Source organism: Scomber scombrus, chromosome 20 (assembly GCF_963691925.1).
Source record: "Scomber scombrus chromosome 20, fScoSco1.1, whole genome shotgun sequence".
NCBI classification, from domain to species: Eukaryota; Metazoa; Chordata; class Actinopteri; order Scombriformes; family Scombridae; genus Scomber; species Scomber scombrus.
The window spans coordinates 6986456-7058544 of NC_084989.1; the positions used below are offsets into that span (position 1 = coordinate 6986456).

A 72089-nucleotide genomic window follows, 5' to 3' on the forward strand; every position below is an offset into this window, starting at 1 on the left:
CAAGATCAATACTAACTATTATACAGCAAATAAAACAACCCAACAGTGGGTCAAATTAGCTTTACAGCAGCCAGCAACGACATTAACATGCTGCTCACAGTCCATGTTAATGCATCAGTAATAGTACAATATAATAATATCACAGAGCCCATTTGGTCTGCCTAGTAAGTACTTTTTAATTATATGCTTTTCAGCTAATAATAACAGAGTATTTTTAAATTGAAGAATTGCTGCTTTTACTTTAAGAGGCAGTCTGACATTTACTCTTTTACTGACAATTAGATCAATACCACATGAGAGTGGTATCAATTTTCTTATCTAACAGTCAGGAAAGAAAGCAAATATGCACATTTCCAAAAATGTATGAAGAATCTTTATTGTCCTCGCTGGTGGACAAAAAAAAGTATCCTATTCTATTCCAGATCTCTATCTTGAGCATTAGGAGTTATAGTGTTAGTAATAGTAACAGTATTAGAACCAACTCATTATCTGCATGCCGGTTTAGCGAGAAACAAGTCAGCCATAACGCTGCATCAGAGTCTCTGTGGCAAATTGTTGAGGCCATTAGTTTGTCCAGTTTGTGCTTAGTATATTTGTTTATGTCAGCCCTACTCCCTGAAGCCTGTGGTGGTGTGATGGTATAATTCACCACTCAGCCCTGTTTCCGGGAAACTGCTGCTTGGAACAACAAGTTTCATTGGAGAGCAGTCATGAGATATGAATGAGTCACTCTCAGCTGGGCAAAGGTATTTGCTGAAGAGAGGGAGGGAGAGAGGGAAGGGATGGAAGAGAGAGCGAGAGAGAGAGAGAAAGAGAGAGAATCTCTAACAGTGATGATTATCATCTGATTGCTCCAGCAACCAGATGATGATGTACAAACAGGAACACATGTTGTTTTATTGGGAACTTAATGAATATTAATTTCATTTGCCATAGATCCACCAAGCCTGGTACATAGAGAGAATACTGCATCCTTGCTTTTGTTTGCATTCAGATCAATTAGCTCCGATATTGTTAGTTTAAATTGGAGGTGAAACCGACGCTGTATTGGTCACCATAGATCAAAGTGTTCACTCAAGTGTTAAGGGAATATCCATTATGTAAGCATGGGAAAATGGACTCAAAAGCTTTACATGAAAAGGGGCTAACATGGTAACGATTATGCTAAAGAAAAACTCACAATTGGGCATAACAAAGGCCATAGTATAATGGGTTATGAAGGGACACAAGGGGTTTCGGGATAGGATTTCCTTTTGATAGGGAAAGAAAGTTTTGGGACGGAGAGGGAGGGTGACTGAGGGGAGGACCTTGTGAAAGGAAATGCCGATGACACACAGATCAAATAAATGACATAACTGTTCAAAGTTCAACAGCGTTCAGCGGCAAGTGAGGTCATAGTGGGTAGGATTTGCTACTTTGGCAACAGCAAGCTGTTAGCCTGCCCACTATCTGTGTCCTAATGTACAGACAGGCGCTGAGTCAACAAAGCCGGTGTTTGGAGTCAACCTTTAAAAGTCACGACCTTAGCAAAAGGTGCAGTAAAGCTGATGTGTTTCCTATACAGCACAACTACCTAAAGTTCAGACTCTGCATTAGCTGCTGTTGATCAGCATTCCTGACAAATACACAATTATGATAAACTAGCACCTCACAATTAAGATTTTCCAAAGTTCATTCTGTACAGTGCCATAAAATTCTTATCTTGCATGTGGATTCTGACAAGGAAGCGGAAATCTTAATGTGATGACTGAAGACTTACTCATACTGCCGTTGTTCAAAGTATCAGTCTAACTGGCTCTGACAGTCATTCATTACAAACTTCACCATGTGGGAAAAAACCCTACTTTTTGTGCCTGAGTGTGGAACCTATGGAAACAAAAGCTTTTCTCCTTTCTTTCTTTGTATTCCTTTTCAATACTACCATCAGGAAGTTGGAAGAGTCGGATAACTTCATCCGAAACTGATCTGTGACCCAGATCTGTGGCAATAAGCGATAGATCAGTTTGGATAAGCATGATAAGCAAGCAGCAGAGTCACATTGTTCACAGTTGTGTGAGGACAAAGACCCCCTGGGCAGAGGCCTGCCTCCCAGGTCACTGGCTCAGATAGAGACATGAACTCAGATAGCACAGAGAGGGAGGTGACATTATGCTGGAAAACAGAGATTTGGTGTCAGATTGTAACACAAAACAAGCTTTTTGTTCTTTTTAGCCAGTAGATTCTAATCCATCGCATAACCTGAAATAAGTGTTGTTTGTGTTTTACCTGTCTGTGTTAAATGTCCTCACAAACAAGAAAATAAGGGTGTTTCTCTAAAGTGAGAACAAGTATGTGGTTCAGTTTGTGTCAGGATTAAATATACGCATGAGAATCACTTTTAAGATAAGGGTTTCGCAGTATTGGAGTGGTGAGGGTTAATAAATAACTGTATCGGAAGGAAGGACTCCCATTTAAGTACAGTTATAAAACCATGTATCTGTGTGTGTCCTTCAATGTGGAACAAATAACTTTATATCTAAAGCAATGAACAGTGTGAGTACTTTTGAAATCAGCTTTGGAACATTTCTTTTCCAATTTGATAACATTATAAAATATTACAGAACTTGATACAATCAGATACATTCAAGAGTCTATAGCCACAGTATAAGATTTTAACTTGATAATGGTGATAAAGAAAATGACGCACCGAAATTACAGCAGTTCACCCTGAAGGAAATATGTATGTCTACCAAATTTAATAGTAATCCATCTAATGGTTGTTGAGACATTTAATTAGAAACCACCAACTGATGGCGCTAGATTAAAGGTCAATGAATCACCAGTCATTAAGATTCATCATCTGGGAATGATGAATATCTGTATGTACGTCTAGTATTTGTTGAAGATTGGTTGGTACTTGAGTCACCAAAGTCACTAAGAGTCATCCTCTGGGGATCATTGGTAGTGGTACTAAATATGATGGCAGACTATCTAATAGCTGTTAAAACATCTTACTAAAAACCTAAAAAGTCTCCCTAATGGTGGTGCCAGATGAAAAATCAGGGGATCAACAAAGTCAGTAAGCTTAATCATCTGGGGACCCTGAATGATTATATGAAATTTGATGGTAATCCATCTCATAGTAATTCTATGTCTGGACCAACAGACTTACATTGCCATCACTGGAGCCACATTGCTAGCTAAATATAGTAGCTAATAAAAAATAATAGCTAAAAATCAATACACTTAAAACATTAAAGTTGCCCTCCACTCAAACATATATTTTTCTTCAGCTGGATGTTTTTATCCCCACTGTGCAGAATGATGTTTATCCAGATTCTGACACTAGAAGTTCTCAAATAGCAAACTGGCTTCATGCCAGGTGAGACAACATTACCTCCTTGTGACATGAATGACAAACAGATTACAGCTGATATGTTTTCTTGAACGCCGGCTATGAAACTATGAGTCAGTGCGACTCTAATTCATGCTTAAGGAATTTGTCTGTGTGCTCTCATGAAGCGGGTGCTACGTGATCCTGTATCTGTAAGTCTGAGAATACCACCATTCAGTTCAGCGTGTTCATGGTCACGGTAACCTGATCGTAACCCTCCTCCTTCTTTCTCCTCCTCCTCCCTCCTCTTTCTCTCCCACACCCGAAAGTGTACAATGAATACGTCCCAGTTCGCTAATCAGTGGGTTGGGTCTCTGTTTATACCACGGCCTCGATAAATACCACCCCCGAAACAGCCAGAGAGCGCTGGTTCCCACAGAGGTTGGCAGAAAATAATAAAATACTTAACATTCCTCCACCCGGTATAATGGTAGTAGCCTTTAGTGCAGAGCTGGCATCACTGGAGGGAAAAACAACTTTCAGGCCTTGTTTCACACCCTTGTATGAAACAATGACCATTGAACTGTCCTGCAGATTTTCCACTACTTTTAAGATCTACCACTGAAATCTCCCTGCTTGACTGCAATGTTCTAACAAAGCGCTGCTTGAAAATCTTTCGGGTGCACAATGTGTTTCCATTTTTTTCTTTTTTTCCCCCTGAATATGTGGTTGGTAAAAAAATGAATGGAGCTCAGTTTGAAGGGATGTATATGTATTCCCTTCACCCTTTTGTTTTTTTTTTTCTCCAGAAATGTTGTTGTGGACTATTCGTTTCATTTGAACAGAGAAGCTCCCGAAGGCAACGAGAGATAAGAGAGGCTGACTCTGTTGCTATTCACTTGAGTTATAACCTCAAGGCTACATGACACAGCCTGCATGGTTACTGGTAATTTGCTGTTGTCAAAACACCACCACCATACACAAGGTTACATGCTTACGTACACTGACAGTACTTAACAGTGCATTTTGACTGCTGTTGTTATGTTGACAATGCCGCTTTCTACTTCTTGTTTTTTCATGTCAGAACAAAGAGGTTTTCCATACTATGAAATTTAGAGTTGTAAGTATGCTTTATTCGCTATCCCCATCTATTATGATGATTTACTGGATTCCTAGTGGAGGAGCCTATTGGTACTGCTCTACATGCTCTGTGTCTGGGGATGGTGCTTAGGTTGGAGGTAGTCACCTATTGTCAGGACTACTTTAGTTTAGTCTTTTATTGTCATTTTTAACCAGACTAGCAGTGTGGTTCAAAGGATGGCACGCAGAGGCTTTGGGGTCCATTTTTTAAAGCTATTTCAGAGTGACATGAATATAAGATGTGAGACATTACCAAAAGGTTCTGGTCAGGTGCGTAGACTGGCTTTCACTACCTGAAATCCAAATTTTAAGAAATGAGTGCAATCTCAGTTGAGTCAATCAACTTCTTTAATACTTTTATTCTCAGCAGCAGAAGTAAAACCCAGAGCAAAAAAAAAAAAAAAAAAGAGCCCTGACGTTGATGAAGCATGCTAGATTGTATGTTCCCAATTTTTGGTTCAGTTCTGAAAATTGACCCAACCCTGGCCTCATAGCTTCTGCTGCTGTGGTGTGACAGAGGGTTCCTTTTGAACTGTGACAAATTTGATCTCTGACAAACTGTGTTAACTCTATGTCTTATCTGTCTATCTGATCCTCTCCTCTTCTTCACCTCTCCGGCAGCTCTTTTGGTGTCTCGTCTGTCTGTCAGACTCCTCGTCTCCTCTGCTCCTCTCTCCTGTCAGGCTCATTAAAAAGAATATAATCAGTATATATCAACCATAAATCTAACCAAATCTCTCATTTCTTATGTTATAATGTATGTTATAATATGTTATCAATTCATTTTATACACCAATTTAACCAATTATTTGAACACACCAACCAATATTCATATAAAAGCAAACCATTTATACACTATTCCATCCCATAGGGGCGAAATAGTAATCAATGCCCATTATCCAATATGGGCTGACAGTGACACAACACAGCAACCCTATTGGATACCAGCTACAGGCCAATATTCAATACAGCAACAGATGTACATCAACCAGCATTCTTTATTTATTTTATTTACTTACTGCAGTGTAATCAGTGGATTCTGTGCTGTCTCCATCTGATAACATCTATCTTCACGACCTCATTCCCTCCTCTGTTGTTCCTTTCATAAATGGTGTGCTTTGGAATTAGTCTCATGTATAATGATTTACATAGATAAGATCATATGTATATACTTGTTCTCATAAACGGTGTACCTTGTGACATCCTGTCTAGTCTGCTGCTACAGCAACAGGAGAGAACTCTTCCTCCACCTCCTCCAGCTTCACCTGCACCTTGTCGCCTTTATCCTTTTTCTTTTTCTTACATCCACAGCCTTCAACTTTCATCTTAGTTAATTAGCTAGCAAGCTACCACCAGATACCAACAATGGCAAGCACTGTAACCAGTAACTCTCTTTCTAGTATGAAGTAGATCTGCTGCTTGAGTAGTGGCATTTTTGATCATGATATCATATTATTTTTAAGGGCTTTAAAGCATTGTAATGACAGATTAATAAATCTGGTGATCATTTTTTTTTTTTTTTTTTTAATAATGCAGGCATCTGAGGCTATTCATAAAATATTGGCAGCTGTAGCCTTGGATAGCCAGGCTTTACAATGCCACTGATCGCAATGTAGGTAGGTTAAACAGTCCACTGCTGTGGTCCAGATTAAAGACAGTCTTGGTCCCCAGAAGATGAATCACACCTTTTTTTTCTACATTCATGAGACATTCATGGTTGAATATCTACAAAATGATTGATTTTTGTGATTACCTCTCTTTTACTCCACCATCACCATGAGGTTGATATTTTCACATCTGAGTGAAATATCTAATAAATGCATTAAAACTTGTTACAAGCATAACAGCAAGGATAAATTCTAGTAAAATTTTGATCTTAAGACTTTTCATCCATCATTATTTCAAAGGTTTTATGCATGTAATACTTCGGTTATAACCAAATTCCTGTAAAACTATGTTAGCTTGCTAACACACTAAGCTAAGCTAGTGAATATGGTAAACATTACACCTGCTCGACATCACAAGGTTAGCATTGTCACTTTGAGCATGTAGCATGCTGACATTACTGAGCTTCTTTTTTTAAATGCTTGAAAACATACTAAATAAAAAGTCAAAAATATAACTAGAAAATACAAATGAATAAAGAAATACTTTAAGCGATAGTAGTTTGGAGTGACCCAACACCTAAAACAAAGACAAACACATTTTATTGCAGGGTTCGCACTGTGTTTGGGTGCAGCTGCGATCACATAGGACCCTCCATCATATCGTAGGTGGACAATATTGATTTCCACCCCAATATATCAGCAAACTGATATATTGGTCTGTTCTGAATGCGAGCGCACAAACCACAAACCTCCATCAACAAACATCACAAGAGCATCCTGACTGATTGCTGTGTCCGATGCATGTCCACTCGGCCGCGCAGCTAAAAAACACATGCATATACACACACACACACACACACATACACACACATTCAGGGGGCGCACTCTTCATCCCCAAGGTCAAGAGCTGCTGGAAGGCTGAAGCTCCTCATTGACGGCCTGATGGAGCTGACACCGTGCAACCCATTGTACACATATGTTGATCTGTCCCCAGACGTGGCCTGACAGCGGCACATAAGGCCAACGTCGCACTAAACCATCAATGCATTTCAATGAGAGGATCTCACCGTTCATGTTTGTGTGTGTGTGTGTGTGTGTGTGGGGCAAGAAATGTTGCAAGGGGGGGGGGATTGTAACAAAGCTAAACACATTTGCAGGCTGGACAAGCCTCAGCCCTGTGGAGTATGTAATCCGAAACCAGGCCAATGATTATCTCCCCTCCCCGCAAGCGCTGACTCAATTCTGATTTATGATTCGAATGAATATTGATTTTCCAGGAGCTCTTTTTCCCCCTCTCTCTTCCCTTCCATTTCTCCTTTTAACAAAAGAGTGAATGATGTATGTGCATTGATTTCCAATCAATTATTTTTATTCTCATTTTATTTAAGCTTGGACAAATTTTCAGTGGCCCCCGCAGAGAGCAATGCATCTCTATCAATAGCGCTGTACCTCATTACTAACTGGCCTTCTGATAGCAAGCAGGGAAATAATGAGGGAGCATTTATTTCTGAATCCGTCACATCTGCTCAAACATTGTTTGGCCATAAATTTGTCTCGGCATCATTTACATGTCACTGACAAACAAATAAGGCAAATAAATATGTGAACTCATTTTAAACTAAATCTTGCTCTTCATTTGTTTATTTTTTTGTTTATGTGATTTTGCTGACATGTGAATTTATTAGAGTGGATTTAAAAAGTTGTTATTTCACAAATTTGATCATTTTAATGGGCAGTTTCACACTCCAGCTGAACTTTAGTATCTAATTGGCTCTATTCACGATAACATCTGCTAACATCTGTCCGGTCAGCCAGGATTATCTCTCTGTCAGCCAATCACGGTCCTGTGAGGACTTCTGTTCTCAAATGCAGTCAAGAAATTCCCTTTAAACCAAAGCTGAACGGAAACTTAAATTCTCCTCAGTTTGTATATAAGGAAATATAAACTCTAATGATACTGTTACTGTCAATAATGCTGCATATGCAACCTTTTTTTGGACATTGGTGGTTAAGTTTTAAGCCTTGGCTGGCCTTTTGACAGTGGACACACCACTGACTGAAGAACACCATAGTTCTGTTTAATTTAAGAACATTGATGTGAGACCAAGATGTGTTTTTCTCCATTTTCAAGTGATTTAACATGTCTGTCCCTAGCTGGCATCCAGACTATCTAGCTTTCAATTCCTGTCAAGCTATTAACAGTTCCTGCTCACTCTGCTCTAGCTATTGTAGAACTTAAATTACAATTGGAACTATAAATAACAGCTAACAACATCCGCCACCAGCTAACTGTCTGTTTATTGTGATTGAAATTATATTACAAACTATTTTTAGTGCCTAATCACACACATAATGCACCAGTAAAAATACCACTATTAGCGGCAGAAAAAAATAATCTTTTTAGAAATTGCAAATTTGACCCAATATACACAAGTCAAAAGACTAAAGTATATATAGTGACAGGTTTAGTAATTTCTAGTGAGAATTAATATTCAATTTCAGTTTTCAACTTTAACAACACGAAATGAGGAAATGTAGAAGTTGACTGTTCCTGCACAACTTGGATGATGAACATAACGTGATGTATTTGCTTGTGCACATTATGGACAACCACATGAGAGTGGGTCTCCGATGCACCCAGGTCACTCAGGAAAAACCCCTTAAAACAACTCACTGATTGGGTTGACAGTGATGCATTAAAATGGGTCATCCTGTAATTGCTCTTTCCTGTGGCTACTTGCTGGGCTGGAATTACATAACGATGATAAAGCTGCGGACCTGGCCTTCCAAGATAAAAGCTGCCATGCAGGACCCCGTGCATTCTCTAAATGCCTCATCTAAGAGGCCTTCTGAAGGAAGTGATTACTGTAGAGCTGCCCACTAATGCTCCACCGGGACCCGACTGTGCACTCTGTTATTCATCAAACACATACAGTGTAAGCCTTGGCAACTTTGGAAATGCATGAATAATGAGCAGGCATATTATTGTGCAATGATAAGCCGTGCATTCGGTTAAATTTCACGTGGTGACAAAAGAAATTTTAGCAGCTCCTCTAAATGGACATGGACTCAGTGAGTTTTCACTCTTCAAAGCAAACAGAGTCCTAGAGGGACATAATGAATAGCCCCATTAGTAACAGAAAAGAAAAGTGGAATTCCTTTGCAAGGCTACTGAGGCCAGCTCCAGGCACCCCATGCCCATATGACTAAATCAGATGCTATGGGTGACAAATATGGCCTCACAGCTGAGACCAACACAAAGGACACTCAGTTGTCTAGTCGGGGGCCCAGCAGCAGAAAATACTGCCACTCTGAAGACAATATGGCTCCTGTGCAAAAATGTTGTTTATCTCATCAGGCGATGGCGTGCCAGGTTGTGGTCCGACTTAATGCTCTGAACTTATGCAATAGCTGCAGGAAGAGATGCCTCTGTGGCACGCGAGTACTTCTCCAAAGAGGAAATGATAAGAATAAGTAGGGATGACGTAGTGCCACATCCGAATATGTGATGGAATGTAACTGGAATGAGGAGTCATTCATGAGGGAACGCAACTGGGTGTCACCAGACAATAGCTGAATTATGAAACTTATTATTTAGCAACAGTGTGAATGTTTCTGTCAACTTTGATAAATGTGAAGCTGAGAATTTAAAATTTAGTTTTAACCTTCTGGGATTAGGTTCAATTTCAAATTATTAAATGAAAAATGCACAAACTCTATGTTATTTTTTTTGTTTATTTGTTGTTTTACTTTCCTCTATTTGTTTGTCTTTTTCTTGTGAAATATTGCATACTTTCACCCATTCAAATCATTCTAATGGTGCAATCTGATGACGTAAGTGCTAAAAACTCATGTACACACTATACAGTCATAACCTGTGATGTGTCGCAAGTAGATGTTGTGTCATTTTAAGGTGATACAAGCAACAACAAAAAAAAAGAAAAAAAGTCAGGAGCCACTGTGGAGGAGATGCATTAGGAGAACTTCCTTCTGAAGGCACATTTATATTGATTGGTATATACTTACTTCTGCTCTAAAATATTCTTGGAATGGATGAAAAGAGAGGGACAAAAAGTGTTCGTTTAATGTCGAATTTAAACTGTAAAAAGAAATCTTCAACTTTAAGGGGAACCACTTGAGAACATTAATTTCACTATATGGTATTTTTAATGCAGATATGATGGAAAGACATTCATATTTAAAGAAATACAGGCAGCACTTCACAAACTTCAGACCTAGGATGAACTCTCATTTATAGGCTACTTTTCAGAAGTTCAGATAAAGCAGAAGTCCCTATTAATTCACTCAGAGAGCAGAAGTGTTCCCTCTTCACTCATATGTGTGCTGATGAGTTCCTGCGCACCAATTAGTCATTGTGTGTGGCAACCTCAGATTCGGTGGAACCTTTTTTTAGAGGCAGATGTCAACACACCATGCACTCCACCACAGTTACAGCACTGGTGAAGTCACACCATTTAACAGCAGTGGTGTGCACTTGTGACGAAGTTTCACACACACACACACACACACACACACACACACACACAGAGAGAGAGAAAGAGAGAGAGAGAGTGAGCTGTTTTCCACAGAAGAGGAGTAAAACTGTTTCGGCTCACATGCGCTGTCTGTGGTGAAACATGTAGCAGACAGAGAGGACTACACAGAAAGCGAGTACATCACCCGCTTATATACATGCCTATAAATAACCAGCCAATGAGAAGCGAGCAGCTGGGAGGCACTGGGAGTTAAACTCACCAATTAACAAGGAGAAAAAGCTAAATTAAGTCAGAGGGCGGCCGCGATTGGTCGCCTGTGATATCATTTGCAATGCTTGACGCTGCTCGCTGCCGATTGGCTGTCAGCCTGAAGGCGTAATCCTGCCGTGAGGAAGGGGGGGGGGGCGGGCATCGAGGTTTGAATAGGGAAGTTTGCAGAGCGCAGTTGTTCCCCATCCAGTCCGGTGCGGTGTTTGCAAATACCTTCAACACAAGCGGAGAGAAGAGGGGGGGACGGACGGACCGCTGCTGAAAACAAGCGCCGCTTCGTTTTGCATCGCAGGGGATACTCTTCACTCTTGATTCCTATTCCACTGGCTGGTTTTTTTTTTATACCTAAAAGAGAAGAAAAAAAATCATAAGTGCAGCTATATAGTCTTCTCTTTTTTTCTTCAAACTCTGGAAAAAAAATGGATGTTCTACCCATGTGCAGCATCTTTCAAGAACTTCAAATAGTTCACGACACGGGCTATTTCTCAGCCTTACCATCACTGGAGGAGTACTGGCAGCAGGTGAATATATATCATATCAGCTCTTTTTTTTCTTCTTTTTTTTTTTAAAGTCAGAATATGAGCTTGCGTGTGGCAAAGCGGAACTCAGCAGGTTTCACGCTCTTTTTTTCATCCTCCTTTTATTTTTGAAATTTGTGCCTTTTAACAGCTCACACAAGTGAAATGAATCCCTCCGCTTATTAACAGGTTGTAAACACAGGTTGCCACACCGGAGCGCTATTTGGTTATCAGTTTCCTTATGAAGTTTTTGGCAGGCTGAAGTGGATCAGTGTGTCAGTCTGACAGCTGGAGTCGAGGCTCTGCTGCGCCAAGATGAATGGAGAGAGAGTGTGAGAGAGAGGGAGATGGAGTGAGTGAGAGAGTAGCAGAGAGTAACTCAACGCAGCACAGCAGAAAGCAGCGTGCTGGGGCTTTTTTGCTGTTATATTTTGAGCATCTTCTTCTTTTACCGGATGGTTTGAGGGGCATGAGCGCCGGTTTGATTCCCAAACAGGAGTGATGGCAGCCCTGTGAGACATTAGAGGAAGTGGGATTTGAATTGAGGCAGAATCAGATGTAGTGTTTGTTGGCTCAGGGTCAGGAAATGATATGATGTAGTGTTGTTTTTCTTCCTCTACAACTCTGGTTTGGCACAGTTTCAAAATAAATAATCTAAACTATAAATGATATGATATAATGTTCCAGCTTCATTTTTTGTCTTTTAATCTCACCTTCAGCTCTTTTTTTCTGCTTCCCCCCTTCATATTCATGTCCCCAAAACATCCACTTACATCCTGGTTGTATTTGCATGGGCACCACAACATGAGACCATATCAAATGTCAGCCATGGCCAATTCCTCCTTGCATGAGTAGACAGCAGCACAGCTGGAAAATATTGTGTAAGGCTGCAGAAGAAGAGTGTGCCCAGAGGAAATATTTATTCTGTGCGAGCCTTGTCAAAGCTGCTGTCTCTGAGCACCTTCTAATGAAAGGCCCCGCTTTTCAACTTTAATGGCCCTGTTGTAAATTGGGAGCCGGTGTATCTTTCTTTTTTTTCTCTCTCTCTCTTTCTCTCTTTCTCGCACAGCAGGGTTTGAGTGTCTGAAACTGAGGAAGGATGTGATTGCATGTGAGAGGTACGCATGAGGAAAAGCAGCTGAATAGCTCATGCTGGAAGGGGGAAGTTGAATGGCTTCCTTAAAAGGACTCTAATGTGTTCAGTGAGTCATTTGGGCCGTTCGAAATGACAGTGCACGTTTTTTTTGGCTCGTCGGACTCAGGTGCTGGAGAGCGGGTGAATCAGCTGAGGTGATCTGTGTGTTGTGAAATTTGAGCCGAGGCGCCGTTAAGTTGAAGTATTTTCTTCCGGTGCAACTTGGAGGTTGAGTTCCGCCACGTGAAGCCAGTGAATTTAGGGTCATGTTGCATCACACACACAAACACACACACACACACAACACAGCGTTTGTAAATATGTCTACATTTGATCACGTGCTGTGTGCAATAAAGATTACTGCAGGGTTTCAGCAGGAATCGCTGAGGTTTCCTGTTTAATACTTCTGCTGTTGGCATATAACAAATATTACACCACACGAGGCTTTTTGGGGTATGTGCACATGCATGATTTAAAGGGATTTCCCACACAGAAGCATTTAGCTGCTCTGAAGGAGGCTTCCTCTCTCCAGCGCCTCTGTCGTAATGCATTTATCCTCACTCTGTTCTCTCTTCTGTTTGCATCCGTCCAGACATGCTTGGAGTTGGAGCGCTACCTTCAGAGCGAGCCTTACGTCTCCACATCTGACCTCAAGTTTGACAGCCAGGAGGACCTCTGGAGCAAGTTGATCTTGGCCTGCGGGGATAAGGCCAAGGCCGAGTCCGACCCAAAGATGGTCACGGCCCACGAGGAGGACAATCACGATAGCCAAATCTTGGACACCAACAGTGTGAATTCTGACGCCAGCAGCGAAGCTTCAGACAGTTCTGAGGAGCTCTCGCCCACACACAGCTTTACCTCCAACCCTCTGGGCTCTGTCTTGGTTGGCTCTGGACCTTTTAGCCCCTCCGTCATTAGCACTCCACCGTCCTCGCCGGAGGCCAACTCCGAGCCCGGCGGCGTCACGAACGGCTGGGTGGCCACGCACACAGAGTTGCATTTGCCGGTCAAAATCAGGAACGGCGGGATCGCTAAGAGTACGGAAAAGACGGGAATCATCTGCGGGGAAACGTCTCCGGACGGCAGGAGGCGAGTACACAGGTGTCACTTCAACGGGTGTCGCAAGGTTTACACAAAGAGCTCCCACCTAAAAGCACACCAGCGCACTCATACAGGTGAGTTTCTTGCCCAGATGTGGCCACATGTGGTGTGTGTTGACATGAAACTGAAAAGAAGTTCTCTGCTGCTTTTTTTTGTTTAAAAGGCTTAAACCAATTCATGTGTAGAGTTTTCCACACAAAAAAAAATCACTTTATATTGAGTGGAGGACGGAAGTGGAAGTGCTATTAATTCAGTCTTCCACCTTCACGTCATTGTCCATCCATTGTGTAATGTAATTAAAGGGCCTACATTGCATGATGTCCTCAGCTGGGGCGATGTGAGTATTAGCTCTGCATGGCTGGATACCTAAACTGTGACCTAATCTATCTGGAATGTGACTGACTGAGCCAGTGAGTGAGCGAGCGAGAGAGAGAGAGAGGGAGGGAGTGAGGGAGGGAGCAGGGGGAGGGGTTGCCCATGGGAGATAAAAGGACTTCAAAACAGATTGAGTTTCACCATGGGAAAGGGTGAATGGGCGGGGAGCCAGAGGGGAGAAGAGGGGGGGTGGGTGGAGGGATGGGGGGGGGGGGGGGGGGGGGGGGCACAGATTTTGGAAGGCTTTGAATGGTCATTTTGAGCGTTTCTTATTTTTGATTAGCGGCGTGAAATTGCACGTGCAGACTCTCCCTTCATTACGTGCGGCACGCTTTGCAGCTGCATCACCGCATCCGCCCGCAGCATTCCCAGCATGCTTCAGGTTGCGTAAACGTGTGGCCGGTGATCCGACAGGTTCCCTGGAATCTGGGTCTCGAGTGGCTTGTCACCACCTATGTCATCTAGCTCAGCCCCAACCACCCACCCACCCACCCACCCCCACCTGCTCTCCCTCCCCTCGGGGGTGATTGATTTGCGCGTATTTAAATAACAACAGCCCCGAGCAAGAAGAATGACCCGTCAGTCATCGCCTGAGCAGAGAGTTCCTTTCTCTTTTTTTTTTTTTTTTTGTGTGCAAACTCATCTCTCAAACTCAATCAAATGTCAACTCTTTTATTTTGTTTTTTGTTTCGCAGGTGAGAAACCGTACAGGTGTTCATGGGAAGGCTGCGAGTGGCGTTTTGCACGAAGCGATGAGTTGACCAGACACTTCAGGAAGCACACTGGGGCAAAGCCATTTAAATGCACTCACTGTGACAGGTAAGCTTGGTTGTTGTTTGGATTTTTTTAGAGCAAAGAACATCAGCAGTCCTTTGATAAGATGCAGATAGAGAGGGAAGGGTTACAGCACATTCTCATAACTCTGTTGATGCGATCTTGCTTTTCTTGCATCATCCAAATAGAGAGATGCATGCCTTTAAAAGATTGAAAGCGCTGATGCAAATAGTTTAAAACGCTTTAAAGTTGTTATGAAATGAAATTTAAGCTTCCAGAAGATAGAAACTTACTCCTTAAAACACATCCCTGTCAGCAGTTTTGCACTTTTTTTGTTGACTCCCCCTCTCTCTCTCTCTCTCTGTCTCCCCAGATGTTTCTCCAGGTCTGACCATCTGGCTCTTCACATGAAGAGGCACATCTAAAAGCAGGGCGAGAGCAACAACCAAGCAACGCAGCGGAGAGGAAAGTTTTTTTTTTTTTTTAAAGAAGAAGACGAAGAAGAGAAGAAGAAAAAAAAACAAAACAAACAAACGCCGTCTCCCGACCAGTCTCTTGGTTGAACTGTCCCAGAGCAGAGTGGCGGGAGTGTGTTCCAGCCAAAGCATGCCGTTTTGCACCATACTGAAACCCAGTGCCTCCGGAACCTCTCTTTGGAGAAAGGCGCTCTGAAGGTTGTCTGTTGCAACAAGAGGACAAAATCATGGAATGGGGGGGGGGGGGGGGAGGAAAGAGATTTTTTTTCTTTTTTTTCCCTTTTTTTTTTGTTTTGTTTGAGAAGGACTTGACACATGACAAAAAAAAAACAAAAAAAAAGGACCGGAAAAAAAAACGACAAAACAAAACAACAAAAAAAGCATAAACGACACACACACAAGAAAAGAATGAATGATTTCGTATGTATGGTGCATGATGTTTTGGGGACATCTCCCGGACAGCAGATACACTGGTACTTTACAAAAAGAAAAAAAAACTGTCTGAGGTAAGCATGTGTGCACTGTGAATGTCTGAGACTGGCTGCCTGGCTCCCCCCCCACCCCACCCCACCCCACTCACACACACCCCCACCCATCGCCCTATCGAGGAGAAGAGAGGATGGGTGGAATTGATGGATGGTCCGGGGCTGGTACCAGTGTTGCTGTGGACTGAATGGGTTTCTCGGGGGAAACATTCCATTAGTGTTTCCCTGGTGGCAGCGTGAGGATTACCTGCCTGTTTGTCTGGCACCCAGACTCAGGGGAGAGGAGGCGGGGTGGGGGGGTGGGGGGTGGGGGGGGGGGATTCTCTAAAAAGCTGTTGCGGCCTTGGGTTTGACCAGAAAGAGAAAAAGGGGGTCGACGTGTCACCTTCTGATGATGACCCAGAGACCAAAAACCCCTTTGCCCCCCCCTCTCTCCCCGGTCACTGTATGACAGGAGCTTTTTTTTTTGGTGTTTTTGGTGCAGCTACTAAATGTGCAATGTGTTATGTAGCCTGGTTTATTATTTTTTTACAAGCTACAAAGCTCATTTGTAGTCCAATTGTATAAGCTGTGTGCTTAGAGGTATAACACAACTATACTATAACTTCAGTATCATAGACAGGTGTTGCATGGTTCTAGGGTTTGTTCATTTCCTGTTTCCACTGTAATCAGGACTGCAAATAGTTTCAATAAAAGTGCAGCTAAAATGCGAACGGTTAAGTGTTACAATATTGTACATAATGCCTTGATGATTCCCTCTTCATCAATTTCCCTCATTCCTGTTTTTCATCTGGCTGGAGATTTCACCACTGCTTGCAATTTTTTTCCTCTCTCTTTTTCCTCTCTATCTCTCTTTCTCTCTCTCATTCATCCTATGCCTTGAGGACTAATTTTTTGATTTTTTGTACTTTCTTTCTATCTAATAATGCACTGTTGACCTTAATGGTGCCTTATGCAAGTGACTCAGCCCAGTCGGTAGCGGTGGTTTGCACCCTCGGGAAGTCACGTTTGTTGTATGGGTGATTTGACAAGCTCGATCAAGGCTCAATTACAAGATTTGCTCTCGCGCCTATTTGCGTTTTTTTAAAGACAGAAGTGTCTGCATCCCACTCCCAGTAATCACGTTCAAATGTAAATGTTCACAACCTTCTCTCAGATGATTGCCTTTTTTTTTCTTTTTCTTTTTTAAATCTTTGAGCGCCAATTAAGTTAATTTGTCACATTCGATTAAGTCAGATCATGTAAATAAGACGTATGCTGTATGTTTAGAGCACTTAAATTCATTTATTAAAGATGTTAACTACTGTGTAGTATGTACTGAAGTCCATTACACACAGCTCTAAGGTACAAAATGGGTTATTTAGGTGCAGTGCTGCTCCTTTTTTCCCTGTATCCCTCCCCACCACCTCCTCCTCCACCGCCACCACCAACCCAGACACCATCCTCCTTGTCCCCCCCTCCCCTCTGTTGCTTGTCGCTGCATCCCCAGCAAGTGGGACTGAAGAAAAAGCTAAAGATTTATTGTAATTAACAGGCTGCAGTTGGACAGGCCTCGCCTTGTACTGCCTCTCAGTAATGAATTGCTAAAGGCTTTGTTGGCATGGAATCTGTCACAGACTGCTGACTGTGTAGGTTGGTTATTGACCTGTCTGGGGAGCGTTGTTTTAGCCAAGCTGCAACAGTATTATGAAAACCACAGGAGCGAGTGAGGGGGTGGGTGGGGGGGGCTCTCGGGAGGAGATAAAGATCAACCATTGACGGTGCGCTATGGAAATTTTGCAAAAAAAAAAGAAAAAAAATACCTCCACTGAAGTTGAATCTGATCATTTTTGGGTAGGTGGAGGCACAGGAGGGGATGGATGCTCGACAAAAGGTGCCAACTAAAATAATTATAAGGATTTAAGCCTATTACTGCTTCAGGATAAAGCGATGTGTGCCACCCACTCCAGATCAGCGACCTTGCTTGTAGGGAATCCGATGTTGCAGCAGGCACGCTACGACATATGGATTTCAGATCGGCAGGGGTGAAAGTGGCAGGATGAGTACAAACTTGAAACTGCTTGCTGCGATAGATTTGGGGGCGGGGGGGTGGTGGCGGTGGGGGTAGAGGGCAGTGCTGGCCGTGCCTTTTGTGGGCAAAGGCAAGAAACATCCATTCTGTGAAAAGCAGCAGCCGATACTGTTCAAGTGGTAATTGAGCCTTGATTTAGGCCCCGTGTTTGCTCGCATCTTTTACACTCTCCATCATCTCTTTCATCCCACTATCCCAACTATTCTGTCACACACTCACACACTCACACACACACACACACAGACAGACAGACACAGACACTCACACAGCTCTTTGTTCTCAACTGAATCTTTGTATAAAAAGAAAAAAAAACAACTTTTGTAAAATTGTTATGTTAATGCTTTATGAAATTTTTATTTGAAATTGTTTTGCAAAATTGTTATATTTCTGTATGAATGTATTTTTTATTGGAATAATAAGAAATTCTTATCTGACTTTGGCTTGCTTCCTTTGTCTCATTTGTTGATTCTCCTCAGTTATGCTTCATTATTGTGAAAGCTTTTCGCCCGTGGGAGGCTCACAGCTTGTTGAGGATGAATGGCTACATTTCGACTTGCACGCTGCCCCCCCCCCCCCCCCCCCCCCCCCCCCCCCCCCAGTAATATGGACAAAATTAGATTAGGGCCAGGGTGTGAGCACCGAGGGTACGCTTCTGACATTTTGAATTTGTCACTTAAATAATGAATTAGAAACACGGATGTTCAGCAAACACCGAAATTCTTTCAAGTAGGAAATTGTGCAAGTGGGACATGGCATGGTTGTACCTGCTCTAAATGACCTCACCTCTTCCTGACTTGTAAATACCAGCATGAAAATAACTGGTTGCTAAATACAGAAACCTGACGCACCTCTCTCTCTCTGTGGCAAACACTCACATTTAGCTCTTTTTTTCACTCCCTCCTTCCAAACACCCCCTAGAAAAGTTTCTGTAAAATCCTGCTGCAGTGTAGTCTCAATTCCAAGAGCGAGTGACTGCTTGCTCCTTAGAGCTAGCTAGCTCTCATCAAAGCAGTATAAATAATTTATCTCCATCTCTTACAGCCCATGGCATTTAATTAGAGAGCCGCTTTTATACATTTGTTAGATAATTACTCTACTTGACACAGATAATGATACAAAACAGCAGTGGATAAACCAAAATAGCTGAATTTAAGTTACAAACTAACAAGAAAATAAGATGAAGAAGAGGGGGGAAAAAAGATCTCTGCTCCCCTGCTTATGGTGATGACCTAGAATGGGCAGGCAACTTATTAGTTCCTGTGATTTCCAGTAAAAAGCCCCTTTGGTTCATAAATGAAGCTTTGCCTGAAGTTGATAATTAAGCTCGCTTTGGAGAACCTCCCAGCTTTGGAGTGTTGTTTTTGCCCTGAATGCTGCAGCTCCTTGATCTCCCAAAACTGCTGCCCCGCTTGATTCGCCATCTTCGCCTTCTACCTGTGACGCTAAAGAGCAGCGCAAGCATCGAGAGTGTCTAAACTACTCATTGACCCACACTTTAGAGGAAAACCCCCCTTAGGCTCATATTCCTCTTCCAAAAGGTCGTACTCTTGTTTTAACCCTCTACAGTTGGCCACATGTTGCCTCTGATTCCCAGGCAGCTGACTCACATTCTAAAGCAGGAAAAGTGGAACATCCTCTTGTGAAGTGGACCGTCATGGATAATGTTTCTCGTAAATGTGGCATTGAGATGGCGTTATTCCTTTGATGTGTCCACAGCGTACATCCTGCATGCGCTTTCCCACATTGATATTGTAACTTGGTCCGAAGCCCGAAGGATTATTGGAAACAATTAATCACTTGAAGATGTGACAAGTCTTATCTGAATGTCTCTGGGGGAATGCGTAAGATGTGATCTTGTGTCCCGTGACAGTGTTATGCTGTGCAGACATGGTTTTGTCAAGACAGCATGGAATTGCTAAAGTAACTAAGTAGTTTTTAGTCAAAGCTTTGTCAAAGTAGGTTGCTAACCCTAACCCTAATACACCACCTCAGAGCAAACATTGTACTTTTGACTCCACCACATGTTCTTAACAGCTACAGTTAATTATTATTTTACACATAGTTCAAAGTGGCGTAATGTGATTTGCATCAGCTTTAATATACAATTGTACAATTTTGAGAAAAGGCCAAAAATAGTATCCATATTTATCTTGTGACCCTTCAGAAGAGCCAACACATTGGAAACCACTGGATTAAACCAAATTATATATAAAGTACTTAAAACAAGCTTTATTTGATGCATCAGTGTTAATAATTTAGTACAATATAAAATACATGTACTGTATAAAATAACACATTTTCATACCTCAAGGGACTGTATGAAAATAACTAGTGCAGAATTGCTTGAAGATTTCTATTTGATGCTATTTGATACTTTAAGTGAGATACTGAGATTCTTTTTCCTCCACTATATTCACTCAATAGCTATGGCTGCTAGTTATTTTGCTGATCAAGCATTTTCATACAAAAAAATATGAATAAAAACAAATATGATGTTTTGTTATAGATGAAAATACCAATATGTGATATGATATTAAGTGCTATACATCTTATATGTTAATGCAGTAGTAATAATAATCCACTAAATGAAAAGGACCATTCTGCATACTTGTGATAATTTAGGTATACTGCCAATATTTCTGCACTTTACCTCAAGTAAAATGCTGAGTGCAGCACTTTGTCAGGAATATGCACCATTTACTGTCAGCAACATCAACTGAAATGATGTTTATGTGTGGGACGACTAATCTCAGCACCAGCATTACCATTGTTCTTTACATTAGTTGTGAAATAACTCACGTATTTACATTGTATTGTTTGTTTTCATGTGATATACACAGGCATTAACACTGAAGAAGAGTGAGCATGTTACTCACAATCATTTCAAAGCTGCCATGCGTCCATGTCAGTTGTATCAGTGAATCTCAATGAATGTGACTATCTCTCACTACATAATTGCAAAGGGATTACTATTTTATCATTTCCTTTCAAGCGAAAGGCCTTCCAAATGTGGATAGTAAAATAAATCATTATCCAAAATTGCTGTGAAATAACAGAGCAGCAGGAATGAGAGATTGCCTCGCCTGAGTCACACACACACACACACACACACACATATACACACATGCACACGAGAAAATGGACTGTGATGGAGGCACACAGTGAGTTAAATGAGGGGAAATAATAAGGAAAGAGGAGGTTATCAGGCTCTGAGCCTGGTTCATTCAGCCAGCCAGACTGCAAGTCATCACATATGCAGACTTTACTCTGAAAGCACCAGCGTCAGGGCTTTCTCTCCCTCTCTCTCTCCCTCCCCTTCTGTTAATGGAGTCTATTAGGAGTTGGCTCGTAGGGGAAATAGGACTGAAATCAGAGGTCACTGACCCTCCTTTATGTTTCTGGCTTGCAAGCACCACAACCGCAGATGCCACCAATGCCATAATCACCATCATCACCATCCCCATCATCATCATCATCATCATCATCATCGCTATCAGCCTTCCCTACATTGTCATTCCCATTTCAATCCACAATGTCACTTTTATCATCAGAAACTCAAGTGCCATCAGCACTATTGTTATCCTTCTATCCTAATATCACTCCTCCTTGTTGAATCCCTCTTTAAATAATGCATATTTCCTTAAACGAACCCCCATCGTAAATTAGATTCGACACCTAATTACCATGTTGCAATTAGCAGAAGAAATGAGACAGGATCTGAGAACATTGCCCACAACAAAGTGTGCCAGATTAGATGGTTTTTTTCCCCCTTTTTTTGGTCTGTTCTGTTTTGTACTTAATCCCCATAAATACTAGAAGCTGCAGCTCTTTTTTTGCCTTTCAACTCAGATTAATTTCCGTTCTGACTGAAGCTGTACTGTGAGAGCATCGCTTTCTTTTGAAAATTGAGATGCAATCCTCAGAGAGAGTCCAACTCTCCCCAAAATTAAGTTACAGCCCTGCGAGAGATTTGCGGGTGACACATTGTAGCACCCAGCGGGGGTTTACCGAAAAACCTCTGCTAGACGATGTCGCCGACCGAGACCTTGTTACAGAACCCACGTTGAACCAGCGAACATGTCGGAGTCCAACGCAAAGTAGCAAAGGTGCCGTCACAATTTAGTGCGAGGATTACAGTTTGACGAATAAAAAAGCAGCTTCTCTGGACACTCTGACAAAAACCAGCCGTAGTAGCTTGCAGATATCTGTGGAATTACTCAAGTCAGCTCATCACGAATGAGAGAAAATTACTGTTTAATTCTACTCACAATACCAAATATATATTGAGCAGAACTACAAGCTTTGGAAAACTGTGGTTGCATGGCCAGTTTAACCTGCTAGGGGACTTCAAGGTGAAAATGATTACTATTGACCACCAGTTTGAGGTAATTGCATCACTCCCGACAACAAAGCTCAGCTCAGCAGGAGTGGGGAGTGATGATACTAACTTACCCTTTAGAAGAACATAGACTCAAGTGAATGCTGGGGTTGAAGTAGGGCTTTTGAAACAGCAGTTCAGATGACCACAGAACAACCTATGAGCAATGAATGTGGGGCCTCTGGGGGCACTGAGATTGTGGTGCCCACTTTGATCATTTGGTAATTCAGCCTAATGTAGTTGTTTGGGTCCGCCAACTAGTGCGATTTATCTCCACTAATGAGATCTGTCTTACTAAGAAACTAATCTGTGTATACATATTTTCTAAAAGACTATTCATTAATATTTTAGCATGTTACCATATCAGTGTCAGTATGAGAGGAGTAGGGCTGGGTGATATAGTTGAAATCCTCATGTTAAGAAGGGTATTTCCCATATATCTCACAGTATGGCAAATGTGTGCGATGAAAGTGAACAATGAACAAAGACACAGTCACATCATTCTTTTCAATGGGGCCACTGCATCGACACATCGGGAGCGGCGCCTCATAATTAAAGAAACACGTGATTGTCTTGCAAAAAAAAAAAGTTGAACCTTGCTCAGATTTTCCTACAACACAATCTGGCATCAATCCGGCAAGGAGCTGTCCAACCACACATTCACACACTGTTTACCTGGCAATCACTGAAGTGGAGGATACAATAGCAGATGATTGCTGCTAAGATAACTTCCCAGAGTTGTAAAATCCTGTATCATCCTGTATCATATAAACCCCTGTGCAGTTTGAAATAACACACGCCCTTCAATGCAACAGATACTGAAATGACTTTTTCAGTTACAATAAGTAATTTTGTCTGTTCTGGAGATACAACTTACTCTGAATAATTGATGTGAACAACAGAAATGTGTAGAATGTTAACATAATAAGGTCGTATCACCTCGATATGATTCTGCTGACATTCTATAAACTATAACACTGAATTATCACCCATCTGTAATAGAGACCTTCTGGTTAGATTATGTGGATCATTTTAAATCATTTAATGAAAAAACGCAACCATGACGCATTCATCTGACAAATAATCATGTACTTCAGTGATGATAATGTACTGCATGTGTGTGTGTGTGCGTGTGTGTGTGGGTGTACTGTAATAGAGACACAGAGGCAGAGTGACAGAGGAGTCTCTGGGTTCACACTCAGTCCTCAGAAGATGCATCTGCAAAGCTCAAGGTAAATGAGTCCATTTGAATACAAATCCGGGTCGAACTGGGTCACAGTCATAATTGTCTCTGTAATTAGATTCACTCTCCGAGTCTCTGGCTTGTGTCACTCCGGCAGACAGCGGTGGTGTACTCAGGAGGATGGACCAAAATACACTGTTAGCCTCTGGAGCCACAGGTCGAACGGTCAAGAAGAGGTGAGGACAGGCGAGTGTGCACATTCCCATATAATGGTCCCTGGTGTAATGGTGTTTTTGTCCCTGCCCTTTCCCACTCTCATTAAGGCATTCTTGGTGGGTCACATTGCTTTCAGAACTATAGATGCGATGCTTCGGTAGTTTATGTACACTAATGATCCCAGTTGTTATGGTACTGTCATGGCATTGGCGGTCATTCTGAAGCACTTGTTGCTATGTTGCTTTGTATCAGTGTCAGCACGTGGACAGAAATAACTGCATTGTCCCTTCTTCTGTGTGAAAGGCTCTGATTTCAGCTGTAACACCACTTACAGTGTTTCCCACAAATCCATGCAGCCCATCCACAATCTAAAGGGCAGGGATTTCATTTACAACATCTAAGCGAGGTGTCAAGCTTTATAAAAGCTGCTATGATTTTCAATTTCCACTGCCATTATATAGGTAGTGAGCAGAGACAGTTGCTAGTTGAAGTCAAGGTCTGAGATGCTTTAAAGTCCCCTTCTCTCCTCTACAGGTTAACAGTGGTGCATTTGCATTAATCACCATGACAACTGCCTCCTGACTCTGTGTTATGCCTGGCAGAGAGAAGAAGAAAGAAAGAAAGCAGCGGAGAGACGACGATAGCCTCCTGAAAAGATGTATTTTAATTTCACACTATGTGAATATTTTCACTTCAAACTGTTATGCATTCCGCTTTGCTCAAATCACAATTATTGTATGAAAAGATGAGACCATAGCGTACAAGTTGTATTACTTTTTGCTTCTAAGACCAGATCTGTCCACCTAATCTGTGTCTTAGAAATCCAGAAAATCAAATAGTAGCACAGTTTTTCCTTATATCTGTATGTTTATCATGCTTGGGGTTGCAGAAGACTGGAGTCTCATGTTTCAGGTGAAGACTAAGGTTATCCAGGCAAGGCAATTTATTTACAAAGTACACTTCATAGACAGTTGGACAAGATGCTTTACAAATTACATAATAAAATATTTGCAGTTCATTGTCAGTGATTCCATCCCTGACTCCGCTTGTACGCATTTCAAAGTGTTGTTGGGCTAGATACTCACCCCTGAATTGTTCATGATGGGTGCACCAGCATCCTGCATGGTAGCAAGGTCTGGGTACCATTTAAAAAATGACAATACCAGTACCAATCCAAGTACCCTTAAAGTGATACCAATACCAACTGAGTACTTCATTTGATATCCAATACATATTTTGTGCTTATCCGCTGAAACAGGCGTGTAGTGTAGCCACACTTTAGAGCGTTTAGTTGGCATCTTGGCTGCTGAACTGCTGTCGCATTAAATCGAAGAACGCTTGCATTGATTGGCTGTGAGCAAGTCCATACACATATTCTAGCATATATATATTCATACTCATATTTTCTAGCTCTGGGTGCAAAAAGGATCAACTGCAGTTATTGTTTGATGGGAGACGTTTCGATACTACTTGATATAGATTTATTTTGTCGAACTGATACCCAGCCCTAATGGTAGCTAAGATATTGTCACATATTTTGTAATCAGTATGATTTAACTGAAAACACAACAGTGTGGTTTAACAAGCAGCTAACGTTAGCTTAGTAACAGTGAGCGCTTTTTAGAGAAGTCCTCAACTAGCTGACCAACACAACGAAGGCAAGACTACTGGAGTCCAGTTGGCAGCAGAGAAGACAGTATAAGTACATTTAGTAAGTAAAGTAAGTAAAGACAATTTTTAAGTAACCATGGGGTACATTTCTTCACTTTTGGTAGAAGCTAAGCGCTTTCACACACCTCCCACCCCAGCACTAAGCTAACGCGTTTCACAGCCGTCTAAATACACAACCCTTCATCAAGCTACCAGTAAGAGTAAATTTCCAGTAATCATACTGTATTACTGGGATATACAGGAGCAAAAGCAAATGGGTACAAGTCTTGAAATCATAATTAACCTGTAAAAGAATTAACTTTGTTAAATGATTGTGTACTTTCATGTCATCACAGGTATGTAAATGTGGTCATGTAAAGTCAGTCACCAGGTTTTTATGCGTTTGATATTTACATTTCACTTAATCATCTCTCATTAAAACCTGAGGGCACAAGCGAACAGTAACGCTCATGCAGAATATTAATCCGCCTCTCTCTCTCTCTCTACCTCCATCTCAGGAATTAATTTTGCAACGCGCACCAGCATTCTTTGGACTAGACCCTAATTAATTTTTGGTCACACTAATTAATTATCAACTGAAAAAAGTGAGGAGCATATAGGAAATGCTGTAGCATGTGATGAGGAAGAAGGGAGATTAAAAAAAGAAAGAAAAAAAAAGTTGCTGCTGGTGCTGAAGGCAGCGGGGTTGATCTACATGCTAAACAGTGTGACAGTGTGTAAAGTGAATGTAGTGAAATTATCCCATTTGCACAACCTACATTTATGAACTTTTGTTATGGTATGTGGAAATGTTCCTGTGTGTGAATTATACTGTTAAATTCCTCGTGTTCGGGAAAATGCTTTCACCAGTTCACTGCTCTCTACTGTAGGTTACACATATGCAAATGGTCTTCACAGCCACATTGGGAAAAAATAAATGATAGAAAGGGCATGTACTTTCTATTTTCAGCTGACATGTTCCAGCATATTTCAAAGATTAATTGCAGCTCCCTGTGGAAAAAGACATCTGTCCTCCAATTATTAAAGCGATTGTTTTGTTTCGCTGGCTTATTCTTGGGGGTCAAGTGGGTCCTCTGGCTGCTGATGCACAACACTTCTGAGACGACACTTAGGAATGCTAAAAGGTTTCATAACCCTGGATCGACATTGAGGATAATAGTAGCCTCTCTCTGGGAAGCAAGTAGCCTTTTAGTACTACAGTAAGCTTGGAAAAAAGCCGACACATCGAGCACACATGATGCAGCAGTTATGTGGAAATCTCACATTTCCAATTTTGGTGCTTTTCATGCTTTCGGGGGTTTTATCATCAAGTTAAGACCAAAGCTGTTTTCCTTTACTTCTCGACAAGTTGACATTTAGATGATAGAACACTTTCAAACTGTAATCTATTTTTATAGAAATAGGAATTTGTGTTTTTTCAAACAGAAGTTGAGTATTAAATGTGCACAGATTGCTTCTTTTTGTACTGTACATGATATTAAAATCTAAAAAAAATTGATATAATCAGTGAAGGTAGGATGCAACTCTAAAGCTAAACTGATATACCAGCTCTGTGCGTCATCTGGTTGGTGATAGTTTGAGAGAAGTATGTAACCAAGAGGCAGAGAGGCTGACTGACTGCACCATGTCACGTCCAATCACTGTGGCAGACAGGCAACAGGTTACTTTGCATTTTAATTATGAGAAGGTCAGGCCGGGGTTTGTGCGCTAGCATTGTGCTTCATGTGATTAAACATGGACTGGCCGCATAATTTATAGAGCACGGAGGACGCTTTGACCCCACCGCAATTTTTACAATCTCACACAAGCCTTTGTTGGTGAAACGTAAATAATGCCAGTAATTTATGGCAGAAGGATGAAGGTTGTTGGTGGGAAAGAAAGAAAAAAAATCAATGATACATGTTTAGGCAATTTAATTAACACATACTCTTTTTCCCCCATCACACATTCTTTCTGTCTTTCTTTTTAACAAGTGTTCTCACCAAAGAAACAGGAAACATCCAAAAAGTACATTTCCCACAGTAAACCTGCGGTTGCAAATTTCAGCCCTTTAGATCTTCTAGCATTTGTCACCCAATACATTTCACTGTGGTTGTGCATTCTCATTTTTTATTCCCCACTGAGCTATTTTGAGGGCCGGCACTCACAAATGCATGAGGTGAAAAATAGCTGGCATAGATTACCTTGTGTAGTTTGAGAAATTTTAAAACATCACTTCTTTATGGGTGCCAACCAACATCCACCATCCCTCCCACAACAAAAAAAGGCTGCCCCTTTTATTCCCTATTTATTTCCCATGGAATACTGCTCTAATTCACATCCACTTTCACCCCGCTCCCATAAATGCTTACAGATGCCATTCACTTTGCTTCAGAACAGTAGCCTGGCCCTGCTCCATAAGATCTAGTTCTCAGACTTTAGCCTTTTTCCCCATTTGCATACTGTAACACAGCAGGGGGGAGGGAGGGCTAACTTTCTCACATGGGAGGCCAAAGACTGTGACATAATTGTTTGGCACATTATGAACACTCTGTGGCTGTGAATGCAGCCTCCCATGCTTGGCTGAAGAATACACTCCGGCAGAAATTGGACGTTTTGTCATGTGAGCAAAGGGAGGGGTCACGATCAAAATAATGTGTTCCCACCCGCCCTCTAGGAAATGCTTGCCCACCCATGTCCAAGTGATGTCAACACTGAGCACAACAAAAAAGAGCAACAACCTGTCGTAGCCTCAGGGTTGCCCCGCTCTTGGGCTCAGGGCCCATTCATGTAATTTTAGACCAGCAGCCTTTTCAATGACAATAATCCACCGTCATTATGGTTTTAATGGTGTTTTTCAATATAGCTCTCCAGATCCACTCTCACTCCAAACCATAAGCATCCTTTAGTACTTTTGAACACACACCAGACCTGAAAAACAGCGGAGGTGACGACATCCCTCCCCTCCCGCTCCTCTGCTGATATTACTCTTGGCCTTTGAGGGCCTCTGAAAAATTCCCCTATGATGAGCTGGAGGCGCCTGCTCAGTGGAGAGGTGATTTCCATAAACCAGGTCACTGTGGTGATTGTTAGGACTATGATCACTCATATCCACTTCACCATGAGGGCATGCTATTGTTTTGTCCCTGTGCCAAGCTCCTGTCACCCTTCTTTACATGGACAAAAAAGACTTTTGCCTCTGCAAACATGGAGGCTGAAGATAAGAGAGGGGGAAGCTAAAATAATCAAAACTTTACACTCTGTAGTGATATAATATAGAGTACAGCCTGACTGATACTGGATTTTGCGGCCGATACTGATATTAGGGAGTAAAAAAATTCTGATATCTTATATATACACAGAATATATAGATACAAACACACATTTTTTAATGTATTTTAAAATATTAAATCATGGTTACCAATCTTATCAGCGAGGCTACAGCCAGCAGCCAGTTAGCTTAGCTTAGCATTAGGCCTGACAACAGGAAACGCTAATAAAGCTAATGCTAAAGATATGTAGCTAAGTGGTGAGGAAAGTATTCAGGCCTTTCACTTAAAGCAATTTCAACATTTTAGGAAATAATCTGTCTCGCTTTCTTGATTTAGATGAAAATTGATATTCTCATGTTTGTGCACTAAATATGATGCTAGAATCAGCAGTGGGGATATCTTAGCTTAGCTTAGCATAAAGACTTAAAGCTAGGGGATACAACTATGGTCTGGATCTGTGTGTAGGCAATAAAATCTGCCAACAGGCACCTCTCACCGAGTACAATCTTATATCTGTAAAAACACTGTGTTTCACCATTTTGCGGAGGATTAGGTGTCAAACTTTATCTTGCCTGGGCGCAGTGACTTGCTGGAGTCATCGCTTTTAGGCTTTTACTCTTTAAATTCCTTAATTTCATCCTACTCAAGGACAAACCATAAAAACACACAGCGATAAACCAAAAAAGCAAGAAGACTCAAGAGTTTTCTCTTACTGCTGGCATCACTATCACAGTAAGATAGCAGCTGCAGCCAAGGTCTTGATCTCTTTGAAAACGAATCTAAAAATATATATCCAAATGTTACTGTGGAATTCTCCTTGTTTTTCTTTCAATTTTAAGTTCATTTTTCATCTAAACCACTGCTTATTGAAATATAAGTGTTCAAAATGAGGTTTTTTTTGCCTCCAAAGTGCTCTGCCATTAAGAGGCAGAATCCAGTAAAACTGAAGCACCAATCTGCTGAGAAACACTTTTGATAATAATTTTAAAGAGGGAGGAGAAGGGCCTTTTTGGGTTTACACCAACCAGAATGGGGATCTGCACATACTCACGCTCTCTCTCTCTCTCTCTCTCTCTCTCTCTCTCTCTCTCTCCCTCTCTCTCCCTCTCTCTCTCTCTAACAAACACACACACATAGGCAGAAATAAAATGGACTATCAATACTCCAAGGTACGCCGAACCCATTTATTTACAGTTTGTTTTCAAGTCATGGTTGGAACATACAACAAAAACAACTGAGCCTAGTTTATATTTTAATTAGTTTACCACTGTTGCGTATACAAATCATAATTCTGCCAACACCCCGCAACGGATCCCAATAAATGAAATGTACATTTTGAAAATTGAGCAGGCACGCTTCCAGAATAAAGGCCTAGTTAATCATACACAGACAGTTATTCATTGATTCTCTGCATCAAGTCGACTTCTGATACCGCACTTCCTCCTTATTTCCCCGCCAGCTATTCATTCCTTTTATTTGCATGACAGACTTCACGCAAGACGTTTCTTTTTTTCTCTCTCTCTCCTGACATTGTTTGGTTTTGTTGGTACGTATCCTGTTGTTTTGTTTTGAGAGGGTAAAGGTATTTGGGAGACTGAGACAGCCATATCAACCCTGTTTAGCATAAAGCTTGTGGCTGGCCCCGTCCGTGGCCTAATGAAAAGTAGAAGATAGGCTATGCTTGTCATGCTTGGCTAGCCCTGTGATCGGCAGACTGTGGACAGTTACTCTGCTTGCATGCCAATTAATCTCACCCTCTGAATTTCCCACCGTCCCTGTTTTATTCACCGCTTAATGAAAAAAGTCTGAGGGGTCGGCTTAAAACAAATCGTCATCACAACAATGCATGTAGGATTTATGTGCCATACAAGGGCTTTATCATCATTTTTGTGCCTGGAGATTTTATAGTTTCACACAGATTGATTCACTTTGCATGCTTGCTCCAGATATGGACATTATAGTCTAATGGTTTTATTTAGCTGGAGATAAAATAAGGCAGTACTGTAGGAGTCCCAGTTGTGTAGGATTACAGCTTTCCACGGACTGTTGGATGCCTCTCAGGATCATATTTTCCACCTTTTGATATGGTGCATTGGTTAAAGGGCACTTTCAGCCATATTAGCATGCTGCTCAGGCAGCCGCTGAACATTATTATTCTCTTTTATTTATGTGTCAAAGCAGTGGGAGGAACCTGGATCCCGGCTCAGGCTCAAACGCTCCTGGCTCTGTCTCAACAGACAGCCTGAGTATCTTTAAATGGCCAGTCATCACCATCGGAGAGCAGATAAAGATGGATTTCAGATGAAGATTCATCGGGTGAAAACAGACCTGAGCTTGCTGTTTTCAGCCCGCATCATTCATCACGCATCATCTGCTACATGCTTACAAAGAAATAAATAAAAAAACAAAACAGGCAAAAAAAACAACAACCGAAAAGCACTCATACAGCTATTTTACAAATCAACACGGAGCTGACAAAAAAAAAAGCCCATTCATCATTAATAATAGACGTGTTGGCTAAGCTCACAAGGCAAGTGAGGAATCCAGGTTACAATTTATGGGATAAATATTTCATCGCTAACATCTGTCTGTGTATTCTGTGCCAGCGTGTTTTGAAGTTGTTACAAATGAACGTCAAACGGAAAGTAAGTGAACAAGCCGTCGAGGGAATGGAACAAAGATGTAGCAGTGCTGGGAGGAGAGAGGAAGACTCACAGATAAAGAGAGAGAGATATGAAAAAACTGAACAGCAAACAATTTTCCTTGGCTCGTCAAACAAATTAAATATTCGGTTTGGTGGACCTTACTGTACTGCTTATACGGAGGAAAACAAAAAAAGAGAGAGAGAGAGAGAAAGGAGAGCGGTGGGGGTAGGGGTGAATGTGTGCCCTCTTGTGCCCTCCCCCTCCCCCCTGTCTTTTGGGACCGTGCCACGGCTTGGACAGTACTCGCATTCTTCCACAGCTTATCCCAGGACTCTCTCAATTAAGCGCTAATAGGCAACCACACAAAAAAGAACGCTCAAATTTAAAAAAGAAAAAAAAAAGAACAAGAAGAATAAGGGGAGGCACTCACTTTGCTGACATCAAAATTATTTTGGGCTCTTTTTTTTCATGACTTTGAGGGGAAATTCCCACCTAATTGCCCATACTGTTTCCCATTTCCTCTTTCTGTTTATTTTCCGGGTTTTTGATTTGATTAGGATTCCTCGAATCCTTCCTTTCCCCTTCCTTTCCCCTTCCCCGAAAGACAACTGTCTTCTCACTAGAACGTGGTCAATAAGAGAGCAGCACCTAGGATGGAGGCTTGACAGCTCTGCTTTGACAGCCACTTACATCGGCGGAGCACAGGTCAAAATGTCAAGCGGTCCATTTTGACAAAGTCTCGTGTTTTGACAGATATTTCAAAAACAGGCCGTGCTTATTGCGAGCAATACCAATAAGTTAACAATTCAAATTAGAGTGTCGGCTTCCTTCCTCTTCCTAAATAGCTTCCACTGCCATTGTATAATCAAGAAGAACAGAATAACACTGAACATGAATACAAAGTGCCTATAGCAAAGCACCATACTGAGTAGAGACTAAAGCAGTTGCCACATCAGAGCACATCCATATGAAATGAGTTACTGATGGGGCTGTTTTTCAGCTTCAGAGAATATGGCACCGAATCAAAAAACCCACACTTTCAAAAAGGAGGCAACCCCCACCCTCCAACAACGCCGCCGTCCCCCCCTCTATAACAACCAAAAAATACAGCTTAGGAGCCAAGCAGGCTGTGCACCCCAGCGTCTACACTAATGTGAGAATGACTTGTATTGATGCAGAAGGAAAGGGGGGGGGGGGGTGGGATAAGTGAGAAAATAAGTGTTACATCTGATGGTTGTTCTCTCTCTCTCTGTGTGTGTGTGCGTCAGGGTGTTTGATAAATAAATGATGTGTGCTTTCAGTGGCTACAAAAGTGTTAATTTCAGTCAAGTTCATTTGTTTAAATCTGGTTAGAATGCTTGTGCCGGCAACCTTGCATCACTAATAGCTGCCTTTTTCACACATTTTCCCTCTCGACTTTACGAGTGCTCTCCAAATCCCTCTCAGTCAAGCCATCTGAGCAGGTAGTGGACCAGGCTAAGCCTCGAAAATGTAAACAAAAGTACTAAATATGACAGAAAGTATCGCCAACCTTCACCACTTTATGTTCCTCTGCCTAATCTGCCTCCTGTTTCTTGATTCTTTCCATTTTTCCCAAAACACTTCAGTTTGGTTGAAAACAAAGTCACAGAAGGTCATTTCTGAAAAGCACTGAATACCACTCCAGAGTTCAATGAGTTTTTCCCTCATCTGCATCCTCTCAAGAGAGCTTTTCTTCCTCAAGTGCCGTAGTGGCCACAAGGACAACTACAAACATTCATAATTTAAATAAACTTCATTACACTGGCATTTCACAAATGCGGAGAAGCTCTCGAAAGCAGGGGAAAGAAATTCAAAAGCGGAGGTAAATGTGATGAATGTAGCCAAAATCTAGCTAATTTGGGTCAGAATTTGAAAAATATATCAACCGTGATCCTAAAGAGAAATTTCCAAGCAATGTCATTGTTGCAAACATATGTCAACAGTAGGAAAAAAAAACCTGGAATGAGTTGAGTTGTGCCATAAACTGCACAAATTATATATTTAATGGGTCAGAAATGTTTAATATCCCGTGTAGAAAACCAATGTTCAGAGTACAGAAGTAGCTTAGCATCTGATGATATTTTGGGATATAAAAAAGGTAATTCCTCAACACATTCCAGAGCTATTTTTTATTATCTATTGATTTAGCCTGGACCGACTAACCCCTTTATTTGGCGTTCGTCCTATTCACTCCTTTCCAATCTAACATTAGACCCACGTATCCCCAAAAAAACTCTTTGGCTCTACCCACTGTCTTTTAATCCTTCCAATCAGATTTTTTCAGCCTTGAAAACAACTTGGATTCAAAGAAACTGTCTTCTTCTGATCTGCCAAAAATAACCACCAGAGTTGTTTCCCAGACCAGACAGCCCTCCCAGTGCTGCATGCTGAGTGCTCTGGTGGGCTGAACCAATGGAGAATGTGCCATTAAATCATGTATCAGGGTAATCCGGAATCGCTTTACACCCAAGTCGGCTTTAAAGAGCAACGAAACTGGCTTTGCTGGTTAGCTACGGTCCTGCATCCCCCCCTCGTTCCCCCCCTTTCTGTTTTCTTTTCAGTGTATCCTGGGAACCTGTAGAAGTAATTACATCATTGTGATTCTCCCTTTCAGCTCGTCCGATTGATTTGGTGGGAAACTTTGGTGCAGGAAGGAAGGAATTGCAGGTGTGTTTATAATTAGGACAATAGAATAAGCAAAAGAGCTGTGTAAATGTTCTGTGTTGTGCGTGTGGGGCAGATGGAGAGGTGTTTGCTGTGATTATTTGCACGTGTTTTCTCCAGCGCTGCCATCATTTATATCAGCTAAATATAACTTTTAGAATCACTTGTGTTCAGGGAAGCATTTTAACCGAGTACTTAATGAAAGCAACCGATACAACTGATTGTTCGAACTAAATCAAAGGCTAGAGGTCACATGTGTTTGGCCTCATTAACAAACTATTAAACCTTTTGCGTGACTGTGGCCCCCCAACGTTGTTGTTTACATTTGTAACCCTAGCATTTCCCCATCTCTCCCCCTGGAACTTCCATAATCTCAAAGGCCTTATCCAATGTTCAGACCTGTCCATTAGTTTCAACTCCCAAACAACTATTGTGGCGCCACAGCATGCGGTACACTCTCTGGCATGTGTACTGCTAAAACGAAAAAGGAAAAAAAAGCAGAGTGACACACAGTTTCTCTCTTTTGTTCCCTCGTTCTCTCCGTGTGCATATTTGTTGTGCTGTTTGTTCCTTGTGAAGTGGAGTTCCCGTGCGACTGGCAGCCGTCTTGGCGTGAACCTGCCACAGAAAGAGTAGGCCACAGTTTTATTTATAGATGAGGCCCGCTATGACTGTCTGCATAATGAACCGTTGAATACTGTATGGTGCAGAGATGCAAAGCACACCTGCCACTTCATACACGATAAGGTGATGAATGCAGGAGCGTGTAAACAGAAAAACAACTTTGTACTGTTGTAATTTTGTAAATTCTACTTCTCCTTTACCCCTGCTCTAGCTTTCAAAGTGCACATTATCATGTAAATTAGTTATTCTGCAATAAAAAAATGGGACATATCTCTAGTAAATATACTTGACGCACAGTTTGGGTTTGGGAAGACATTTAAAAAGCCCCAGATAAGTCTTTGAAATTCATTGGCATTGCAAATTGATTCTGACAGGTACTTTCACAAGGTTTATTTTCCAATATGTACATTGAAATGTGGCGTGCCCTACTAAACTTATTTTCAATTTGCTCAGTTTCACTCCGTTCACTTGAGGTCAGAGTCGCTCAGCGGGGAGAAAACCTGTGCTGTGAATCTTCCATCTCTGACTCTCACTCCTTTGCACTTCAAAGTCTTACTGCGCACCTTGAGATCACCAACTCTGCATCTCAGATGGAGAATAAAAGAGATACATTATGCTTTGAAGAAATTGATCCCTGAAGATGGCAAGCTGGATGTCAGCCAGTGTGGTTATGATACTGTTATGGTTCTGTGAGGCTGTTTTTTTTTTTATCCTTTTGTGAAAGCAACGCTATTAGATCTGCTATTACGAGTCAATAATCTCCGTCCCCGGTGTTGCCACTGTGCTGATGTGTTTTTGGATGACATGTCACACGGAAGGGTAAGGTTGTCTGCAGTAATATTCTAGGATGCAGCTGAGATTTGACCCAATTTGCTTTCATTTACAAATGCTCCTTCCTGTATAGGCTGTAAATCTGCACTCCAATAGGTAGAATTAGATAGAAAAGGTAGCATTATCGCAACTTGATTTGACCAAATCTGCTGCTCTCTGCGCTGACTCTCCATATAACGACGCATATCAGAGTACAGCAAGCTGGAGCATACAGCAAATTCAGCAATCAATGTGAATGTGAAACATGCTTACTGTTCAGTGGACCGGATGGGGGGGTGGGGGTGGGGGGTGGAGTGAAAAAGAAAAAATCCCTACTCCTGACACAACATTATTTCTATGAGTCTATTAGAAAATAACAGCATTTGCAAAGACGGGGGAGGAATACATTATCAGCAGTTAGGCTGAAATGACAACACACATTATACGCCGATTAGTTTACACAAGGCAGCTTAATGGATCCAATCACAGCACATTAATAAACAAGACACTTAGCTTTGTATCTACCTGAAGAGCCTCATCAATCTTTCATTGAGATAGCCACAGTTGGGCCAAGGCGGCACAGGGTCCAATATTTTTGACTGCTTTGGAAACAATGTCAATCGCTATATCGTGTGCTGGCACCGCTCCTGGTTATGCACAACTAAGAACAAAAGCTGCTCCGAATGAAAGAACAATCAGTTAAGATTATTCTTTCTGCCCCGTTGCACAAAATGACCGCTATATATCTGCAGGAGTTCAGAGGGATCGCTGATCAATACCAATGAATCAATGATTACTTTGCCAGGTGCTTTCAAAACCTCCCCATCGGCTACAGTTCTGAGACTATACCCCAAATCATCCCTAACACTCTGACATTTTCAACTGCGCAACAGTGGGGAACGCTCCTAGAAGAGGATATTTTGAGACATTTCATCTATGAAGACTAATAAGCTTCATTTTCAAGCCAACACAAGCAAATGCCAAAGCTGTTTTATTATTGCAGTATTTAGCGCGGTGATGTATTACCTATTTACTGGGTGTTTCTCTAATTAGCTAGCTTTCCTGTCTCTGCTGTGAAGATAGGAGTCATTGTTTCTGTCAAGCAGAGGCCGGCGTAGCTCTCGATGAGCGGAGGTGTTGCCGCTGTATGAGCCAAGAGGAAGTTGTGTATGACATGATAAGTCCTGTGATGTTGTTGAAATTCCTATTAGCCACCCAGATAGAGCAATAAAATAAATAAATGGCACGAATAAAATAAAATGACCCAATCAGAAGTGTTTTCTAATGCCTGCAGCAATACGGTGAGAGCGAAAAGCATCCGTCCTGCAATGCTTATTCCCCAACTGTCTGTATATTTGAATTGATTTTGCACAATAGATGGAAAACGTGATTTTAAAGTCTGGTCCACCATCTTTACACAGCCCAGTCCATCAACACGCTTCAGATACAAGGGAGAAATAAACTCCAAATCTGTGAGCATACACTCAGATCAATCTATTATTCAGTCAATTAATCACCTCAAAAAATGCATGTTTATCAGTTGTCTGTAACACTTTCATTCTGATGGATTACATGCATTACGGCCCTGCTGCCGATCTGATTTGTATTCCTTGCCGTGCTGATTACAAAATTACACTGCTGATGCATTGGTTTTCTCCATGCAAGATTGATGGCACTGATGAACAAACCAACGACCAACTGATGCCGTAGACAGGGGGAAAAAATGCTAAAAGAAACAAATGTGAGGATGGAGGTGAAGGAATAGATGCAAAAAAAGATTGAATGGTTAAACAGGTGATGGACTGGATGACAGACAGGAGTCAGACAGGCAGGTAGACAGACAGACAGACAGACCGAGAGCTGAATGGCAGTCTTAGTAGAGGGGGAGGGGTTTAGCAGAGTTTTGGCTTCTACTCCACAGTTTTTTTTTGTTTTTTTGTGACTCGGGGGCGTATTCCCCGTGGTCTGCAGACAACCCCAGGCTGTTCTCTCAACTTCACCAAGTCTCTGTCTGTCTCTATCAGCCTGGGATCAGGGCTGCTCCGAGCTTGTGTGTGTGTGCCCACGCTGTCTGTTGCTTCAATAAAACCAGCCAGAGCAGGCTGGGACCAGGGGGAGATTGACAGACAACACCAGCTCACAGGCACACAATAATAATGGAGCACTGTGCAGATACACATACACTCATACACACACACACACACACACACACACACACACACACACACACACACACACACACACACACACACACACACACACACACACACACACACACACACACACACAAAGACATGCAGAGTAGTTGTGCAAAAACATGCATGCACATACAGATACATATTTCTCTCTCGCACACAGACGCCCACAGACGAGGGCGTGTGTGTGTGTGTGTGTGTGTGTGTGTGTGTGTGTTAGACAGGGAATAGCAGGCCTTCCTTCCCCTGGGTGCCAGGTGCCGACAGGACATCTTCTGCTGGAGGCAGTTATCTGAGGACGAGCTGAACAAGAAGGTGGGTGGAGGAGGAGGAGGAGGGTTTTCCACTAGAGTATTGCCAGCATGCTGCTGCAACATGCAAAGACAAAATCAGTGCATGTTGAAACCTGCACACCATAATATGCAAACGACCAGCTCTGAGGAGTGTGTGGATAATTTAAAGAGGTGCTTATATGCTCATCGTGAAATTGATTTGTTTAGCAGATAAACGCATAAACAAATTACTCATGCATACATATTTCACCAAGGGTGGGGTTTCATAAACTTTACTGGACTGTAATCATGCTATTTGAGTCCAGAGTGCAAGCAATTAGAGAGCTGTCATCTGTGGTATGCTATACTCATAAGAATATAAGGGGAAATAGATTTTATAGAGAGGAATTTATCATTAAAAGCTAATGATGTGTAAAAAAATGTTTATAAAAAAAATAAATGAAACAAATGTCAATATATAAGTGTTAAGGTGTACTTACATAAAAAAAGGTTTTATTCTCTTCATTTGCAGAATTTAACTTAATTTTTTTTTACCTCAGTGGTGTTTTTGCAGTCAGTGTTGATTGCCCACTAACATCCATTGTAGTATTATTTCCAGTACATTTCCTTGACTGGAAATAAGAGTGAATGAAAGAACATGTCTTTAAAGTGTTTTCTGATCTGTCTCCTCAGTGGTCGAGCTGTTGCTGTCAACAACTCAGGAGCCTCGTTATTGGAAAATTCTTCAAAACCCCAGGTCATGTTCATTGGCTTTAAAAAAAAAAAAAAAAAGTTGGCTCCCATTCTTCAAATATGTACTGAAACTTGTCTATAACTACAGAACGGCTAGTGTGGTTAATAAAACTGTGAATGTGAACAGCAGGTGTGAGGCAGGACATGGGCTCCTGCATGAAAACACCCATTCAACATTTAACATCACTTCCACATCACTTTGCACCTCACTTCATAAAGTACAGAGAGTGTTACTATTGGACATATCCATATACATAGCTCAGTAGTGGCCATTGTAGCCCAGAGATTTAAAAAATAAAACAGTGAGAACTTAACTAACAATGGCAATATAATATGTTTAAATGAGGACATAATCAAAAGTTAAAAGTAGTTTCACAGTGAAGTAAATGGTGTTTAATATAATACTGATGTGAACTTAATGTTTTTACTACTTTGCTGAATAGCCAATTGCTGATTTGATACTGTTTCCTATTAACCAATGAAATAGGTTAGCCCCGCCTCACGCTGTACCTGTTTGGTTACGCTGGTGAGGTGAAAGGGCGCAGTGCCAGTCATAGCTGCTAATCTGAAGACAGTGAAACATGTTGACTCCGTTGTAACTCTGTGTCTTACATGTATGTATTTTTGTTTGTTGTTTGTGCCGATATTTACTTAAAAATGTAATATCGGGAAATATCGGTATCGGTTTTTTTTATAACCGATGTTTGTTCTGTAGGCTTCAGCATTTCCGAGCCTGCATAAACGCAGCATGGGACGTTTACCGGCGCGCGCTTGATGACGTATAACAACAACAACAACAACACGCTAGACTCGTGGGTCGCTAACCGTGGCTAACTAGTTCATAGCGTCCACCGCCATGTACACGAACACACAAACCAGAAACGAGGTTCACCTCCTCGTTGTCATTTTCTCTGTTATGTTTTCGGCGAGAGGCCTCTGTGACGTCACCGTCAGAGTCCTACTCTGCTATGAGCCCCTTTCCACTGCAGGAGAGAGACACAGCAGCTGAGAGGATTGTAATTTTTTTCTATCCTTTTCTATATTTATTTAGATTTTTGCATTTAGAATTTATTATTGTTTTTCCTTTTGCTGTTTGCTGTAACACTACCTCGAGCATTCCTTGTTATTGTTGAAACTTTAACTTTTACAAACCTTTGTGTAAATACAGTTTTGGGAAAAAAACAATAACAACTGAGAGGACGTTCCTGTAAAGTTCCCGCCTCCAGAACGGGGCCTATGTCTGTTTTGGAATTATGACTGCAAAGCAGCATAATAAATATGGCAGTGTCATATTGGCACTTTTTTCCATAACTTAAGTTGAAGTTGTTCTCTTATTTTGCACAGACAGTGTTTACATTTGGAAAGCCATGTTGCATTTATGTATGCATCCAGTGGGGCATCACAATACAATTAGGCATAATGTGTTAATTCCACAATAGGAGATAAGTTGTTACCTAACAGTTTTGGTGTAAAAAAGGTACTCGTATTTCTAATTGCTTTGAAATTTGTTGAGCTCAATTTAAAAGATGCAACAAGAAGAGTTTGTCTACCTTTATATTTGTTAATTACTATGCACATTAGCCATCATTGAGTTATTACAGTATGTCAGCAATGGATTTATTTGGTTTCATAATGTTTATAGGTGTGATTGTGTACTGTAGAGTGAATGTATTGATTTAGATAAGTGTACTGCAGCTTTTTAAATGAGACATGCTGCATTACATTTAAGCTTCATCCTGTGTTCAGTAATTTTTATAGTGTAACTTAACGCGCAAGGTGTAATTTAATTTTGACCTTTTTCATAGGTCAGGGTTTTGAGTTGGAGCCAGCAGTGGATGGCGCGCCCCAGGAACTGAACCTTCATCCTACTCACCTGGAAGCGGTAGGAGTACAGTTTATTGTTTTATTTGTTTATTTTTTGGGATTTGAACTGAACCCATGCTTGGATCCCATTTGGTTATTAATATGTAACCTTGTGTTTCCTTATTGTTGTTCTTCCTCTTGGCTCCTGCTGTTCCTAAAGTCTTCTGATCTGGATTTACATTTACCATTAGTAACTCTGCATTTTCTACTAAGCGCTAATACTGGTTTAATCGTGGCTAAAAAAAAGTTGACTGTTGGTTGCAGAATGGATGCAAAGATATGTCATGACCTTTGCTTCGGTTCATACCACTGAGAATTAATCTTTGGCTGTTTGCCTCTCTTCATCACTGACATTTGAATGCATTTGTGCTGCATTGAAATTTTGCTTTGTAATAAATTAGGATGCATCCATTGTAATAATCACCTGAGGACAAAATAAAAGGCCATACCACAGTACACCAAATTCAAAATCATATACCTTGGAAATACAAAACTGTCTTTTGAATGTGCTCCTATGTAAGGGTCTTACTTCCATCCTGCTGATAAGAGATGGTGTAGTTTTTGCTCTGTAGGCAGTTCCATAAACTGATACCAGAGAAGCAAATGTATCTTGGAGTTGTAAGCTCTTCATAAGGTGCTGTAGTGATTAGACTACACAGTCCACAGACTCTGTATTCATGGATCCATCTCAGCGCTGAGGCTATTCTAACTGCAGTCGTGTCGTATGGGATTACAAAGATACACAGACCGTACAAGATTACAAAGACGCAGAGCACAGTGGAAGCCTGTTCACCCTCTGCAGCATCCTTCTTGTTTATGTCCAGGAGATGTGGTAGAGGAGCAGGCAGCCAGTGGGGAATCCTCCATGGCCATGTAATCTGGGCTCTGTGCTTAGACATAGCACATGAAGGACAGGCTTATCTCTGGAGGGCTCACTGTGAAACAGCTACTGGGAAGACAAGGAGGGAGGGGGGGGGGGATTTCCACCGCTGAATAGATCTTTTATGGGAGCTGCATGTGTTCTACGATGCATTTACACCTCGATGTTGCAAGGTGATAAAAACCCTACAATGCTGGCATGCAAAATGCATTAGCATCTTGAATACAGGCGTGTGTATTTTGCAACACTGGTATGTTCTAGCTGATGTGCAAGTTTTGGAGGAATTGAAATCGTGGCTGTTGAGTGCAAATCTTATATCTACAAAATGTCTTATTTCTGCTGTGAGCGTCAGGCGTTATCCAGTGAAAAGGTTCAGTTCAGAGGTCAGAGAATGTTTTCCCTGTACACAGCAGAATACTGCTTCACTTAAACCTATAGTTTACATTATGGAAGGTACGTTTCTTTGCTTTCTTGTGGCAAGTTAAACGAGAAGACTGATACTATCTCTCTCATAGTAGTCCATTAAAGATGAAGCTGCTGGTTAAGCATAAAGACTGAAAACGGCGGAAAACAACCGCACAAATAACTTTTCCATTACTGTCCGTTTCCCCCTAGACTCAGGGGTCAGTCTCTAAATGCTTCACTCATAGAGACTGAGAGCAATGTCCCAGGTTTCATTGTTAAAAATGGTTGGAAACAATTCGAGTTAAAAAATAAAAAGCTTGCATTTTGAAACCAATCCAAAATCCTTAGGGTGGCCCCTCATATTGGGGCAGTGACATGCAGTTCACTACAGAGGAGAATGGAGGGACAAAATGTAAAAAGTGTAGATTTTTTAGCACCTCTTCTTACCGCCGTTCAAGCAATTATGCATGTTTAAAAAACCCAAACAGAAAGCACATATTTTCAGAGTTTTCAGTAGCAACACCCTGCATGCATCCTGCACATTCTTCAGTGAAGCCACAGTAGTAAACATGGTATTCTTCCTGACACGTAGGGCGGTGGGTTACACCACTGTTTTTCCTCTAAATGTTCAGCAGAGCTCACTGTACTTGTCTGAGCGTGTGAAGGCCTTTGTTAAGTTTCACCTCCTCTCCCCAAGGACATCTCCTCAACCCCGTATTACCCCGCTGTCACGTCACCCCCCCTCCCCCTCCTCCTCCTCCATCCCGGCAAGTACAGAATACTCCCTCCCAAATCCATTCCCTGTTACTATTTCATTTCCTTGCTTTTGTACTCTCTACGCACAAATACCAGCTCTGGGGCGGATCCCAACATAACAATGAGCCGCACCGCTATCTGTGTTTTAACTGGCTCTGCCGGAGAAGCTCGCTGGATCGCCGCCAAAACAATTCATTCACATGGAGTTCCTCACACGCCCATGTTATTTCACTCCTTTATTTTGGAAACTCTACGGAACAGCCTCATTCATCACTGCTGGAAGCGGCGCAAATATTTTCTTGTTCTTTTTAAGAAGGGAGAGAGCTGCTGCCACCTGAATATATCACACGTTAAATAATTTAACCAAAAGCTATTACGGTTGTTGTGGGTAGTTGGCGATGATGACAGTCATCATGAAAATAATGGGTATTTATTTTTTTGGAGTCACTTTAAGTTCAAGCTGTGGGATTATGTTTATCCTCCGTAGTATCTGCAACAAGTTCATTGAGTTCAAGCAGCCTGTAAACACCGCTGTCTGTTACCCAAGCCTCCATTTATTTAATCAAATCTCTCCATCCTCGGCTCTTGGCTTCCTCTTGTGTTTGTGCTTCTGTGGGCAGAGAGATACATCTTGATTTCATAATTAGTATGTCCTCTCACTGTCAGTCTTTACCTGTCTTCCTGTACATCATAAACACTCACACTTTATCAGGCACCGTTATCATATATTCTAATATTACCCAGCTGCGTATGTGTGTTTTAATGATTCACGACGTCACTGATGAGTCAACTACTGTCTGGCCTTCATCTTAAGATAAACTCAGAGACACAGCCGAGTTGTGTGTGGGAGTATTTGTTTCTCCACACACCCATACAAAAGTCACACAGCTATCAGTTTGAGTACAGCTATCTGGCAACTCACCAGCTGTCTGACACGTTCGAAATTTTATGACTTTTCTGATTAGATAGCAGGTAGCTGAGGTAAGTCCTGCTCCCCCGCGTTACTGTTGCTATGCATGTCTAACTTTGCATCCTAACACTGCACATCAAGCAATTTACAGTGATAACAGGATTTATAGCTAGAAATACTTGTGTTTTGGGGTTGAGCTGGCTAATTAAGGCCAAAACATTTAATTGAAATAACCCTTTTAGGATTTTTACAATGGCAAACATTCTTGGACAAGCAAAACAGAGGTTAGCCTTAAAGGACAAGCCCAACATTTTTCAACTCTTACAACAACATACGAACATTTGAAAGAGGTTTTCTTTGCTGTCATCATTCCTTCTGTTTGTACTGGGTGTTAAAAGAAACCCTTCAAATGTGCTTTCAATGTAAGTGATGAGTGCCAAAATCCACAGTGTGTCCACACAGTCAGTGGGACCAAAAATGCATTTAAAGTAGATGTGAAGCTTATATGAGGCTTCAGCAGTCTGAGTTAGTCATATCAAGTTGATATCTGCCACATTTACAGTCTTTTTAGCATTAAATTCCCTCCTTGTGTTGCACTGTTGAGCTGTCATGGAAGTATAGTAACAAAAAGAGGAACTTTGGCTTTAAAGAATGATGACTGACCTACGTTTTGCTGTTGTGTTTTTAGGCACCACCCTGCAGACTCTTTAGATTTCACTGCTTCAACATATGTAGAATATCCAAAGCTAGACAGGCATGGCTTGCCAAGTTATGAGACAGAGTGTCAGGCAGAGTATCAATTGCAAATACATTCAGGCCACACAGTTTGATTTTCTATGAAGTCAGCGCTGGTAGCTGTGTGTAAACAGAGCATTGTAGCCTGCATACCACACATCATACCTCGGTTTCACTGCACAGCTAATTTAATCTCTGTTACTATGGAGGTTCAACATGCACACAGAACACACAGGGTCATTTGTATGATATGGCTGCAGGCCCAAATATCACGTTTTGTGCCAGAATAGATTTCCTTGTTTTCCATTTAATGAAATCCATTTTATTTAGCAACGTCACAATTCATGTGTGACAGCGGGAGCCCCTAATTTAATTTCAGGAATAGAATTAGTGTGAGATAGGGATCGTCCACCTGCATGTCTTTGATCTTGTCGAATCTCACATTTCTGTGGTCCGATATTTTATTTGAAAAGGATAATCTGTTCCACGGGCGCAAAATCGACTCTCGGCTTCCTCACAAAAGGGCAAAAGTGATCTTAAAACTTCCAGCGTTGATTGGTTTTAATGAGAGAATGACCTTTCAAGGAAAAGTGGGATGGTTGATTTTAAACAGAATCCATATCAAAGAAGCCGTGGGTTGCAACAGTGAACGCGGCTCACCGCAGGAGGACGAGGAACTCATTATTCTGTGATTCTGTGACTTACACAAGCAGAGAGAGGCTGAAGCAGAGAGAACTGGAGAGAAAAAGGGGGAGGTAGAGGAGAGAAAACAAGCGTGGAGGAAAAAAAAAAAAGATTTTAAATGATCAAAATTCTAGTCACAAAACATTACGGCTTATGCCTTGTCTTTTACTCAGAGCGGAGAAGGCTCTGCAACTCTGCCAGCTGCCAAGCATGTTGCATCATGAAAACACACCAAAGCCTCAGAGGGAACAGTAGGGGGGATCCGAGCAGCATCAGACCATGCGTCCTACTGTTCCGTACAGTGTGCACGCTGGTTTTTTCTCGCAACAGTCTCTACACGGCACATATGTTGCACTGCAGGTTCGTGTCTCAAAGATCCCAGGCAATAATGAGGCGTACAGGTGATCATGAAGGATAATAACGTGGCTGAATATCATATGAATTAGCTGTTGTTGTGATCCTCCTGTGGATCAGTGCACACCGCTCCATTCCAAGTAGGAATGCAAATGGCATTTTCTGCATTAATCCGAGACACAGCGATTGAATTGCAAATGCACCAAAGTAACTGTTTTTAAATTCATTTAAAGGCTTTGAATAGTAATCGTTCTTTTCTCCTCCTGCACCGCATTGTTTAACACACGCAGTTGATTTTACTTCTTTTTTGGTGCATGAATCATTGACCACAGCTGTCATGTTAAGATGAGAGGAACTCTGCAAGCATATACAGTATTAACATACAGCACTTGACTGTGATGTAAAATGAAAGCTTCAAAACACTCGCTTTTACACACAGTGTGTCAGTGGGACATCCAGCTCTACTCATTACGCCTTTGCAGAAGAAGCAGCCGATTGAACAGATTGAACACCTGGACAATTAAAGTGTTTGAAGTTATTTGTAGCTGTTTGCATCATGCTAAGCATATTAATTCCTCACTGTATACAGTAATCTAATGTCTACAACTATGTTACTGACTCTGGCACTGCTGCACTGAAGCTCAGCAGTGCTTTGAGCTAAATGCTAAAATCAGCCTAGAGATGTTTAGCAGTCAGGGGATCACCAAAGTTACTGCAGTTCATCCTGTTGGGGAAACTGTAAATGTACCAAATGTTGTAGCAATCCATCCAAGAGACACTTAACTCAAAACCACAAATGTTATCATGGTGGAGTTAGAAGAAAAGTCAAGGATCACTAAAGCCCCCCAGGTTTATCATCTGAAAACTGAATGTTTGTCAAACATTTTGTCCTAATCCATCTTCTACAGTAAGTTTTTGAGATATTTGACTGGAATCTTTGACCTGCTGGTGACCCTGCTGTAAAATTTAGCTAGAACCAGCTTCAAACCTGAGCTGGTCATGAGCTGGTCTTACTGGATATATCTGCTGAATCAGCTTGCTGAAGCTGGTTTAACTGGGGATCAGCTGGTAGACCAGTTTTGTGTAGCTGGTTTTTGCTGGGTTTTTGACAGCTGGTAAACCAACGCTTAGTAAATTCAGTCCTGGTAGCTGGCCTACCAACGGTCAAAACCAAGCTCAAACTGGTCAAACCAGTTATTAATTCAAACTGGATTTTCTAGTAGGTGAAGCTAGATCAAAGATCAGGGGATCTAGTTATAATGATTCGTCCTCTGGTCACCGCATAATTTCATTACAATCTATGCAAAATGGTGAACGGATCAACTGGCAGACCTACAATGCCATTGTTAGAGCCACACTACAGGAGTAAGAATCAAAAGCTATATCTTGCCTTTAAACATTCATTTTTTAGATTACACAGTCAAGTTTTCAATTAAGCCTGGAAAACGGAGTTGATCAAGTCATGTACTTGTGTCAGCCAAACCATCTTCACTGTTCATTGTATATTGTAGCCCAGAGTCTCTGTAGCTAAGTTTTCAGTATGCATACTGACATTATTTACATCGTAATGAAATAACCACACATTTGACAACACACACACTCAAACTCATTTATTGGTTATATTTCAATTTCACTTTCCAAATGCTTGTTCCATGTTGTTATATGCTTTGCGTCAAAGGTCAGCCCTGTCAAACAGAAAGTGAAAGATTCCAACAGACTTTATTGTGGGGAGATGAATTGATTATTGGTGACCAGCTTTGGTTTATTCTGGTAGGAAGAGCTTCCTCCAGTGACAAACGTGCTTCAGTTCAGCTGTAGCTTTTCTTGACCAATGTATATGTTTTTCTTTGTGCTTATGGTCTTTTTTTTTTTTTTTTTTTCATTTCAGTTTTTCATATTTAAGTATGTATTTTATCACAACCCTGCACTGATTTAGTGAATAGTCCTCCACCTCTTGGCCAACCTTAACAGATATTAACATTTACTGTGACTTTTATGTCTTTCATTATGGATTTCTTTCATGGTCAGCTTGTTAACAAAGTTCCAGTATTTCAACAAGTCGTGCAGCATATTGCCAAACAAAACAGGAAGAAAAGGACCATTCTTGCAATGAAAGTGTACAGTGTTTCTGGAAAGCAGCGATTTATTTCCCTCATGACAGGAAGTGAACATCCATGACCGGGGCACCAGAGGATAATGAACTCAAACACTGATCTAAACATACAGCCTGTTTAAAACTGCTGTGAAATCTCCCTCGATTTTTTTACTTCCGGACAGCATAGCACACCACTGTAAATGTCACAGCTGCGTGCGCTCCTCTTTGCCCGTAGAGATTCTTTAGCATCTTTAAATGATGACACAAGTCAGCCCAGTGTCTATATCGGTCCTACGCAGAAGTGCAGCCCCACAGCAGCTATTTAAAGAGACCTGCTTCTCTCTGTCTGTCTGCAAATTACATAACGGGACATAGAGGGTATGTACTGCACTTCCATCTTGTATCACTTATAGCAGATAGTGTTTTAGTTCAGTAGCAGCTGCTCAAGATTTAACATGTGTAGCTGCTTTCAAGCATAGAGTGTATCATGTACTGTAAAGCTTTGTCCTTTGATCCTTGGCAGCTCTTTGATTGTCTTTAATAGTACAGTATAGAATGATTCATCCTTTTTAATGTTACAGTAATATATCACCTGGCAGTAGCAGATGAAACATGTTACTTGTGCCATGTCCTGCATATAAAGTGTGAGGTAGGTAAATCCAATCACACACCCACATATATATTTTAGTATCGGACAGCAAGAAGCAAAGTTAGAATCAGCATTCACTTCAGGAAATAATACTTAAAAGTATGTGAGCTGTAAGATTGTGCCCCAAATTCTGCATCTCATCCATGCGATGTGAAACAGATAATTTATAAAAGAAAAAGGAAAGAAATGTGATGAAGTGAATGAGGCAAAAAGCAGCCACTCCTGGTTTTTCCCTGGTTTTTCCCCTTCTTTTTTTTTTTTTGGTTAAACAGACACTTAAATCCTGTCACGCCTTCTCACATGATTTGATTCCACACCTGACAACTTTTATGACCTTTTTTCATCCCTAACCAGGCAATAACAAGATAATGGTCTCTGTCTTTAGTTTTCTAGCTGCAACATAAACTCACCCCGTCTCCTTTAAAAAAAACATTTCACCTGATTTGTCATATATAAGGTGCTTTGACACAAGTTAAACAGAAGAGTTAAGTCTCATCATTTCTTAGAGAGCTGAATACTAGTTTCTAGGTATGTATACAAATCATAAAAAATATTAGAGGTATTGATTTTCCCACAGGGAAAATCTCAAACAAATAAGGAGTAAAGGTTTGCCCTCTGGTTGAATGAAGACTGAAAAAGAGGGCGTTAACAGCTGATTAGATATAGTGGAAGGTGTGGACATAACACGAGGAGGGACCTTTTAACCGTCGGCTCATTCGCTAACGTTGAGTGACATTAAGCATGTATATTTGAAGAGTTTAATCTCAGTATACATACAAATATTTGGAATAGAAACCTAATGAGTCATCAATCAAGTGCTGGGTCTTAAATCACACACTTCTGTTAGCACACTTCTGTTAGCACACTTTGTAGTGCGCACATTTCAACAGGTTAGTGTTGTCTTAAATCAAACATTGCCAGTTTTCTAGAAATGATGTTGCAAGTTTCTAGAAATTACATTTAGCTAGTTAGCAAGTTAGTGTTCGCAAGATAGCATTAGCAAGCTAGTGTTAGCATCCACGTAATCGTTCAAGGTACCAAAAAAGGAAGTATGTATTTGTATGATGCCATAATGTTCACCATAGTTACAACATCCTCGGCTGTCATTTCCACACACATATGCACTCAAAATATGAAGTGTAAGTACACAAGTATGCAGTTTGAGACACAGCAACGGATTTGGTCATTTTGCCAAGTAATCCTTTAACAAAACAGTCACATCAACACCTCCCATGTACACAGAATTTGCGATAGCTTTTAAAGACCTACGGTCACATCAGAAAGTGACACAGCAGCATATATCTGTGCTGGTGGCCTCTCTCTCGCTCCATGTTCCCTTCAAAGGGCAGCACTGTCAAGATCATTTGTTCAGTGTTGTGAATTCGTATGTCAAAGTTCACCAAAGCTGAACCTGATGTGAAAGATTCACACAGAATTTTGTCGTTTTTAAATGCTGGTGTGAACAGACTTTACAGCAGTGTTTTTTTTTTGCTTTTGTAGTGTGTTTAAGAGAAATTCTTAAATGTTCCAAATCTGCTAAATTGAACACAGCTTTCAACATTGATAAGATTAGGAGCTGCTACCTATTGTTGTTTTTTCTCACCTTTTACTATTCATGCTAGTTGCCTACAAGCACTGAGCAGCGTGTGATAAAGTGAATCTACATGGATGATTTAGCTTTTTACACTGTTATCAGTTAAGAAGAAAAAAGATTATATCTCCAAGAGAGAAACACAAATAACAATCAATACATCATTCTCTAAAATCAGGTGTTCTCATTTAACTTACTTAGAAACTCCTTTTAAAGTGTCACTTAAGTGTCCTGATGTGCAGCACTGTCTGCCTCTGTTGTGTGTTAGTGAATGCACGCCGCATCGCCATGATTGAACGATAAAAATTATTTATTGACCTCGTTATAATGCCGTCGCTCGTCGAACAGCATTTGTCGGCGCTACTTTTAAAGGTTTATTAAAGTTTATGTGAATGCTGGCTTGTTTAATTTTATACCACTTTATATGACTTTTATGTATCTTGTTAGTTTTTCCACCAGGGATTTGTTGATCGTGATACTCAAGCGTTCATTCTTTCCCACACTTTGTATAATGGCCCCTTAAGATAACAAGGGGGGCATAAAAGTGTATAAAATGAAGACCTAAGTTTCCCATCTGAATTTTACTGTCAGGTTTTTGATCCCATGTGATCCAGAGTAGCTGTAGTGGAACATATGAGTTCACTTCAGTCATTTTTTTTATTCTTCTAGTTTCAGAGAAATCAAAGCACTAAATCAACACAAGCCATTCTGGTTGATATGCAGGAAGGTATTTTTTCATATAGACCAAAAAGATTAAATAAAAAAGGAAGAACTTTGAGCTGTGCAGAGAGTGTAGAGCAGCACCGACACATCTTCTGGATGTCCCTTTGCCTGCATTAGGGAATACAGGCTAGTATCAAGCCTCGCCTTGGGCTATAACCTTTGTTCTCTGATATCAAACCCATACAATAGTGCTGTACGGGCTCACAATTGCAGCGTAACATTGATATTCAGCCAAAACAGCAGCAGCAGCAGCAGCAGCAGCAGCGGCCTTTGAAATAATGTTTCCCATGCAAGACCATCTCTTTTCATTCCAGATGCACTATTAGGACACTCTATATCACAGAGGAAAACAGAGGGGAATTCAATCGATGTTCACTTTGAAATCCAACCCAGTAAAATTTCTACTTTGCCTCAATTCACCAGGCATGATGGTGATCTGGTAAGTGTGTGTGTGTGTGTGTGTGTGTGTGTGTGCGTGTGTGTGTGTAGCACATGCTGTGTGTTGCAGTAAATCGTAGCAGATTCCTCCCAGGGGGACATGAGGATGAACCGAAGGGAGAGTGAAGTAGGATTGGGAGGATGGTGGTTGTGGAGGAGGAGGAGGAGGGGGGGGAGGGGGAGGGGGGGGGGGTGTAGTAGCTGAGAAGCTGACAGAAACATTATTCAAATGATGCTCCTCTGCTTTCTTTTTACTTTTTTCTCCCCCCCCCCCCAGCAGCACACTAAAACCTGACATTTAGTCGCAGCGAGAGAGCGAGAGTGGAGACAATTCACTAAGATTTTCTACCATCCTCTTCTTTGGCTCTTTAGAATGGAAGGTCCCCGAGTCCCTTGGCAGAATTACATGCACCTCGGCCCTCCTCGACTCAGGGGCCCCCGATGTTTATGAATCAAATATTTGATTTGGAAGGACTCCCGTCCTCAATATTGCCAACTGCCATCCCAACAATAGAAAGGTCACAGCGAATCCGGCTTATCGGTGCGACTGTGCCGCCTGTCCACTCGCAGCCCGCTGGGCCAACACGCTGCTGGTGGTACTACAGGAGAGAAAGAGGAGACGAGGGGGAGACAGGAGATGTGATGAAAGGGGGGGGGGGGGGGGAGTGGATGGGGAGATGAGAAAAGCGAGAGTAAGACATGGGGGGATGGGAGGCGGATGAGAGGGGGAGCATCCTGCAAAAGCTGTCGCCTGGACATATTGTGCTTTGATGGGTTGGCTTTCATTTTTACTGCCGTTTTTCTTTGCTGTGGAGGAGCGGTATTAAAGTCTTCAATCTTTAGCTGATATTACAGGATTCACAGCAGATTGTGATAAACAGCACCGCGCCTTCCTGGGCACTTCCTCTCCGAACATCTGTTGAAACATCACACGGTGACAAAAGCAATGTAATTATACCGTACCACCTAAACCTACATACCACACAGGACCTCGTGGGGTTCTTTAAAGTAGGTGTCACTTTGGCAGACGAACAGTCGCAGGCAGGCAGGCAGGGGGAGTGTCTGTGTGTGTGTGTGTGTGTGTGTGTGGGTGTGTGGGTGGATGCACATAGCAGTGTGACTATGTTTTTTAGCTGCTTACAAAATCAAAAGTGAGCGCAGTTCAAACTCTACATGTTGCACCATAGAATTACAGCTCTGTCGTCCATATTCAAGTGGGCTGAATCATGAATGTTCACACCTGTTACTGCGTGTTACTTTGCACACCGTACAGTCAATTCAGTTTCTGGGTTAGATTATCGCCTCTACGTAGCAAAACATTATCACACAGGATTGTCTTAGACTGTCCTGCTGGAAATTTACCTTGCGAGGCAGCCGGATTCACAAGATTACAACAACATGACATCATGTGATAATCGCATCACCGTCACGCTTCAAGTTATGCGCTCGTGTCCAAACTACCTGTGGTGGTGAAAGACGATCGGTTCATCCAGTCACCTGCAAAGTATCTTTTGACACCACCTGCCCTTTTTTCCATCTGACACATCAGGTTTGTGGATAACTGTCATATTGGACGTAAATTAAAACTTGAACTGTGAATTCAACCCTGTGATCAGCCTAAATCACAAATTAGTGTAACCAAGGAGAAGAGCACCTAAACCCTGCTTATGTGGAACTTTGTAAACTAGACATATTAAATGCTGGTGTCTCTATGGCAGTCAGGTGATAATGTAGAAGTACAACATAACAGCAAACCAAAATATCATGTATCCTGATAGCTTTTTTTCATTTGTGTAGCAACTGTGCATCTATCCAATTCACTCTATTCAAATCACACTATAACACCCTGCAATAAAAACACTGAAAGAATCAGCAAGATATGGTCTCACTTGTGTTATCTCACTTCTGAATCTTGCCAGTACATGTTTCACAGGACCCATTCTTTGTAATAAGACCTTCAGTTGAAATCCAATGTTTATCACACATTTCACACGCTCTATGCTGGTACTGTATGTCATTTAAGACAGTTGATTGAAATACTTTAATGACGGATAAAAAAAACACTCGATAGGATAATAGATGTGCAGTTGAATTCTGTTGAACTGTTGAATTCCATTATGAAGTCATGTCGAGTGAGACTTGTTTTAGTAGGTGACGTCTTTGTTGTGGTGCAGTCTGTGTCTGGCCAGCTGTTAAACATGAGTGAGCCGTGTGCAGTTTAGTGATGCCTCATCAGATTTCTTGGTTAGAAAAAAAACAAACAGTCAAACGGCTTTTAAACTGTTTACTTGACCCTGTCATTTAGAGCCTCGTCCAATTTTAATTACACAGTCTTTGTACTTAATTAACGCGACACATTTGTAGCAAATGCATAAATGAGAAAATCCTATGAAAGGGAAATGAGAGAGAAAATGAGAACAGGAATGTAATAAATATTTTTTTATTTTATAAAACATATTTAAAATATACTTTAAAAAAACAACCATGACGTGACAGTTTTTATGCAAGAACAACCGCACCTCTTCCGGCTGAATAATCCCATATGAGGCAATAATCGCCTTCCTGTGTCACGCTGATGACGCTGCAGGTATACGGTACATCATGTATTTTATTGCTGTATTTAACATTCACACGTCCATCCTACGCAGATGTAGGACAAAACACAAGCACTCTTTGACTAATGTTACACAATCCAGTGCTCCCAACAGCCTGACTCAGCTCATATGGTGCAATAGCGGAGAGTATGCCATGCATCACCTCACCGAGACAGGAAGAGGGTGTGGAACCACATTTACAGTTCCAGGTAAATGATAAGTTTGAGTCTCCTCCCTTGGCCACTAATCCCTCAGAGAGCGGCCCGGGTTCAGAGGTCAACATGTAAATGCGGCGACGTAATCTGCAGGTAAACAGTCCAGCCCTCCGTACAGTCATCAAGGTAAATATTACTGTGCTCATTTGTCTTGCAGAGCGTCTGGTGGCAGGTGCCGTTTAAATGATGTACATTTCACAACGCTGATGATGACCTGGCCAGTCGATGACTATTACACCAGCGCTTATTGCTGCATAACATGTCTGGGCCAATTGTTTGCAATGGAAACACCCGTGATTAATTCAGTCACACACCGTGCAGAGGATTACAGTCGAGGCTGTTGGCCTTGTTGCTGGAGGCCAAGAGCGTGAGGGGCAGGCAGGGCTAAAGAGGCACATCGAGAAATGCAGAGAAAAAGGGCGAAGGGGGGGGGGGAACGCAGACGAAAAGAAAGACATATAAGACCCCCACAGTGAATGAGACTGCCTACTTATCAGCTGTGAGCGTGATGTGCAAACAGAGGCCTTTCAGGGCTGCCAGGCACACAATAGCTTTGTTTGCTATGCAATAGAAACCAGTTGTTCGCTGCTGAGTCAATATTTACTGCCTAATGGAATGTGTGCTCTGCTACTACCCCTGCTCAACAACACCAGATTGGAAGAGGGACTTATTACCTCCCTTTTCTGTCTTTCACCCCCGTCATCCTCTGTCCCTCTTCGTCCTTCCCTCCCTCTTCTTTATCTCACACTCCCTATCGTCTCATCCTTATCCTACTTCCTTTACTCCCCTTGTGCTCTCTGAGTTTTGTTACTCCCTGTATCCCCCCCACCCTCCCACCCCAATCATTTCGCCCTCTGTCCCATATCACATCTGCACCTCCCCTTTAAAAACACAGTAGTGGAAACTCCATATAAGGCACAGGATGGAGGGAGGCAAACAAGGCAGTGCTAAATAAAACATTGTAAGATTATATAGGTAAGGTAAGATGAACAAAGAAATCCACAACTATATTTAGCAGAGTTTAAAAAAAGAGGAGCAGTAGAAGTAAATAAATAAATAAATAACAGAAGCGGACAATCTTTTGTTTATGGAGGCGCCTGACGGCCAATATCCAGCCAAGGCCATGGCACTAACACAGAGAGAGAGAGAGAGGGAGAGAGAGATAGCTTAGCGATGAGATCACTACGCTGACAGAATGATCCCTTTGTGCCTGCGCCCGATGGTAGGCACTGAATGCATTACATGTGGTATTTACACCACCGCTGCTGATAAACTGCGGCTAATCACGGATGTTTTTCTTAAAGGTGCACGCAGCCAATCGGGCACCGACGGTTGACCGGGTTGTATTTCTGCTCCCACTGATACTGTATTGATCCTACATCTGAATCAAGCTCTGCCACACACACACACACACACACACACACACAAACACACACACACACACACACACACACACACACACACACACACACACACACACACACACACACACACACACACACACACACACACACACACACACACAGACACCTTTTGCCCAGGTGTGTAGGGATAACTGGAGGCATGACACACTTGTCCGAGTCCTATTTTAAAGGTTTTCCACCAGCCACCCCCGACAATCCATTCCTTTCAGTCATGCTTTCAGTATCGTTTCCTTACAGCCCCCGAGGATTACTGAGGAGAGAGAGGACAGTTGTGGGAGTGATGGTGCCGGTGGTGGTGTGGAGTCTGGGTGGGGGGAGGGAGGGAAGGGGGGGGTTTCCATAGTGACACCAAGGCAATGAAAAGATTGGACCAGTGGAGTGTGCAGTGGGTGCCAGTGTGTATGCGTGGTTTGGAGTTCAGCTCTACAGCTCTAGGTTGAGACACAGTGGAACCATTCATGATCTACTATCTGGCCCCCAATGGCCTTCACTCTTAAATCAGAGCCAAGCTTTTGCAGATCACCAAATCCAAACGCACTGTTCTCTATTTGCACCCAAATCCCCCAAAAAAAACCAAAATAACAAATGATCATTCAGATAGTGTTTGATGTCTTCTGTCATCTTTTTTCCCTCCCACTCATTACAGTCTTTTCATTTCTATCCAACTACTTTCTCAAAGCGGCAAGGTCGTATTTAATATCCCTGTCATAAAGAAGAGAATTGATGGCTCTGAGTTGTGTTTGTTAATGGTTGCGCGCTGGCCGAGGGATAAACAATTAGGAGGAGACATATTCATTGTCTCTAATTATCCTTTCAGATTAAATGTTTTCATAAGTTTGGCTCCTAACGAGACAAATCCTCTGCATGTACAGACGTCTGCATCTGTCCTCATTCCCAAACAAAATCCCTCGTTATCAACTCGTGCTGCACCGCGAGCAGGATCCATCAACGTGTATTTAACCAGGGCAGTTAGCTCCTCGTCTAATCGCCTTTTACAGCCACTTTCCATTGAACTTGACCTTACAGCCGGGTCCATTGACGGGGCACTGATTGTGGTCCGGCGTGGTCAAAGTACATTTAACGGTAATTTGTCAATGAAATGGCTCAAAACGTGTGCGGTTTTTGTAAAGATCCCCTCACTGCCCTGAGCATACATTACAAGAGGAATAATTTTCAAAAGGAGCCTTGATTATGTGAAGCCTATGTTAATGAAATCTGTGCTCTTTCATAGAATTGTCAGTTAATGAAGACTATAAACTGTGGGCACAGATGTCTTAAAAGAACTGCATCAAATTAAGAGCTGAAATTCTAAATCTGGTGTAATACCTTGAAGAGTAATTTAAAGATAAGACAATTTCTCATTTGGCATATGAAATAATTAATTATCTCTTTGGGAGAAATATCTTAACAAGGCTATTTAGTATGCATATAAAATTTTCAAATTGTAAAATCAAATTAGCATTATTAACTTATACTGTGTTAGATTACATCTATTCTTTTTATAAAGGTCCCACTGAGTTGGATTGATAATTAAGTAATGAAATGAGAATGTGTGATCTAATCAATGGCAGTCCATATTAGCTCAGCAGTCGTCATTCTAAGGTTACAGCATTGAGGAGGGGGTTCCAACCACTGGAAATGACAGAAGCCTGGAAGAATTGAGTCACAATGGCGATTTATTACCATGGAGCTCTATTGTAATGAGCTGAAAGCAGCTCAGACAATGTGGTTTGAACCTCACAGTGACTTTTGATGATCACTTTTCATTATACTACTTGTCAATAGATCAAGACACAAGACTGCTGTGAGGCTGGACTCAGTAGCCAGAGCTAAATGCTAACACTAGCATACTCACAACGACATGCTGATGTTTACCAGGTGTAATGTTCACTGTCGTCTTAGGTGAGCGTGTTAGCATGCTAACCTTAGCAGCCGATAGGAATGTATTTTTCTATGAACATTTTACCGTTTCACTGTAATCTCTTTATTTAGAGTAATGTTTTATCATTTTATTTTGATTGTCTTTTATTGCTTGTATTTTTTTTTATTATTCTAACTGTTGTCTTACCATTTACTTTTATTTTTGTCTAATTCCATTAATTATTTTAAAGTAGGTTTAATAAAATATTTAGATTTCTAATATATTATGTTTGATTATTTATTTTATATATATTTTACAAGTCAACTTGCTTTAATTCTAGATATTTTACTTTCATATTGGTGTACATAAGCATCCCAATCAGTCTTTTATAAAGTACTTTGAATTGTATTTAACCTCTTATATTAGATTGGTTTATCACCAAATACTAATAATACTCAAGTATTGCATATTCATATATTGCATTTGTCCTGATGGTGGTGCCACATGAAAATTGATGGGATCACCAGAGACAGTAAGATTCATCCTCTGGGAACCATGAATGACAGCACAAAACTCTGTGCCAGTCCATTTAGTAGATGTTGAGATATTTTATTGGATAAGTGAAATCTTTGACCTGCTGGTGGTGCTAAGATAAGTCAGGGACTCATTAGAGTTATTCAAATTCATTCTCCTGGGACCATAAATGTCTGTATAAAATTTCATAACAATCCAACCAATGGTATTTGAGATATTTCAGTCTGAAACAGCTGACAGGTTAATAACTATTAGACCTGATAGAACAAGGCACAGAGCCATCTAAATATGGAAGATTTGAAAGGCAGAGATTATTTATTAGTATTTGTTTTATTGTAAAACAAAGACATTTTATTCCCCGCAGGTAGTTTCAGCTGTAGTGCTTCGTCGATATATTTTAATATTTGGCCTGATGCAAAGAGACACAGTGACATAAAAAATAAAAAAAAAGCGGTGCTTCAGCTCCACTGCCTCATAGCGGGTTAAATGGAGCGGAGGGCAATGAGCAATTCTCCAACAATCCCTCTCCTCAGTGCTGCCGCAGGTTGTTCTTCCCCCTCTAAACCCATCGCTTCCTGGTGTTCCAGCTTAAAGCTTTACCCTGTGGGGTCCCAACAGGCTGGAATAAAACACAAGTGGATGCGGCAAGTTGCCATGGAAACTTAATAAGCCAGCAGTTGTAGTGAGAGAGGGAGTCAACTACAGTACCCAGTGAACCGTGCATCTGAAGGAAATAAATTGAATGCTGTGGAGGGGAAGAAGACAGAGGGAGAAAAGAGGCAAGGGGGACTGCGTGTTATTGTGAAGTAACCTTTTAAGTCGGAATTAAATATTTTGTCAGCAGTGTGTGGCTCTGAGCTGCCCCCAACCCCCCCTCCATCCCTCTCCTCCTCCACCGTGCCTGAAGGGGGCTGGAGGTTAAACGGCTGTCTGCATTGTCACGAGGATGCTCTCAGCCGACCGGGCCACCTTCTGCTGCGTGTCACAACTGGTGACCGAGGGACGACTGGCTTCTTTTTTTCCACCCCTTTTTTTTTTCCTCTTTCCCTTTAACCTCACCTACAGCTGTCATTGCTTTGACTGTCGGGCCATTACACGCACTTGTCTCCAGGGCGCAATTGATGCGCCACTGGCTGTCAAAGCTCAAAAGACTCCAACACGTTACCTGATTGCCAAGCGTCCTTTATGCGGCGTAAATCTTTCATTAACCACCGATCTATCATTAATTATCGGCTCCTGGCATTTATGGAGAGGTGGGGGGGGGGGAGATTGATAGCGGGGGATGGGGTTTCGGAGACATTTGACTGTTTAGAGAGCCAATCTATAACGACTCACAACAAGGATCCCTCTTAACTTTTATTTATAAGAGGCGGCCCTCGCTCGACACTCGTCAGAGGTGTTGCTCATCTGTCTAGCTAACCCGATAACGTTAGCGCTCGCGGCGGCTGGAAAACAGCTTTATCTTCATTCTCGGTGTCTCTCAGGGTCCGTCTCCATATGTTTTTGGACAGCTCGATGATCATCTCTCTTTAACTCCACGGGCTCCTCTTTTTTCTCTCGTCTCCTTAAAAGAAACAAATGAATTCCCTTCTGAGGTGTAAGCCCCCGAACCAACCAATACCAGCTTGTCTGTGCATGTGTGTGTGCACGTGTGTGTGTGTGTGTGTTCCCCCGTCGACTTAAAGGTGAGGTAATGTATTTGCTTTTGATTCAGGGGGAAGTCGACAGCTCTGTTGCCCAGAAAGCCTTCCATTATCTGGCTTTGCATAGGATTAGCTGTCAGCTACCTGCCGCAGTAAACAAACAAATAGGACGAGCCCAATTATAAGGGCAGCGTCCGCGACATCCTTATGTTGCCGTAGCACTCAATAAAAGCAGGCCTTGCGCGAGTCTATAAATCATCAGGAAACCTTGGCCTAAATGTGCCAGCAAGAGAACGGTTACATCCTCCTAACCAGCCCTCCTCTCTTTACACCCTAATTCTCTCCCTCCGTCCCGCTCTCGACACTATTTACAGCTTTTCAGATGCTTAAGCCACCAAAATATAGCGTTGTTTTATCTTTAGACAAGTCGATAAGGCAGCGTATTGGTTTTCTGCTAAAAGCTACGGATTGTGCTCCATGTATTGACTCATCAGCCGGGCAGTTCAGACATAAACACACACACACACACACACACAGACACACACACCCTTGTCCTTGGTTCGCTCACAATGTTTCATTTTCGGAAGATTCACCTGGTGGAGACAAAGATATTAAAACTAAGAACAGGGATCAGACCTTGGATAACACAATGTAACAAGAACGGCGGAGCGAGCGAGGAAAGAGAGAGAGAGAGTACGACAGGGGAACAGGAGTCGACGTGGAATGAACACCCCTCCGGAGTGCTTTATCCTGCATTGTCACACTCTGTTATCCCGGCAGTCTACTTGATATTTAGTGACAAAGACTAGATGTGGGCTGCCTACCTATGGCTGCTGCCCTCCCCTCCCTTCTCTTCTCCTCTCCTCTCCTCCTCAAGCCTCCGATGCACAAGCAGTCAAACAGAAAATGTTTCGCTTACAAGCTGATGAAAGTGAGACGCATCAGGTGAAATTTGCACCACTCAAGGTCTCAAAGTCGGGGGTTCAAAGTCAATGCCAGAGGAGGAGAAGAAAGGGGGTACCGATTGGTGCGTATACAGGGCTGCTAGATAGACAGACTGGTTACATTGGTCATTATTCCAGCTCATGTCACAGTGGAATGGGGGAACTCAGCAGGTTTCATTAAAACCCCACGAGTCGGACGTTTGGCTGTGCAGTTGTTCAGTCAACTGGTTCATCTGAGGATTCTGGGAATCAGTGAATAGAGGGTTATTGGAGGTGGTTGACAGAAAATGACCTTTGTGTGTTTTGGCCCACTGAGGTTATAATATGTTGTTGCACCGAGGGATCACAAAGGGACAGCCTGGACTGCAGCTCAGCCTATCCGTTTATTATGAACTGGGCTGATGTAAACAGAGGCATCCAGAGGCTCAGGAAACCAAATGACAACTGCCAGTCAAAATAACGCTCAGCTGACCGTGACCGGACTTTAAAGGTGAATGTTTTGCCTCTGGATCGTAATCTTTCAATGTTTTAGTACATAATTCAGCACCGTAATAATAATTCCATCACAAATAAATGTCTTGCAAAAAGATGAAGATCTGTCTCCCAAGACTTTACTCTGTGTCAATCTGCAGGCAGCACACTCCTGAGGCGCCAACTGTGGAGTGTTCCCGTGTTAACCTGGAGAAGACAAGTATTGAGCTTCCAGCAGGAAAGACACAATAGCAGAATTAGGATTCATGTAGCGTGGCTTTACAGGTACTCTTCCAAATGACTCCACGGAGCCCTTCAGGCTACTGTCAGCTGAAACCCTCACAGGAGACATACAGCTAATATGCCCTTGGTGTTTCACAGCAGTGGAGCAGATGGTTATGATATGGATTACACTGACAGTAAGTCAATAAGACCCAGATCCTGGGTTTGCACTGGATTAGTCAATTGTCTCTGGGCCCCCTTTTTATGATTCGGTTTTCTGATCGCTCACGCCTCTGTGCTCTTCAGCTCAATTTGAAGCTGCACTGCATCCTCTTCTTCTACTGAGACTTAATGCTGGCTTAAAGAAATAATAAACCCAAGCTATGAAATGGTGCTCTGAGGCATTTTTCCTCATGGTGGCTTGAAGTTCTGGCTTGTCAAGTCCGGGTAAACGCAGGATGCTCATTCTGATGCTGAGAGCTACCGGTCGTGCACACGGAGCCCTACACAAATCTCGTTTATTGCTCCCACGCCATATGTTACATGTCCATATGCTTTTACTCTGATATATGCACATAAACCCAGCTCGCAGACCAGCTTTGGTTACAATTAACCAATGCTCCATCCAACCAGGGTGCAGCAATTAAACACCATCCAATCAAATTTGTGTGACAACCAGACGCCTTTCATCACAGCAGGGATCCAGACGGCTCCTTACAGCCCACCTGCCCCGAGCGCTGTCTCAGCGATGGTCTGGAATTACTAATTAGGCAGAGCTGCTTCTGCACATCCAGCATGGGACACTCACGCCAAACCAATACAGTAAAAATTCCACTTGATCTCATCATCAAGCTGCGGCGCTTTTTTAAAATGTGTCAGCATTCTTGCTTTTGATCCCTCGTCACCACAGACAGAGGGGAGAGAGAGGGAGAGGAACAGTTTAGGTTTGTTTAACAGACTTTCACTAGAGTTTGCAGGCGCCTGCTGTGCACAGCGCACCGCATGCTTTTCAACTCTAGTCCCATTCAGGGAGGAGGAGGGGGGGCTGGATTGGGACAACTGAATGTGTTTTTTTTTCTTTTTTTGTGATCGGTGGACTCGTCTGCACTCATCTGTTTACACCAGTTGTCATGTTGTTGAAAGAATATTCGTGAGGTGATCGACTGAGCGCCTACACAGCTTTGAGCTGGAGGAAGTACACTTCAAAGAACACGTCTCAGCTGCGAGGCTCTTTGGTTACACTTTTGTTAAAAGCGATCCATTTTTAGCTATTATTCCAGGTTTTTTTGTTATTGCAGGTAGGAAAGGGGGGGGTTGGTTAACTGCGTTGGAAATATTTAAATAAATACAACAAAAACAGTGAGTTAAGTTGCCTCTTGCGAATTTGTAAATCTCCTCTCAGTCCTGATGTGTTTGGAGGGGCAAAGTGTTGAATACTCTCACAGCTGGAAAACAATACCACAACAAATAATGTATGAGGGGCCAGCGGAGAGGGAGCACACCGTAGCCAACACATATAGGAATTATTCATTAAACATGCACTATTCACTGAGTGTGTGTGAGCGAGCTGAAGCCAGTTAATATGCAGTGTTTTCTACAAGTGAGGCAGGGCAGCTCACCTCTAGTGGTAGAGAAAAACCTCTGAACCCACATTTCACTTTAGCTTTCACTTTCTTTCTTCAAAACTACCCACGTTCCTTCATAGTAAATAAATAAACAATATTTTATCATGAGCTTACATAAAAGTCAATAATGGCCAGGAACGTGCTCAATTTCAGCCCAATAAAACAAGCCAGCATGCTGCTTTCTATCTGCTTTGATAGGCAAAAAGCATATGTTGGGCCTCAAACTGAAGAGCTCATCAGTCATGACATACCATTAGTGTTCAAAAGGCCAATTACAAAAACCTACAAGGCACTCAGAGTGGCCAAACGGCAGACTTCGATTAGAGCTTGACCTCCCTGCGATTTGCGTGCGCAGCTAAGCACCAAATAATAGATAGAAGATCTTTAACATAATTATGCCTTAATGGACGGCGAAGCCACGCTGTCAAAAATTGATATGCAGACCTCGGCAGCGTTTAAGAGGAAATGGTAGAGCACATTTATCTCGATGTCAAAGAGATACTGAAAAGAGAAGGGGACAGATGGAGGAGTGACACGCTGGGATGTGGATGGCTGGCACCACCCTCCGTAAGATCATCTCCCATCAAGCAATTCTGTGGCAAGTGCTATCCAGTCTAATTGCAGTGAAAATATCCCCACCAACCCTTTTATATTTAATCATATCCCTGCTACTCTGTTGACAAAGCCAGATGAACATCATTTCCGTCGCCGTCGATTTTAGCAGCATATCAGCAGCGATGTTGACCAACTCCTCCAAGGTGACCGCCGATAACTGTGGTCAGCTCCAGTCCGCCGCACTGAGCAAAGACTTTTTGTGAAGTCAGCCCCATTAAGTCAGGGATAATTGTGTGTGTGTTCTCCATGGTGAATATTTGATCTGCTGTTTGCCCTTTGCCAGCCACACAGTGCAGAATAATGGCTCTCTTTGAGAAGCGCGAGGCAAAACCTTGGGCTCCCGCGACCCAGTAAGAGGCCAACCCAATTACTCTATTAATTATTAATTCATTGTAAAGGTCGTCCTTTTGCTCCATTATCTACACCAGTCTGAGCATGGCAATGTCATGAGTGTTAACAGGGCCTTCAGGTCAAAAACCACCCAGACACAGATGAACATTATAAACACTGCAAAGGACACATCAGAGTCTTCTAACAGTCAGAAATGGTATGGAACCATAATGTATGTGTATAATTAATGAAGCCTGTGAAATTGTAATGTTTGAAATTGGGCTACTGGTGTATTTTAAGTAGTAAAAATGAGTCTCTCATTGTCTGGGAAATTCTAGACACATATAAAATATTAATTTATGTAGGTATATGCCTGATTTAGGCAGCTTTAGAAAGAACAATTATGGGATTAGCTCATAAACGTCGCTAATGTAAATATCAGCTTGAAAACCACCTACCTAACTAGTTGAACAAAAACACAGAAGACAGATGTAAACCTTTATCTCTGGATTCTTGACATCCATTTGTTTGTAACATTGAAGCCATGAAGAACATTTGTGCACATATTCTGACGTTTGAAGTTGGCAAGTTATACGTTAGCTGCACTTACGCAATGCTAGCATAACGGGAAGAACTGGAAAACCCAATGGTGTTAGTTATGTAGTTACGTAATTTACGTAGCCTATATTAGCTACTTTTTGTGACATTTCATAACATCAAATCAGATATGAAGAATTTAGCTCCCTCTCAAATTAGCTGAATAGACTAAATTAGTGTAGTATAAATATTGGGTTCTCTTTAGATATAACTGTCAGGTATGGTGACTTTACAGCCATTGTCCCACAGGTTTGTTGAAACTTCTGTAGTTGTTTTCACCTAGTAACGGGATTTCGCAGCTGTTAGAAGTTTCCAAAATCAACTATTCGGATAAACTCTTTGAGGCTAATGCTAACGTGTTTCCAACTAAGTTGCTAGTAATAGTCCGAACAATATAACATGTACAGCCAGTTGTTCAACAACCACCAAAGTCTTGTGTAACATATTCTTATTCATATAGTTCATATGCCTCTCATGTAATATATGCGTATAGGAAGCAGTCCATCATTGTCAGAGTCCCTTATTGAAGTGAACAACAGTCTCGCATGCGGTCACAAGCAGATCAATCCACTTGAACCATGACCAACAGTGGGTTTGTGGTCCTGTGTGGTTACATGTCAGTGCGGGTGGAACGGTGGCTAATGTTGAATGTGTCGTCTGGTTTGACCTTTAGCTAATGGCGCTGGCACTCCTTAACAAAGGTCACACTCTACATTTCAACCAGTCACTGCTCATTGCATTAACTGTCTGCCCACCGGTGACCGAATGGAAGCAACCTCGCACAAGATCAAAATACAGCGTGTAGTATTCGGTCCTTTCCGTAAATAATAATGTGTTTCATGCGTGATGAGGTGATGGTGATAATCAGTTGCATGGTGAATTTGATTGCCCAGCATGACATGACCTTTAGAGACCCTGAAATATGCGTGTGCTAGGTCTAGGTTATATTACAACATCAATATTTATGATAATAACACCTAAGAGTATTATTACCCTCTTCATCGGAAACAGAACACCTGCATTTTTAGTGTGCTGTCACAACTAGAGAGATATAGTTTAGGGATTTGGACGGCATGAAATATTAAACCAACAGCTTTTCACCGATTAACTGCAAAAGCAGATTTTCAATTACAAAGCCAAGCTATTCAGTCTACTTTGGTAAATTATGAATTGTCAAGGCTGTCTTCATTAAATCGTATTATTAGTCATATTAGCATTAAGTGCATAATTGAAAATGATTATCTGTAATTATTCACATAAATTACATTTAGGCCACCGATCACTGAAGGAAAAGAACAGAAGGATGTGTCTGTGGTGTATTTTTCCTGCTTCTAAATCGACTGTCCCGCTTAGAAAAACATCCCCCAAACAAAGTTAGCATTAATATTCTATTCCCACAATTCCCCTCTGCTGAATAAAACTCTTCTCAAACTTTTTTTTTCCCGCATCTGTTGACAGTCTAATACATTATTATGTTCCAGTGCCATCACACTGCTGCGGAAAAGCTTGGGCAATTATGAAGAAATGTGAGCACAGTGCTGTTAGGACTTAACAGCTTTAATACCAAATGTTTTTTTTTACTATTATTAATTCTCATGCAGTGTAAAAATGAGGGTGTAAGTAGCGTAAATGGTACTAACGCAGAGATAATGTATTACATGAGTTCATTGATGGTGAAGATGGTGCCAGTAACAATGGGAACAGAAATGTATAGAATAATGACTGCTTTTACAGCTGATACAGAGACCTACACATCTCTTTCAAGTCATTTCTGCTCATTGGAAAACAGGAGAAGGGGCATTTTCATGCAGTGTGTCAGATCGTCATGGCAACATGGGAAAAGAAAGAGAAAAAAGCAACATGTTTGAGAGGGGGGAAAAAAATGTTCCAGATCTTTTTGTGGACTTGGTGAGGTAGTGGAACAGCCTGCCAGCCACCGGTGCAAGAGACAAAACCGAAACAAAGTGTGTGTGTGCGCGCGTGTGTGTTTGTATGTGGGTGCATGCTTGTGTCCGTTTGTGTGTGTGTGTTTGAAACCGCTGACTGGAAAAATGTGGGTTTCTTCAAGAGCTCACAAAGCCATGAAAGCATGTGATGAAAGAGTCTGGTGAATGTGGGCACACATGCCCACACACACACACACACACACACACACACACACAGACACACACACACACACACACACACACACACACACACTGGGACACATTCACAAATGCACACTCACTGAAAGCTGTCACAGCAGATGGAGCCACTTAAATTTTGTTACAAGTACCTGCCTGGAATAGATGAAATGTTTGAAATCTGTGAATCGGTGATATTGGATTATATTGCAGTTATTATAAAAATAATTGAAATGAGTTCTTGGTTTATACATGAATTTAAAAGCTTTAAGTAGCCTGAACAAAGCTATGAAAATGTGTTTCTGTATAGTTATTAACTATTCGGTTACTCTCATCTATTAAACCGTCTTTATCAGGACTCTCTGTAGCGATTATTTTAATTTAGACCAAAAAAGCAAAGCTCAGTCGTGTGTTTATATTTAGACACTTTGGGCTGTCAACTGAATGTTCCTCTGTGATGGGTGGGCTGAGACTACCACTTTACATAAAAGCCCTGAGAATCCAGTGACTGGCATGTTGCTGCACAAGAACCATTTTTAATAATCAAATTCCCCTGTGGCTTTAGTAAGAAAAATGTGTGTGTGTGTATGTGTGTGTGTGCGTGTGACCGTGTGTCTGTTGGTTCCTGTTCTCATTAGGATCTACACTACAGGGCCCTGCTTCAATGTTGTTTCCTGTATAGCCTATTACTGCTACCTGCCCCGGGGTTGGAAGTCGAAGCCTGAGACAAACAGCGAGCCGTGTGCAGTAAAATGCACCCGGGAGATTAGCGTGGCGAGGAAATCGGGGTGTGTAAGAGGGGTGAACTTAAGGTTGAGTCAACCTGAGGCCACAATGGGCTGTTGTGAAAAGACGATTTCCAGCTTGGCTTTTAGTGTGGAGGCTAGGCGACAAAAAGGAGGGGGGTGGGGGGTATGGTAGAAATGCGGAACATTTTATGTGATTTAATTCAGAAAATACAGAAAAACTTTAATAAAAAAATCCAGCCCATCCTCACAAGAAAAACGACAATATAGATCCAAATCCAAAATTCAGGTAATTCAACCTGTAATTACATTTAGGCCCTCTTGAGGTCGCAGTAATTACAACCTGGGGAAGTAATACACTTCAGACTTGAAGGTTAGATGGATTGGTAGATTAACATTTTTGCAGGAGATCACTGTTTGCGTGTCATTTCCGACTATGATTTGGGACTTTTTAAAACATTTTTAAATATAACATTGTGGTGTGTAACCAAGTGATTTTGTGCCTAAACCTAATCAGACCTTAACTATAGCATTGTCTCATTATTGTCACAGTTTCAGAAAGCGGACCAGTACGGTTCTATGGGTCGTTCCAGAGGTCCTCTGGTCATTCTTACTAGGGTTAGGGTTAGGGTTATTAAGTAATTATGTAGTTTTTTCACTGTTGTTTAATCTTAAGGATGTGTTGAAACTGACCTCAGACAATATCAGAATAACGTATTTGCACCTTTTGTCCTTCCAACACATTCACACATTCAGAATGTGCAACAAAATGGTGCAAACACAGGACAAAGGTCAACAACTCTCTGGCGTCTGAAAGTAAATGAAATGTTCAAGTTGTGCATTATTCATGTGATTGTGACCCTAACAACTATTAGTTGTAGCTACCTAGCAACATACAACCTGAACACCAACCACGTGTGCTGTCCATTTTTTATTTCAGATGAGGATGGAGGGTTTTCATCCATCCGAGCTGACTGAATAATACATTGGAAAAGGCGAGGTGTGGGGGGGGGGGGTTTCAGCTTAGTTGTAAACTTAAATGTCATGTGTCTATCACATCAATCACTGCATGTTGATCCTATTGAAGTCAGTGTCCTGTCAATCTCAATCATACCAGCTAGAAAAGAGGATTGGCAGCTTCATTTGAATATAACCAAACTTTGTTGTTGGATTCAAACCACTTAGATGATCCAAAAAGTAGGCCAACTTATCATAAGTCACCTTAAAACCCCTTTTCACCTCGGCAGGTTTTAGAGTCTGACCTTTTTAAGAAGTCAACCAGGTATTCCAATTCTTCCTTTGATATTTCTCTAGTGTCTTCTCTTTTATCCTCTTATGTCTGTGTATTTATGAAGGGGAGCCATACAACCTCAGGATACCCTTGAATATTTTACTGGATTTTTGTGTTCATTTCACCTTGTGTCTTTGAATTGACTGAGAACGTTAAGGTTATAGTAATGCTCGCAAGGGTTTGAGAAACAACAAAGCTGTTTATGTATGTGGCAATAACTGGTGTCTATAGCGTGTAACCAAAACTACGGTTTTCAAGTACCTGAATTCTCAAGTGACGACTCAGTATAGAGAAAACAATCGTGTCTATTATATAGTGAAGCAGTAAATGAGTGTGTGATTATGGACACTGTAGAACAGGGAAGAGGTTAATGTAGAAAGAACAATCAGCATGTATCTGCACTGACTCATGACATTCTTCTCTTTACAGTCCAATCTGCCTCTCCGCAGCTTCTCCTCCGTAACCAAACAAGCATTACTTCCCTTCTGTGTGATTATGAGAAGGCCGGGCTGTCTGTCTTGCGTGACTCAACTCATACTATGTCTGTGTTGTGCCGGTTGCAATTTAGCAGGTGTTGGTGGGGAAGGCTCACACTGATACTGTCAGTCACTATGTTTTCCAATTACCATAGCCTGCACACCAACACGATTGCCTGATTGGCAGCGTTATTTCCGTGGCAATTATTATGATTCTGATTATGTCAATCATTTCACTCTCTGCTCCACGTGGCATCAAATAGCAAGTAGCTTGAGCCTCTTGCTTTTTATTTCTCCCCTCATGTGTCTGATGCCTGTTTGAGGTATATTCCCCCTTTTTTTTTTGTACAGTAGAAAAACTTTTTAAAAATTCATGCTTTGCTCGCCTGTGGCGCTATTACCTTTGAGCTCCGTAGCTCATTCTAAATTACTAACGGCCTGTATATGGTCCCCATAATGATCATTTTCGCTCTGTGTCAGTAATAATTGCAAGGTTAGTTCTATTTTAGTGCAAGCTCAGGGCTTCTGGTTTTATCTTGCTACTTCTTGTATTATTCATGTCATCCTCGTGTCTTTGACTTTTCCTACAGCACCCTCCATTTAAACCGCAATTACTACTATTACCTCTTCCACACTCCTCCGGTTAAAATAAGAAAGCCATTTTCTTCATTATCATCGTCATCGCCACCAACACCATCATCATCTATTTACTACATGATTCAATTAGTGAGCCATCAGATAAAAGGTCACAGCTGTAATCATTCCTTTGACAACATGTTTTTTTCTTTCTTTTTTTTTTCTTTCCATTGCACCTTTCCATGTGCCTGGCTTTACATTTAAGAATGACTAATGACCTTGTCTGCCCATTCTGTTTGACCAAGGCGACTCGGTAGCCTGTAATTTTTGAGCCGCCGCAATATCTGCAACAGCAAATGCGTGCGGCGCCAATAGCGAGCAAGCGATGAGTAGTTCATTTAGATTCAGAGGGAACGCAGATTGGCAAGGCTTCACTCACAACACTCTCAGATGACACTTTTTATCAGGACCGTGTTCCCTGATTACATTTATGCTCCTCAATCTTACAAATGGCGCGGACCGACTCGAGCCCGCTGCAAACGACGCGCAATATTCGAGCTCGTGTCAGCACTCCACAGGCCGCAGTCGATTTAAGTTTACATGCTAATGTGCTCGGTGATGGCCGTTCTATCTTGTGTGTTGCATCTGCTGAATCTCGCGGGTGCTATCTGAAAGATGTTTGCAGCTCTCAGGTGTGGTTAGAAACATTTTGATGGATTTCAGACCATGCAATCCTCAGTCATGATGGTGTTGTTCTTCTGATACATGTCTTGACCATGTAGTAAGCTGTTTTATACACTTCAGTTTTCAAACATGTGATTTTATCATAGGCTTTATTCAGATCCAGATTGAAATATCTCAACAGCTATTGGATGCATTGAAATTTGATACAGATGGTGCCCAGAGGATGAATTCTAATAGTTTTTGGTGATCCCCTGACTTTTCCTGTTAGTGCCACCAGCTGTTCAAGGTTTAAATATTTGAACATCTAATAAATAAATCGGGACAAAAATCTTGTCCAGACAGTCATGGTGTCTAGACTATGTGTCCTACTGACTGTGCTGATGCCCTGACTTTTTCCTCTAGTGTTCTCTCGTATTACAAAGAACTCACCAGGAGATTATTGTGAGTATTGCTGGTATTATTGGACTGCAAATGAACCGCATGTCACGAATACTGACAAATGGGTAGAGATGGTTCAACTGACAGCCCTAAAGAGCCACACTGCTGTTCCGTTTTTAGTGGACAGCTTATGTTCCTTGCTCAAAGGCAGGACTTTAACAACAGCATACGCTAATAACCCTAAGTTAAGGTTATGAGTCTACTCCCACAAGTTTTCCACATGCTTCAGCATATACTGTAATAATCTTCTTATTAGCTATTAATACCATGCATTTGACTCCAAGACTGTTTCACTCATCAGCTTTGAAAGGTAAAGCTTTTTTTTATTATGTTATAGGGCTGAAGCTAATCAGCCTAATACACTTATTTGAAGTGTAATACAACTGACATACTCACCACCAGTGACCTATATCTCAATGAAAGCTGACAGACTGCTCCCTTACACATATTACACACACACACACACACACACACACACACACACACACACACACACACACACACACACACTGTAATCACCTTAAACATCAACGTCTTATCTTTCCTGAACTCACATACTGTATGCCTGCCTGATCAAAGAGGAAAACAGCAGACATCAGTGTGTGCGTGCCAGTGTGTATGTGTGCGCGACTGAGTTCATCTCAGCAGCTGCTCTGTCAGCACACTCCCAGTCCGAGGGAGGGGGTCCACACAGCATGGCTAAAGAACTCATCAACAACCCCAGGCACTGTGCTTGGTGTGTGGGATGATGTGCTGCAGACTCAGCCTCTCAGCTCAGAATCCCCCCCCCTTCCCAATACCACCAGCACCACCACATACACACATCATCACGGACCCTGCTGTACACACATTAACATGCTTACTGTCTGCATTCATCCAGCAAATATGCTTGTTACCCACGAGGACGGGTATTTTCTAACGGGGGGTTAAGATTCAAGAGTGTGGGGAGCTTGTTATGAGAAACTAGAATTTGATTTGTTATGAATGCAAAGCACACAGCTAAAAAGCTCTTGGGGTATTTAGTCTCTGGCTATAGGCTTAATGAGTTTGTGTGTGTGTGTGTTTGCTTGTGCACGCCTGATGCGCCGCTTTAATGTGTGTGATGCATGTGTGCGCGTCAGCATTTGTGCGAGTGCATGCATGTGTTTGTTTTGCACTTGTCAAAGAGGAGAGCTCTCTCCAAGTGTAATACACTTGTGTGATGGCCAGTGGCTGGAGGCGGTCGGTCTAATTCGCTCTCCGAGGCTAATTCCATGCTAACGAGTCAGCGATGCCACATGCTTGTCCTTGCCCACAGCCCAGTGGGCAAGTCTCAAAGCAAACCAATTAGCCAGGCTCGCTCTGGGTCTGTCAACCCCAACCCCCCCCCCCCCCCCCCCCCCCCCCCCCCCATCACCCCCTTCCACCCCTGAAATCTCACTCTAAACTTTTTTTTCTTCCCCTTCTCTTGGAGGCTTTTGAATGAAGGAGGTCCGTGAGGAGCGTAAAGGGGGGGGCCACGCATTAATAAGCCTGTATCATTGACATGAAAGACATCTAGCATGAAACATCAAATACACAAGGCTAAGCTGCCTTGCCAATTAGCTAAAATAGCTATTTAGTGACAAATCTTCTAACCCGCGAATGAAACGGCGTCGGATGTACAAGCGAAGACATGAATGCGGTTTTAATGAACGCATTAGCACGCGGAGGGATTCTTTGTGAAAACTTTCTTCACTCCGCCGCTGTGAGAGTTTGAGGAGAAGCGGGCGAACACGAAGGTGTCAAGACCGGCTAAGTGAACTGACTTGACACTGTGCAGTATTGCAGCAGTTCCACTGTGGGAGTAGCTAATTGGATGGTAATTAATGGAATGGAGGCCGATAAATACCTTTGTGAGCCGGCTTGTCAAGGACACGGAGGTGATGGGAGGGAGTCGGGGAGAACGAGAGCGAGGGAGTGGGAGAGAGACGGAGAGAGAAAGCTACAGGACAGACACCTTTTCTTCATTGTGACAGCTAATCCTCATCCCTTCATCCCTCTCCTCAATTCCTAAATGAAAGTACCCCTCCCTCATCACTCGTCTCTCTTCCTCCCCTTATCAGGCCCCCTGCCTATTCTCCCCTGCCCCAACTTCACTTGTTTCCATGGAAACACAGGATAAAAAGAGTTAC

General features: G+C 41.9%; 1 protein-coding gene across 1 annotated transcript; it reads left to right on the forward strand.

Moving 5' to 3' along the window:
- The first annotated feature begins 11002 nt into the window (after nt 1-11002).
- On the forward strand, nt 11003-15217 carry klf6a (Kruppel like factor 6a). Its single transcript, XM_062441364.1, has 4 exons — nt 11003-11347; nt 13072-13654; nt 14651-14774; nt 15103-15217. Exons 1-4 carry the CDS (start codon nt 11246-11248, stop codon nt 15152-15154), a joined length of 861 nt encoding a protein of 286 aa, XP_062297348.1. The 5' UTR covers nt 11003-11245; the 3' UTR covers nt 15155-15217.
- The last annotated feature ends 56872 nt before the right edge of the window (nt 15218-72089 follow it).

Bases quoted from the DNA above. Each gene is read 5' to 3' on its own strand.
- klf6a (XM_062441364.1), top strand. From the start codon at position 11,246: ATGGATGTTCTACCCATGTGCAGCATCTTTCAAGAACTTCAAATAGTT. The intron at 11,348-13,071 runs GTGAATATATAT...GCATCCGTCCAG, and splicing joins TGGAGGAGTACTGGCAGCAG to ACATGCTTGGAGTTGGAGCG. The intron at 13,655-14,650 runs GTGAGTTTCTTG...TTTGTTTCGCAG, and splicing joins ACACCAGCGCACTCATACAG to GTGAGAAACCGTACAGGTGT.